General features: G+C 42.1%; 2 protein-coding genes across 7 annotated transcripts; both read left to right on the top strand.

Annotated features, from left to right (window-relative positions):
• The first annotated feature begins 11,868 nt into the window (after nt 1-11,868).
• Nucleotides 11,869-15,419, top strand: LOC124012689. Of its 5 annotated transcripts, none has more exons than XR_006834760.1 (9): nt 11,869-12,238; nt 13,109-13,179; nt 13,267-13,443; nt 13,534-13,595; nt 13,678-13,775; nt 13,855-13,896; nt 14,218-14,253; nt 14,352-14,906; nt 15,187-15,419. XR_006834760.1 is itself a non-coding variant. In XM_046326691.1 (8 exons), the coding sequence occupies exons 1-8, from the start codon at nt 12,081-12,083 to the stop codon at nt 14,506-14,508; spliced, it is 801 nt and encodes a 266-aa protein (XP_046182647.1). In that variant the 5' UTR covers nt 11,869-12,080; the 3' UTR covers nt 14,509-14,968. The 5 variants fall into 5 exon arrangements, 1 of the variants encoding a protein (XP_046182647.1); XR_006834775.1 differs by having other exon boundaries at nt 15,216-15,419; XR_006834762.1 differs by lacking the exon at nt 15,187-15,419 and adding an exon at nt 14,976-15,180.
• Nucleotides 15,420-20,313: 4,894 nt separating this feature from the next.
• On the top strand, nt 20,314-56,420 carry ptdss2 (phosphatidylserine synthase 2). Of its 2 annotated transcripts, none has more exons than XM_046357784.1 (13): nt 20,314-20,444; nt 22,202-22,547; nt 38,832-38,933; nt 40,234-40,316; nt 45,956-46,023; nt 47,134-47,268; nt 47,729-47,779; nt 47,956-48,069; nt 48,541-48,659; nt 48,875-48,989; nt 49,225-49,370; nt 49,458-49,643; nt 54,411-56,420. In XM_046357784.1, the coding sequence occupies exons 2-13, from the start codon at nt 22,306-22,308 to the stop codon at nt 54,562-54,564; spliced, it is 1,515 nt and encodes a 504-aa protein (XP_046213740.1). In that variant the 5' UTR covers nt 20,314-20,444; nt 22,202-22,305; the 3' UTR covers nt 54,565-56,420. The 2 variants fall into 2 exon arrangements, with proteins under 2 accessions (XP_046213740.1, XP_046213749.1); XM_046357793.1 differs by lacking the exon at nt 20,314-20,444 and adding an exon at nt 20,464-20,751.
• The last annotated feature ends 15,669 nt before the right edge of the window (nt 56,421-72,089 follow it).

The raw sequence follows: 72,089 nt of genomic DNA on the forward strand, positions 1-72,089 counted from the left end.
CATAGCAACTTGCCCAAGCCTCCCCCATTTCTCTTTCACCCAAATCCAGATAGGTGATGTTCTGAAAGACCTACTAAATCTGGACCCCTACAAATCAGCAGGGCTAGACAATCTGGACCCTCTCTTTCTAAAATGATCCGCCGCAATTGTTGCAACCCCTATTACTAGCCTGTTCAATCTCTCTTTAGTATTGCCTGAGATTTCTAAGGTCTTCGAAAGCCAAGTTAACAAACAGATCACCGACCATTTCGAATCCCACCGCACTTTCTCCGCTATGCAAGCATTTTTCCGAGCTGGTCACGGGTGCACCTCAGCCACGCTCAAGGTCCTAAATGATATCATAACCGCCATCGATAAGACACAATACTGTGCAGCCGTCTTCATCGACCTGACCAAGGCTTTCGACTCTGTCAATCACCGCATTCTTATTGGCAGACTCAACATCCTTGGATTCTCAAATGACTGCCTCGCCTGGTTCACCAACTACTACTCAGAGTTCAGTGTGTCAAATCGGAGGGCCTGTTGTCCAGAACTCTGGCAGTCTCTATGGGGTGCCACAGGGTTAAATTCTCGGGCCGACTTTTCTCTGTATACATCAATGATGTCGTTCTTGCTGCTGGTGATTCTCTGATCTATGCAGATGACACCATTCAGTATACTTCTGGCCCTTCTTTGGACATTGTGGTAACAAACCTCCAGATAAACTCCAATGCCATACAACACTCCTTCCGTGGCCTCCAACTGCTCTTAAATGCAAGTAAAACTAAATGCATGCTCTTCAACCGAGCGCTGCCCGCACACGCCCACCCGTCCAGCATCACTACTCTGGTCGGTTCTGACTTGTTGACAACTACAAATACCTAGGTGTCTGGTTAGACTGTAAACTCTCCTTCTAGACTCACATTAATCCTCTCCAATCCAAAATGAAATCTAGAATTGGCTTCCTATTTCACAACAAAGCATCCTTCACTCATGCTGCCAGACATACCCTCGTAAAGCTGACTATCTTACCGATCTTTGACTTCGGCGATGTCATTTACAAAATAGCCTCCAACACTCTGCTCAGCAAATTGGATGTAGTCTATCACAGTGCCATCCATTTTATCACCAAAGCCCCAAATACTACCCACCACTATGACCTGTATGCTCTCGTTGGCTGGCCCTCACTTCCTATTCGTCGCCAAATCCACTGGCTCCAGGTCATCTATAAGTCTTTGCTAGGTAAATCCCCACCTTATCTCAGCTCACTGTTCACCATAGCAGCACCCACCCATAGCACGTGCTCCAGCAGGTAGATTTCACTGGTCATCCCCAAAGCCAACACTTCCTTTGGCTGCCTTTCCTTCCAGTTCTCTGCTGCAAATGACTGGAACAAATTGCAAAAATCACTGAAGCTGGAGTCTTATATCTCCCTCACTAACTGTAAGCATCAGAGCAGCTTATCGATCATTGCACTTGTACACCACCCATCTGTAAATAGCGCACCCAACTACCTCATCCCATATTGTTAATAATGTTTTGCTCCTTTGCACCCCAGTATCTTTACTTGCACATTCATCTTCTGCACATCTATTACTCCAGTGTTTAATTGGTAAATTGTATTTATTTCACCACTATGGCCTATTTATTGCCTTACCTCCCTAATCTTACTAGATTTGCACACACTGTACATGGATTTTTCTATTGTGTTATTGACTGTAAATTTGGTTATCCCATGTGTAACTCTGTGTTGTTTGTCGCACTGCTTTGCTTTATCTTGGCCAGGTCACAGTTGTAAATGAGAACTTGTTTTCAACTGGCCTACCAGGTTAAATAAAGGTGATTTAAAAAATATATATAATAATAAATTCAGAGAACATTAGCGTCATAGCTTTTATTGCGGGACTCTGAAACTAGGGATGCACAAATTATCAGTGAAGATATTGGAATCGGACGATATTAGCTAAAAATGCCAACATCGACATCGGTCTGATGTCTAGTTTAACGCTGATGTGCAAAACTGATGTCAAAGCTTACGTACATATCTATATAACGTAGGTACATGACGTAATGATGCCACGTAAAATGTTGCGCTACACGTGCAACATTCCTAACCTAGCCCACAATGTCTGCTGTGTGGATCGAGCAGTCAACAAGTCAAGCAGTCATTTGAAAGAGTAAGACCATTTCAGCGAGACAACTCAAAGGCGGAATCCATTATTATGGATATTATTATATATATTATTATCGCCAAGATAATGGAATTCATTGCCCTTGACAATCAACCATTCTCTGTGGTGGGTGACGTTGGCTTTTGCCGACTGGTCGAGCACTTGTACACACTACCAAGTGTGCTATTTTTCAGATGTTGCCCTACCGGAGTTACACAGTAATAGCGCCACTGCTATTAGCTTCACGACTGACATTTGGACCAGTGATATCAGCCCCATGAGCATGATGAGTCTGACAGCACAGTGGGTCGTCGAGGATTTCGCACTGAGGAAAGTCGTATTTCCTGCTCATGAATGTGCTGGTTGTCATATTGCTGCTGCAATTTCAATGGCATCTGAGAACATGTTTGAAACTTGGAAACATGAACACACTTTCTAGCTCCATTCGAACAACTGACTCGAGAAATAAGCTCATCAACTGCACCTGCAGCAGACGTGATACCCTCTGTCATGGCATTGAAACGCCTGCTCAACAGGCATTCTCTCTTTACTGTGTCGCACCGCTACTTCCATGCAGGCAAGAAATAGGTTTTACGTGAAACATTACATACACAGCTGGACAAGATGGAAATGGACACAGTGACAGTGCGCACCGAGGAAGAGAGGCAACAAACGTAAATGCCAAAAAAATAACTTTTTGTTCATTGTGGTGTGTGTGTAACCTTTTATTTATCTGGGCAAGTCAGTTAAGAACAAATTGTTATTTACAATGACGGCCTACACCGGCCAAACCCTGAGGACGCTGGGACAATTGTGTGCCGCCCTATGGGACTCCCAATCACGGATGGATGTGATACAGCCTGGATTCGAACCAGGGACTGTAGTGATGCCTCGTGCTAGGAGATGCAGTGCCTTAGACCGCTGCGTCCGTGTGTGTGTTAACTATTTAACTGTACTGGCATGCTTAAAAGGCGGCAAAAATGTTCAATGTCGGTTATCGGTATCTATTTTATTTGCAAGGAAAATATTGGATATTGGTATCGGTGCATCACTATCTGAAAACACTGTGAATTGAGCCATATTTATTGTACCAGTCAACCTACTATGTGTATTGAACACTATTGCAGCAGGAAAACAATACAACCTGGATGTTTTGGAGCCTGCTAACTCTGAGGAGGACTTTGCTAAAAAAGCTCTTGGATACTGAGTAGAATGATACCCCATTTCATTGATCCCCAATAGTTAGGTAAGGCTGTACAGTGAAATATAAATGTCAATATGCACAATAGGCTGACTGGGGAGGTGATTTCCCACAGCCAAAGTCCCTCAATAAGAGCTACTGTGACACTAATATTTGCATAAACTCTTCCCAGTTGTGTTCTGTGGGACTAGACTCGTACTCCGTTTCATTGCTCCACATTCCAACACTCCAACCTTGTTTGAGATTGTCTAGTCTAAATATGTATGTATGTAACCTTCTGCATTACTTTCAAAGAGGGACTTTTATTTTGACAACACATAACCTGTCTGGTCAAGCAATACTGGTAAGGAAGTTTATAGCAATAGTTTTGGGCAACAGGGTTAAGTAGCTGGCTAGCTTGTCATTTTAATATTTCAAAACAATCTTGTTTTGCACACTTTGTACAAAATAATACAATGCAGTACTACAGGATATTTCTTAACGTAGCTCTTTATTAGCTAGCTATAACTGACATGTTCATGTATCGCCAACCAGGATCAAACTACCCATGACCTAACCATTTGGGTGGTCTTAACCAATCATAGCACAGTATGATATGGTGGTAAAATGCATCCAATTACAATTCAGTATGTTTACACATGAATATTACAGAGAACAACAAGTTGCTACCTAGCTAATACTTACTCACAAGGATTCCTAAACCATTGCTAAGAATATTGAAAATGACTGCAGTTTCTACTGGTAATTTTTTTTCAGGCTGGTTGCATTGGTGCTAGCTAGGTACCACGCTAAAGCTAGCTAGCTACCACAGAAGTTGGTAATAACATCTGTATCAAAGATATTTGCAAACATTTTTGATCTTGGTCTAATTTCAAATGCTCGCATAGACGTGTTCTCATTTGGTCAAACAATAATGCCTTATTACCAATGCAGTTCTGTACAGCTTTGACAATAACATGAAAGGGGGATACCTAGTCAGATGTACAACTGAGTACCTTCAACTGAAATATATATTTTGCATTTAACCCAACCTCTGAATCAGAGAGGTGCGTGGTTGCCTTAATCAACATCCACGTCTTCAGCACGCAGGGAACAGTGGGTTAAGTTTCTTGCTCAGGGGCAGAACAACACATTTTTACATTGTCAGCTCGGGGATTTGATATAGCAACCTTTCAGTTACTTGCCCAAAGCTCTAACCACTAGGCTACCTGGTGGCGCTTGGTTTGTGTTTGCAAATTCGGCACACACAACATTCTGTAATTAAAATGGTGTTATTTGACCGTCAAATTATGTTATTTGATGTGTATCTTTTTGGACAAGCAAAGACCCAAATGGCGTTCCATATGCAAAAACCCAAACGGCGTTCCATACGCAAAGACCCAAACGGTGTTCGATTAAATTCCCAACCAACACTGCTCCCGGTACATGCCCTCTATTCATTTGAATGTTGTCATTTCGCCAAAGGTCCAATATTCTAGAACACCGCTGAGTACATATTACACGTTTTGGACTACAATAGACGCTTAACTCGGCACGTTCTCCGGTTTGTAAAGATGTACACATATACTAAAACCCAACCTGAATTGCCACACTGTCTGCTGAAAGTAGCTCCCAAAAGTAATTATTGGGCGAGTGTGGATATTGAAGTGCTAGAAAGTGAATCATCAATGTTATAAATTACGGTTAAACTGTCAACGTCTAGTGAATCTCTGTTTTCATTTCAACAATTTACTATCCGTGATGTGCTAGATGCCTTGCTTAAGATTGATGTGAAGGAAAAAAATCCACTGGGGCTCATATGGTTGATCCATTTCTGCTGCGGCTCTCTGATGGTGTCCGCATTGATCATGTCCCTGCTTACAAATATCTGGGCATCTGGATAGATGAAAAGCTGTCTTTTAAAACCATATTGAGGAATTAATTAAGAAGCTGAGAATAAAAATGGGCTTCTTTTATAGAAATAGGTCCTGCCTCTTGCCAAATAGTAGAAAGCAGATTTATTTAGTTGACGTTCCTATCAGTCCTAGACTTTGGTGACATGATCACAGCTGCAACTTCATTAAAGCCGTTAGATGCAGTTCATCATGGTGTACTGCACTATATTATAATAATATTACTGGCGCCAATTGTAGTACTCATCACTGCATTCTCTACCAGAAAGTTGGTTGGCCCTCATTGATGTCACATAGGTTGATACATTGCTATGTTTTAATTTATAAAGCCATTTTACAAAAAGTCCCACTGTACCTAATATCTTTACTTAACTTTAGACATGAGTTACCACACCCGGTCCCAGGGATGGTGACCTCTGGAAATTCCTTTGTCCTCTACTGAGTGAGGTAAATCAGCTTTTAGTTTTCTTGCACCTTATTTGTGGAACTATCTTGAACGTGTTCTTAAATGTCATGTTCCGGTGCCTCTAGGGCAATTCAGAAAGATGATTGAGGACCTGAGTGATGAATATGTTTGTTTTTTATGACCGTGTTTTTCTCTCTGCTTGTATTTTGTATTTATATTGATGTGTGTATTTTCTGTAATTTAAGTAAATCAGGGCTCATCTGTAAAAGAGACCTTGGTCTCAGTATGACTCCCTGATTAAAAAGGTCAAAAAAACAAGAACAAACGTGTTGAAATCAACTTGGCTAGATAACTTCAAGTCTGGTTGTGCATGTGGCAAAGGCATGAGTACTGCCTGTTTGTTTACTCCAGTTGCTAGGCAACCCAACTCACCTGGATGAGTGGGAGTACAGCTACAATCAGAAGGGACTTTTTCGTACCAGGTTAGGATCATTTATACAGCAGGTTAGGTTAATTAAAGTGGCAGGTTATGAGACTTAGGTTAGGAAAAGGATTAAGCTTAAATCATAGTCCGTAGACACGGAGACAGAATAGTCCACCATCCCATTGCTACCGTGATAGGCCTAAGAAGACACAGTGGCAGAATAAATTCAACCACACCTTTGTCTCATCACAAAACCGGAGAGCAACATCTGTCCAGTGAAGTCCACAAAGCATTTTGCCTGTAAGAAACAGTTACATGACCTACAGCATGGTTAAGCAAGTTAATGTTTCCAACATTTTCGGACTACTAAACAACTATTGATTTAGAACACCGGAGATTTATCACAATTTGCAAAGAAAACAGGAGCTGCCTCCACTATTCCAGCACCATTTCAAATTAAAATGTCAAAATAATCAAATCACATATTGCTTAGAGTAATAAAGTGACAACTAAAAGATACAGGAAAAAAATGTTGTCCAATCAACATAAGCGAAATCTGATATGGCTTGTCCATGGTTGTGATTTGTGTGTGTGTGCAAGTAGAAAAAAAAACATTTTGATTCACCCTACTTTTAGAGAAACGCCAATGACTTTCATGTTGCCAAAACGGTCTATGACTCTGTCATACAGTACATGCTTTTAGTTTTTGTTGTCCTAGGCTACCTGGCTAAAATACTTGCTCGCTAGCTTAACTTATTTTCATAGGCAACAATGTGCCAGTCCAGCTAGTTAACATTAGCCTACTACATCTATAGTAGCTGCATATTTTACTTCCATCCTCTCAGGCCAGGGGCACAATGTATGAATTTATGGTTGGATCAGAATAGTCGTTGTAATCGTTGGCCAGTATGGAGGATTAAGTAAAACCACAAGTCCAAATCCCTATCTCCATCCATGGCTAATTTAGAAATGTAATGATTTTAGCTAGCTAGCTAGCCACCGAAGCACAACAAGATGCAAAAATTCAAAGATTTTCTGTAAATGGCGATCTGTTTTTGATGTGGTGTGAAGTTAAATCCAAACTGGCTTCCTATGACTTCTGTTCCACAAGGCAACCAAAAAGAAGGCACTGGCTGTCGTTTGCGAACCCTCCCACCCTCTACACCAGGGGTGTCAAACTCATTTCGCATCGTGGGCCACATACGGCCTAGGGAGATGTCAAGTGGGCCGGACCATTAAAATTATACCATACTCTGCTATAAATAACCAAAATATCATGTCTTTCCTTTGTTTTGGTGTAAAGAAGCACAAGAACATTAGGAAAATATTGAAATTTAATGAACTATCCTTTTACAAAACATTTCATGAAACACCTCATATTTCCTTAGACAAATGTGCAATTGACTTTTATCATTCACAAATATGCATTGCAACTGATCCCACCGATTGTACAAAGGCACAAAACTTTAATTGGTACTGAAAAATATAGTAATGCACTTTAAGATTAAATGAGACTTTTAAAGAAAGGAATTTTTAAACCACTTACACATACGCATATAAAATCTAAATGTAATCCCTGCGTACACCTTACAAACTAAGGAGAGTGATTTTAAATGTGTAATGAAGAAAGTGTTGCCTGTCCTGTAAATCTGTAAACTTCATACATGAAACATACATACACATACAATACATACTGAAAATTTATGGAGTTGTATGAACAGTAGAATTCCATCACACAACTTTTGTTTTGAAGCTGCTGACTAACATTAAAGTGCACATTTTTTAAATCACCACAGTAAGGATTCATCTTCACAGAGCTGTATTCTTTCAATGCAAACAGTATCTAAGGCAGCATTTTAAAGGTGTTAGTCTAGTCTGGACTTGTATTTGTACCTGAAACTTGGCATCTTTTGGCCTGTACAAGTGCATCAACACCAGGTGTCATGTCCTGACTAGCTGTCACTTTCAGAATGTCATTTAAGTGCTTGTTTGTGAGCCTTGAACGCATTTTTGTTTTATTGATATTCATCACTGAGAAAATTTGGTCACAAAGGTAGGTTGTCCCAAACATGCACAAAATTTTAGCAGCCAGGGCTGTTAATTTGGGGTACCCTGGTAGTAGATACTGATAAAATCTGTCCAGACCTACAGAGGCAAATTTGCCCTTCAAATCTGCATCACACTGCAAATCAATTATCTCTAGCTGAATTTCGACCGGCAGATCAGAAGCTTTAACTGTGAAAGGTGAGCGAAAAACTGAAAATTCTGTCTCAAGTTCACCAAATACCTGAAAACGTTTCTCAAACTCCCGCAGTAGTCCTGCAATTTTGTCTTTGTACCGTTTCATGTCCGCATCAGGTCTGGTCACACACACATCTCTCAGACAGGGGAAATGAGCAGGGTTGCCATTTGCCAGTTGCATCTCCCACAAAGTCAGCTTCAACTTAAATGCATGTATGTTGTCAGAAAACTGTGTGACAACTTTTTGCAGCCTTGCAACATTTTGTTCAGATTGTTCAAGTGTTCAGTAATATCAACCAAGAATGCAAGGTCCCGTAGCCATTCCTGAGATTGTAATTCCAACACCGGTTTTCCTTTTTCTCCATGAACTGTCCGATTTCCTCTCGTAGATCAAAGAAATGCCTCAGCACAGCGCCTCGGCTTAACCATCTCACTTCAGTGTGGTATGGCAGGCTGTGGGTAATGTTGCTGTCGCTGAGAAGTTTGTCAAACTGACGATGGTTCAGACCTCTGGACCGGATGAAATTTACAGTGCGAACAACCACCTCCATGACGTGGTCCATTTTCAGCGACTTGCAACACAATGCCTCCTGGTGCAAAATACAGTGAAATGTCCAGAAACGATCTCCTCCATTAAGGGCTTGTACTTTGTCTTTGAACTTTGTCGCGACACCTGCTTTCTTTCCGACCATGTATTCCTCGTCAGGCTAATATTGGCAAAAGCTTGTCGCTTCTCGGGACATACAAGTTCAGCCGCCTTCATCATGCATCGTTTAACAAAGTCACCGTCGGAATACGGCTTCGATGCTAATGCTATTTCGCTAGCAATTAGGTAGCTGGCTTTTACCGCTGCTTCACTGACTTCTCGGCTCTGGATGAAAGTTGACTGCTGTTTCCTCAGACCCGCCAGCAATTCGTTAATCTTATCTCTTCTCAGTTGTCCTTGCAAGCCGTCATATTTTTCGCTGTGATGAGTCTCGTAGTGGAGTCGAATATTATATTCCTTCAATACCGAAACTTGTTGCAAACACACCAAGCACAAAGGTTTTCCGTGCATCTCTGTAAATAAATAGGACGTGGTCCATTTTTCTTTGAAAATTCTACACTCCTTATCTACTTTTCTCCGTTTGGATAACGACATTTTGGCTAATGAAGGTGTAGCGGAGAGGTAGAGACCAAGGTATTAACAACGTCGTAACAAGCAGCAGATGGCGCATTGATACCGTCTGCTGTTTTCAGTCTGTCTCAGTGATGCGGCTTGTCTTCTACTCTGATGGAAAGAGTGCGCCCCTTAGCGGATAATACATGAATTGCAGCGAATTAAAAATATTAATTCCATGTCTTTTATGCATTTTTTCCACTTTCAAATTATCCTGCGGGCCTGATCGAACCTCCTTGGGGGCTGGTTCCGGCCCGCGGGCCGTATGTTTGACACCCCTGCTCTACACCCTCAGTTCGAGAGGCTTTCTTCGGACCGGTGCTTCAGAACGCCCATGGCCAAGAAGAATGTGTTCAAACATTAATTTGTTCCTTATGCTGTTGGACTACTAAAAAAGTAAAGTAAATTATATTGGTATCTGGATTTATCTATCTAGTGCAGTTGGGACAGCGGTTGTTGTGAGTGAATGTATTAATGTCCTCTGTTGTTGTGTATGCAACATGATGCACTGACTGGTTTAAATGTGTATGATGTGAGAATGTATGTGTATGTGATTGTTTTAATGAAGGTGATGCCAAAGAAAAATGGCCATCCTAGATGGACAATAAAGTTTTATTCAATGACACTTTTTTTTGGTGTGCCAGGACTATTTACAGTTGAGATCACTCAGTTTAGCTCATCGTTGATTGGCTGTTATTTTATCAAATATTTTTGGTCAATTCTTGGTGGAAGCCTTGCTTCCCTTGGCATCCATGAGAACACACCACTGATTGTGACATAGCTACGCAGCTCTGAGACCAACATCCAATGGGAATGGCCCAAACACGCACCTCCCCACAATTTCTAACCAACAAATCTCCAGTACGCGGCCTCTATACATTTGAATATGTTGACAGTTGGAGAATTTGCTGGAGCTGCACTGAGAATTCAAAAAGTATGAATGGCAACGGTACAATATTCTAGAACACTGCTGTGTGTACCCATACAGTACTCTGATAGACCCTTTAGGGGTTGATGTAAGCCTTAAAGTAAATAAGATGTTTTCATTGTCACATAATGTAGGCAACACCAGATAGTGCAATGAAATGTGTTGTTTTACAGGGTCATCCATGCACAGCGCCCCTGGAGCAAATTAGGGTAAGTGCCTTGTTCAAGGGCACATTGACTGAGGTTTCACCTTGTCGGCTCAGATATTTAAACCAGAAACCTTTCAATTGCTGGCCCAATGCCCTAACTGCTAGGCTACCTGCCGCCCTAAAGTGCCCTAGCCCTTGTACTACATACACTGCCCTGTGAATCTTCAGCATTATTAAAACACCTCAACTGTAATAGAGTACCACAGTATGAGTCATAATACCCATGGTTATCAAAACGTCACACTGGGGTAAGCCTATGTGAAACACAGCCCTTATTTTAAGTGTTTCTAAAGTTCTTGTGCAATTTTTATATAAAGGCTACATTGAGGTTTTTCTTTCATTATTTTAGGCTTTCTGACATTAGTGCATAAACCTAATCTTTAGGGCCTAACTGTAGGCATGCCAAATAGCCTACATGCCAATCGTCAAATGCTTTTGGTTAAACAGGTTGATCCACAGAGACGATAACTGAAAAAGCTGCGAAATGGAGAGTTGAAAATAAAGAGAAGGGAGGGTCAGAAAAGTAACTTAATGTTTGAGAAAGATTTGGTGAAGTGGTTAATGAGGATGACTGCAGTGCCTATGTTATGTGTGACGATTGTAAGGTGCTGTAGCCTACAAATTCTACAGTCACAAGATGGGACTTCAAATAAGGCCTATGGCACTTCAAGGGCACTGTAGCCAACTGTTCAGATGGGTTAAATGGGAACTGAAATCTGGACATTGAATGAAAGTCTATAACTTCTCACATAGCCTTAACATTAAGTGATACACCAAATTTAGGCTACAGTGAAGAAATCAGATTTCCTTCAGCATCTTGAGAGAATGCAAATGCTCAGTTCGACAGGCCTACCATCTGTATAGGTGATATCTGTATTAGCATTATAAAAGCTGATAGTATTTCAATCACAAAATATGCACCCAAGCCAAACTGAAATCTTTTAAGAAACATGTTGCGTCGTTTTCAAAGCTTTCTATTTCCTTACAACCGGTCAAGCTGATGTCATTTGACATTTTACACAGAGAACTTTCCTGAGTTTTTGCATTTTGTCCCCCATCCCTAAACGTCTTTGCGCCATGAAAGAAGCAGAGATGATATGTAAACTTTACTGCTGTCAACTGGATTAAAGCATTCATTCTATCTACAGTATTTATGACATTATTCTGGTGAGAAAGGGTTCATTTAGTCTTCTAGGGCAACAGAAAATGACAGAAGAGAAGCTGCATGTATATAATTATACGACCTGGGGCCTGTTGCACAAAAGTAGAATTAAGACATCCGGGATAAATGACTCAGCTGAGCTCAATGAAGCCAAAACATGTGCGTCCAGGATTAATTGGTTGCACAAAGACCAAGCCAGGATGAGCAGACACGGATTCATTAAGCCAGGTGAAACCAATCCTGGATAGGTGCGCGCTCACGGCTCACTCAAATAGACCCCGCCACAGATCACAGATTAACTGATTTACCATGGCAACTAGAGCCGCGTACTTTTCCCCGTCGGAAGCACAAATCCTCATGGAGGCATACGAGGAGGTAAAATATATAATTAAGAAGAAAGGCAACACCGCCACAGTGATAAAGCAAAGAGAAAAAGCGTGGCAAAGTATTGCAGACCGCCTGAATGCGTAAGTAGTGCACAATTACACACTCACCGCTCCGCTGAAACATCACAATTACAATTCAAATATTTAATTCACATCTCCAAAAACGCAGTTGTACTGTAATTATGAAACGGTTAAATTTTTAATTGAAATGCACTGCAGATATGAGTGAAATTGTGTAAAGTAAGTCCATCACACTGTATAAAGCTATGATAAATTATTATTAAAGCCTTACATTATTATTTAACGTTACTACGCTCAGTACGGTTTAATCTTAGCCGTTGTACTCTGCTTCTTATGTTGTCCACCGTTTTTTTGTGTTTCTCCTGCTTTCATTAATGTAAAGCTGCTTTGACAGAATGAAACAATTGTGAAAAGTGCTATATAAATAACATTTAATTGAATAAATAGATGAGCTATAATAATAATCACTTTAATTTATATAGCGCCTTTCAAAGGACCCAAGGTCGGTTGCTCACTGCACTGCAAAAATGTCTTTCTTACTTAGTATTTTTGTCTTGTTTTCAGTAAAAAAAAAATATCTAAAAAACATCTTGAATATTTTCTTGAGCAAAATTACCTAGGAAAATAAGCAAAAAAATCTGCCAGTGAAACGAGAACTTTTCTAAAATTAAGTGTTTATGGAAAAAGTAAACTTATTTCAAGAGAATTTTTATTATATTGACAGATTTTTTATTTGCTTGTTTTAAGCACACATTTACTTAAAGTTTATATTTTTTGTCTAAACTATACTTATTTTGCTAGGTCATTTAGCAAATCAAGAAAATACATCTTTATTTAAAATATTTTTTTGTTGATATTTTTACTGAAAACAAGACAAAAATACCAAGTAATTTTTTGCAGTGTGACTCCATTAAATGTGTGTGTGTGTAGATTAAACATGAACGGGCCAAAACGGACATGGCAGCAGGTCAAAATCAAATACAAGAACATTCTGCAGAATGGTATGGTCCCTGACTAATATTTAACAAAGCACAAGCATATATTGTACCCAGAAGGTGCCTGCTCACACATTGTCTGTACTGTTTTAGCAGTGAAAAAGAATACCCACAGACAAGGCACGGGTGGTGGGTCACCAAAGGCTGACCTTACCCCAGCAGAGGACATGGCCTTGGAGCTAAATAAAGGCAGGCCCGTCTTAGAGGGGATCACTGGGGGGAAAGAGACGAGCATAGGTTCCTCCCAAGATGCCACCCGCTTCATTCAAGGTATGTCCTTCCATCTCTACATGGGATACAACCACATTCATATTGAATCAATTTGGACTGTCTGACTTTGGTTTACCTATTGCCTTGCAGTGTCTGGCAGCACTATGTTCCTGTTAGAGCCACCAGCACAAGCACCAGACGATGCTGATCCAGTGAGTACTCCATCAAAGGCATACTGTAGGCCTGGCATGTCTTGTCTACTAGCTTCAATATGAATCCGATTAAATGTGATAGGGTGAAGGCCCCAGTGCAGCAGCAACAGCACATGATGGAGACGATGATGATGAGGAGGAGACCATCTCTCTGGATTCCAGAAGGCATGAGGTATCATGGTAAGACTGTGAAAGTACTATTTACTCTACAATGGTGAGGAGTCCTCATCAAAATAAAAAAATCTAATTTCTTTTACAGGATCCAGATGCTATACAGTGGGAAAACCAGCCTGGCAACATAGTGCGTATTAATAAAAGGACACCACATCCTGCCAAATTCCAGCTGCGCTAATTGTATTGTGTTCACAGAGCTCACAAGCTATCAGAAAGTTGTATGGCAACCACCTCGGGCGCCAAATAGAACTGGCAGACATAGACATTCAGTACAAGAAGAAAAAGATGGAAAATCTTGCACTGGAGTCCAAAATAAAAAAGAGGACAATTAGGAAACTGGACCTTGAAATAAAAAAACTTGAGAGGGAAGTGAGATATGCCTTCAATGTACACTGTATGCTAACTGTAACACAAATGTATTAATCATTATTTGTATTTCCTCCCCCAGCTCCAAGAAGATGACACAGCTCAAAATAAAAATTAGGTATATTCTCGTAAAGTCAAGTGAGCCATGACATATGAGCTCTTATTGTGAGCACACAGGACGGTGGCATCTTTCTAAGTTTTTTTTTATTTTCCCAGCAATCAGTACAACCAAGTCATCGTTATAAGGCATCGCCCTCTTTTGCCCACCCCCCCAGCACCAGGTGTGGCCACTAGCCTATATGAAGGCCCAAAATTGTGTGTTCCTTTCTGCTCTGACAATGGCATGCCCATTCGTGCGAGATGTGGTGGATGAAGAAGCACTTGTGCTGAGGAGAGCCTTCAGGCGAGAAAGGGTCTTCAGGGACCGGTTGGACCCACTGGCCTTCCCTGATGACCATCTATATGAAAGATACAGGTTTTCTGCAGATAGCATCAGGTATCTATGCAGACTACTGGGTCCCAGGATTAAGCACCGCACTGCACGGAGCCATGCACTGAGTGTGGAGCAAATGGTTTGTGTGGCCTTGCGCTTTTTTGCTAGTGGAGCCTTCCTGTACTCAGTGGGGGATGCAGAACAGCTGAACAAGGCCACAATTTGCCGCACAATAAGGAGTGTGTGTCTGGCTATCAAAGCATTAGCAGATGTCTTCATCTCCTTCCCTGGCCACAGAAGACTCTGTGACATCAAAGAGGAGTTCTATAGGATTGCAGGTAAGAGGATCTACAAATTACAGGACAACTGTTAACACATAGTAGGATACTCATTACTTTGTGTGACAGGTTTCCCCAATGTCATTGGTGCAGTGGACTGCACACACATAAGGATAAAAGCCCCTCAGGTGCCCATGAGGCCGATTTTGTGAATAGGAAATCCTTTCACAGCATTAATGTTCAGGTGAACATAACTTTTTGATATTGTCCATTGACGAACACTCTGCATTGCCAGTGATGTGCATTGATTGGTGTAATATTCCTCATCTTATGATTTCAGATGGTCTGCAATGCTGACTATGTGATCAGCAATGTTGTGGCAAAATGGCCTGGCTCAGTCCATGACTCCAGAATCTTTCGGGCCTCTGAAATCTATCAGTGCCTATCACAAGGTAAGCCACACAACCCCTATTTATAACCATCATGGCTGTGTCAAGAATATCACTGTGTTTATGAGGTAGTAATGATGAGATTTTGTGTTGACAGGTGAATTCTCTGGTGTGTTGCTGGGAGACAGGGGTATGGCTGCCAGCCTTTTCTCCTGACACCTTTCACAGACCCCCAGGAAGCACAGCAGGCCTACAACCATGCCCATGCCAGGACCAGGGCCAGAGTTGAAATGACCTTTGGCCTCCTGAAGGCACGCTTTCACTGCCTTCACAAATTAAGGGTCAGCCCTGTTAGGGCATGTGATATTACTGTGGCTTGTGCTGTCCTCCACAATGTGGCCTGCCTGAGGAAGGAGAGGGCCCCCAGAGTGCCACCAGCCATGGACTGGGACAATCCGGCAATCTTCCCTGATGACGACAGTGGTCGGCTGCTGAGGGACCAATATGTGTTGAATTATTTTAGTTAGTATGTGTGCTTTCAATTTTGGTTAAATATGTCCTGCGGTGGCAGAGGAATTTGGTTTTTTTTGGGTTCGTTTTTTACGAATTTGGCCTCTTATGATGTTTGTGCGGTATACTGTGTGTAATACAAGGCTGCAGGGAGGCTACTGCATCCATTCATTTGTCTGTTCAGTTGATGTGTATGGATTTGTCCTGCATTTATTTTAGTGTGCAGACATGCAGGGTGTGTTATATACAGACCTTTGAATGTGTATGTATCATTTTGTATAATATGCTTGGATTCTGTGCTTTCCATCTTGTAGAGTCACCGTGACTTCAGTTTCGAAAGGAGCTGATGGTTTACCTGCTTTGTTTTGTCCTTATTCAATAAAGGAACATAATGTTACACATTGTGTTTTTATATTCATATGGAATGTGTATTTGTTTATATGACAGAGTACTAAGGGCCACACTGAAGAAAAAGGATAAAGTCATAAATTTATGAGGCTGGTTCTTTCTGCAGAAAAGCTACATATTGTTTTTACAGTTTTGATACTTATGACAATGTGATACTTAATATTCTGGCACATCAGCATGTCTTTGTTTATGAAACCATACTGAAGTACAATTTCACGAAATGCCCCACATCTGTCATTTTAACAACTGTCCTCCTTTAAAACAACTGGTTACAATATTATGACTTGCCTTTTTTTTCCCTCTGTGGCCCTAATATTCTATCATTTTATATATAGTCTATGGGAAACTGTAAATTATCTAATGATAGCAACATCTAAAAATCATTTTTTATCCAAAATCATTGAAATTAATGATCACAAACGTTTAAATAATGACAGTGGGTCTAGTTATATGTGATAACAATGTATAGTGAGCAGTGAAATAACTATTGGTTTCCATTTGTGGTGACTGCTGACTGACATTAGGGATGAGATTAAATAGATCCTGGAATTTAGCCTGGTCTGGAGCAGGCTAGCTCCACAGAATAAATCTCCATGGTAATTTATACCATAACATATCCTCCTGCCCCCTATCCATCTTTAGTGCAACCGGATTACGGATCAATTGAGCCAGGATCACCAAGATATCCTGGCTTAATCCCTTATCCTAGTTTTGTGCAACAGGCCCCGGGTCTCAAAGCATCTTGTATTATTTGTACACATATTATTTTAACACACTACGCCGCCAGGGACTCAAATCCTGCAGTGCCAGACGTGTCCCCCTGCTTAAGCCAGTACATGTCCAGGCCCATCTGAAGTTTGCTAGAGAGCATTTGGATGATCCAGAAGAAGATTGGGAGAATGTCATATGGTCAGATGAAACCAAAATATAACTTTTTGGTAAAAACTCAGCTCATCATGTTTGGAGGACAAAGAATGCTGAGTTGCATCCAAAGAACACCATACCTACTGTGAAGCATGGGGGTGGAAAAATCATGCTTTGGGGCTGTTTTTCTGCAAAGGGACCAGGACGACTGATCCGTGTAAAGGAAAGAATGAATGGGGCCATGTATCGTGAGATTTTGAATGAAAACCTCCTTCCATCAGCAAGGGCATTGAAGATGAAACGTGGCTGGGTCTTTCAGCATGACAATGATCCCAAACACACCGCCCGGGCAACGAAGGAGTGGCATTCGTAAGAAGCATTTCAAGGTCCTGGAGTGGCCTAGCCAGTCTCCAGATCTCAACCCCATAGAAAATCTTTGGAGGGAGTTGAAAGTCCGTGTTGCCCAGCAACAGGCCCAAAACATCACTGCTCTAGAGGAGATCTGCATGGAGGAATGGGCCAAAATACCAGCAACAGTGTGTGAAAACCTTGTGAAGACTTACAGAAAACGTTTGACCTCTGTCATTGCCAACAAAGGGTATATAACAAAGTATTGAGATAAACTTTAGTTTTTGACCAAATACTTATTTTCCACCACAATTTGCAAATAAATTCATAAAAAATCCTACAATGTGATTTTCTGGATTATTTTTTCTAATTTTGTACGTCATTGTTGGGGGGGGGCAATGCAAATAGTCTGGGTAGCCATTCGATTAGATATTCAGGAGTCTTGTGGGATGATGGTGGTCTGCTTGAAACATGTTGGTATTACAGACACGGACATGGAGAGGTTGAAAATGTCAGTGAAGACACTTTCCAGTTAGTCAGCTCATGCTTGGAGTACATATCCTGGTAATCTGTCGGGCCCTACAGCCTTATGAATGTTGACCTGTTTAAAGGTCTTACTCACATCGGCTGCAGAGAGCGTGATTATACAGTCATCCGGAACAGCTCATGCTCTCATGCATGTTTCAGTGTTACTTGCCTCGAAGCGAGCGTAGAAGTAATTTAGCTCATCTGGGCGGCTCGTGTCACTGGGCAGCTCTCGGCTGTGCTTCCCTTTGTAGTCTGTAATAGTTTGCAAGCCCTGGGTTAAGGTTAAGGTTAGGATTTAGGTTAAATGGTTAAGGTTAGGGGAAGGGTTAGCTTATATGCTAAGTAGTTGAAAAGTAGCAAAAAAAAGTAGTAATTAGTTGCAAAGTTTTTTATTAGTCATAAGCTCAATTTTGAAAGTTGTCCAAGATTTGAGCATGCAACATTTGAGTTGCTAGACGTTTGCGTTATACGAGACCAGGCTGAACTATAGACAAGTTGACGAACGAATAATATACCAAAATGTTGGAATTTATAGGCTGAAACATATCTAAATCAGATTTTTTAAATCTTGCACCTCCAGTCAAAAAAACGTTCCGCCGTTTCTGACTGTAGCCTATAGCATTTTTTCTATATTAGCGGGTCGTGTGTGAGCCTCAGATTTTCACTTGATCACACATAGTCCGGTGGTTGTGGATGGGTTATTAGCAATTGTAGGCAGCTGCAGGTGAACAAACAGCTGACCCATCTGTAACAGTATAACTTTAGACCATCCCCTCGCACGAACCACGGACCCTCTGCACACATCAACAACAGTCACCCACGAAGCATCGTTACCCATCGCTCCACAAAAGTCACGGCACTTGCAGAGCAAGGGGAACTACTACTTCAAGGTCTCAGAGCAAGTGACGTCACCGATTGAAACGCTATTTAGCGCGCACCACCGCTGACTAGCTAGCCGTTTCACATCCGTTGCACTCACCCCCCTTTTGACCTCCTCCTTTTCCCGCAGCAACCAGTGATCCGGGTCAACAGCATCAATGTAAGAGTATAATTTTAGACCGTCCCCTCGCCCATACCCGGGCGTGACCCAGGGACCCTCTGCACACATCAACAACAGTCACCCATGAAGCATTGTTACCCATCGTTCCACGAAAGCCAAGGCCCTTGCAGAGCAAGGGGAACCACTACTTCAAGGTCTCAGAGCAAGTGATGTCACCGATTGAAACGCTATTTAGCGCGCACCACCACTGACTAGCTAGCCGTTTCACATTATGGCTACACGAGAAGAGCAGGAGATTAACTCCAGTTATACATTAACTCAAAGGAACAGTGTGGACATAATTGTGTTGGGAAAGTTTGCTTTCTGTGTTGCACTGAAGAAATCCCCTCACAATGGCCCTCTGCCAAAGGTCATATTTGCTCAGTTCTTCTATTTCTATTTGGTTTGTTTTACGTAGGCTTTGGAGACCTCATATTATTACCTCATTAATTTAGTCTGGGACCGCAAGGCAAGGCAAGGCAAAAAAAAAAAAAACTTTTGAATTCATGTGATATTGCAAAACGGTATGGATATAAAGATAGGCTACATTATAGATTGACCATCTATCAGGCTATTATCAAATAAAACCAAGAGAAGAGCCAATAGTGTTAGTGGTTGGGTCAGCCAGTTGGACTGTGCAGTGGGTAAATGACCTTTGTGTTAAGTCTCCAGCTCATCAGTGGTTGTTTGAACCCACACAAAAGGAAGATATAGATGGTGTGACACTTTTTGAAGATTTTCGCCAGGATTTCTGTAGGATATTCCATATTCGGTCTAGTGAACAGATGCTCGCTATGATAACCTTGTGCTATCTACACATTCAGTCAAAGATCAACCGTGACAAGATCTATCACAATGAGAAAAGTTTTTAACACTTTAGCCCAAGACATGCTCTGACCATAGTGGAGTGACTAAGTATAAAAGAAGACAGACTGATTTTGAGGCGCTTAATCTGTTTTAGCCTATAGGCTAAAGGGGAATCAAGAACATTTGCGTTAAATTCAAATAATTCTTGGCTATTCAGTTGTATTGTTGCCTGCCCTTAATTGTATTCACAATAAATAAAGACAGACCTATTCTGCATTAATTGGAACCTGTCTTTTCTACAGAATACATCTGAACACTCTTCAAATGTTCAAAAGAGAAACCATGGGGGAACCTGAAAGGGTCGTTACATTATGAATCACATAAGAAGAGTATTGGTGAAGCTATGAGCTATATAATATATATTTTATAGTCTTTACTTATACAGATTAGAAAATTAATATATATATAGATCTATGTCTATAATATAGATATTCTTATTCACTATAAATATTATTAAAAAAATATTTGACACAGTGCAGTGAGTGGCACAGTTATTTTTGAGTAAAATAAATGACGAAAACGACACATTTGGTGACGCAATTGGATTATGTGTATGCTGATCCAGAAGGAAGTGACGACAAAAGCGGCCACCACAAAATGTTCGTTCGCATCTCCTGAAATTATTTTCGAGGCAACGTTATACAGGTAAGTTCGGTGGCAACAGTAGCTTTTCCACAAACTGGACGTTGCGCGGAGAGACAAGTATTTATGTAGCACAACCTAAGAGGAGAGTCGCCTTATGTGATCAACCCGTCGTTTACAAGCCAATTGTATGCGACTTTGACGACGCTCACATTTGATTTTTTTTGTTGTTGTTCGCGATTCATCACTCTAGACGGAATGCCCATGTGTCCAGGTTGAAGTATCTAACGTTAGCTACAGTAGCTAACCTGGAGAGCTGTGGACACTGGGACTGGCTTTTATAGGCTATCATCAGTGGTTTGCAAATTGTGTAATGACTATCATTTATGTAACTATCCATTTGAGCACAGTCTGACGTTGAACTGGTGTATTTAGCTATCTTATTCGCAATGACATAACATTTGCGGAGTATGAACAGTTGGAATAAGTGATACATTTCTTAGATTTGCGGTGGGTGGAAAATGGCTAGCTAGCTAGCGGGATGTTAAAAAAAATGTATCACTACAACTACGTTATTATAGCATAATCGTTGAGACACGGGAACATTTGTAGCAAGTCAACGCGTTGATATAAATGTATACATTGTGTCAAGTTTGCTAGTCGTGTTGGCATGAACTGCCTGGGCCGGGCATTTACAAGGTCAATTAGAGAAAAAAGCTCGGATGGGAAAGCCCAAGGTTAATTTCGTAACTGGTTCAATTTATATCTGTATTTGTGACAATGATTTCCCTTTGTAGCCAATTCAATTGCAGTAATTACATTTGGTAACAATCTTACGTTTTTATCACTTAATAAACCACATAGCTATCAGTAAAAACGCGAACTAGTTGGAAGGTTTTAGTTCACACAAGTAAAGGTAGATTATCATCCCTGCATGAGGGAGAGAAATGAGAAAATATCTTAAAGATATGTGGGGTTTTGGTAACAGAATTAAACGGATACTTCGGGATTTTGTCAATAAGGCCAGTCATCTACTCCTCGCGAGTCCGATGAACTCGTGGATACCATTTTCTGTCTCTTTGTCCAGTATGAAGGTAGTTTCATGATCCAATGCTAACTACCGTTAGCGCAATGAATGGAAGTCTATGGGTATATAGTCTTTCAGTCATTGCGCTATCCCTAGTCAGCAATTGTGCTAGTTAGGATCTTCCTTCAAACTGCACGCAGATCAATAACATGGTATCCATGAGTTCTGACTCTGGGGAAGTAGATAAAGAGCCTCATTGCCAAAACCCCAAATTATTCCTTTAAGGTCCAGGGCAATATTTCTTAAATGTACAAGGCAAATGATTTCTCAATAACTAAATATAGAATTGTTGTTAATTGGCAGGGGTCTAAAGCATTGTTATGTTTTGATGTATTTCTAGTACCTATTTAAAGGGATATTTAGGCAACGAGGCCTCTTTATCTAACTCGCGGATACCATTTTTAATGTCTCTACGTACAGCATGAAGGAACTTCATGCCAATCCTAACTAGCGTTTGCGCAATGACTCGAAGTCTATGGTATCTGCTATCATACTAGCAAATACAATAGACTTGAATGGAAATCTATGGTAGGGTTTCCCAAACTCGGTCCAAAAATCAAAATCTTTGCTTATTCCTAACTTTTAGGATGGAAAATCTTTGAAATAGTTATATGCTGTAATTTCTCAAATATAGACTCCTAACTTTCATTTGACACCAGCTTTAACATGCTCCCATGAACTTCACATGTGCTTTTCAATTAACGGTGTGTTTTGCTATCTCAACCCGCTTCAGATGCTGACAGACTTGGGTGGGGCTGTTTTGGATGACACACAATGAAATAAAAGAAGATATTCTCAGGATATAGCTATCTACTCAACCTAGGGATTCAGAACACAATGACCAAGCCCGAATCGAAGAGGAGCGGCGTGGCTCTTGTCACTGGCAAACCTGCCAATGCTGCAGAGGAGAAGGTCAATAATGGCTCATCTGACCCTTCAGTGTCCGGTTCTCCCCACCACGCATTGACCCCGGCGACTCCAACCAAACACAAATCTGCAAAACAAGTCTCCCGAGACAACCTTTCTAGACGAAACACTGAGTCTGAAGTATTCGACGATGGAACCAACACCTTTTTCTGGTGAGTGCTGCTGATCAATGGCAGGTCATTTTATTCTCCCAAACTGAAGGCTGTCATTGTTGGCTATTGACATGACTTGACTTTAGAAGGTGACAGCTCTGCCTTTTATGTGGGCTATGAATTCAAGGTTAATTGTAAATTTGTCACATGCCACTGGAATACAAGCTCAGACAGGTTTTTCATGCCCCCGTGTATTTGTGATGGACATTGAGTATTTTTGGTGAGACAGATCTTTTGTCTCTGTTAAACTGAAAGTGACATACCTAAAAAGTTACCTACCATTATCTCCAATTGTGAAATGTGAGTTCAATAAAAAAAGTAGAGCTTTTTTTAACACTGCAAAAGTGAGTATGGACCAGAATGAGGCTCTCCTCTCTAACTATTGTTCCTGCAGTCTGGAATTACCATCTTCAGAAGGTTTTAGATATCTCCAGATAATTGTTGTCTGGAGCTCAAAGTATTAGTAGCAGTATGCAAATCAGAGAGACAAATGAACAGCTCTTTCAGATGTGATTTGGATCAAATCTAAAATAAAATGATATTTGTCACATGCGCCAAATAAAACGGGTGTAGACTTAACTGTGAAATGCTTACTTATGAGCCCTTCCCAACGACGGAGAGTAAAATAAATTATAATAAAAGAAAATGGTAACACAAGGAATAAAATGCACACGCTGGAGCTATATACAGGGAGTACCAGTACCAGATCAATGTGCAGGGGTATGCGGTATTTGGGGTAGATTTGTACATGAAGGCAGTGTAAAGTGACGAGGCATCAGGATAGATAAGAGTCAAATGATAAGTGTGTATTCAGAGTATTTGTATCCCTTGACTTATTCCACATTTGGTTGTTACAGCCTGAATTCAAAATTTATGACATTTTTTTTTCTCACACCCATCTGCACACAATATCCCATAATGACAAAGTGAAAATAACATTATTTTCTTATACACTGATTTTGAAGTTGATTTAACAATTGACGCCAATAAGGGATGATGGCTTTCACCTAGTCAGTCTGTCATGGAAAAAGCTGGTGTGTTTTGTATATCTCTGATATGCATGGGAATAATACATTTTTATAACAGTTTACATACACCTTAGCCAAATACGTTTAAACTCAGTTTTTCACACTTCCTGATATTTAATCCTAGTAAAAATTCCCTATTTTAGGTCAGTTAGGATCACCACTTATTTTAATGTGAAATGTCAGAATGATAGTGATTTATTTATTTCATCACATTCCCAGTCGGAACACACTTCATTAGTATTTGGTAGAATTGCCTTTAAATTGTTTAACTTGGGTCAAACATTTCAGGTAGCCTTCCACAATCTTCCCACAATAAGTTGGGTGAATTTTGGCCCATTCCTCCTGACAGAGCTGGTGTAACTGAGTCAGGTTTGTAAGTCTCCTTGCTCACACACACTTTTTCAGTTATGCCCACAAATGTTCTATTGGATTGAGGTCAGGACTTTGTGATGGCCACTCCAATATTGAATTGGAAGCACAGAATCGTCTAGAATGTTATTGTATGCGTTAACATTTCCCTTCACTCTTAACTACGAAGCCTAGCCCGACCCATGAAACAGCCCCAGACCATTATTCCTCTACCACCTAACTTTACAGTTGGCACTATGCATTGTGGCAGGCAATTTCCTCTAACGAACCGAGCCTGTGAACCACCGTTGGTATATCTGGAAGACTTAACCAGACACTTTCTGTCAAATTACTCCACAGCTGGACCGGCAATTTCAACAGACAACTAAGGTGTACAATTGTATATACAGCGGCTTGCGAAAATAGTCACCCCCTTGTGATTTTTCCTATTTTGTTGCCTTACAACCTGTAATTAAAATGTATTTTTTTGTGGGTTTGTATCAATTCATTTACTCAACATGCCTACCACTTTGAAGATGCAAAATATATTTTTTTTATTGTGAAATAAACAAGAAATCTCCGCTGTGGTGCTTTGCAGCTCCTTCAGGATTATCTTTGGGCTCTTTTGTTGCCTCTGAATACTCTCTTTGCCTGGTCTGAGTTTTGGTGGGCAGCCCTCACTTGGCAGGTTTGTTGTGGTGCCATATTCTTTCAATTTTTTTTAAATAATGGATATAATGGTGCTCTGTGGGATGTTCAAAGTTTCTGATGTTTACATTTTTTTATTTTTTATAACCCAACCTTGATCTGTACTTCTCCACAACTTTGTCCCTGACCTGTTTGGAGAGCTCCTTGGTCTTCATGGTGCCCCTCTTATTTCAGTGTAGAGCCTCTAGCCTGGCTCAATATGCCTTAACCAACCATGTTGTTCCACCTCCTACATATGACAGTTGAAAAGTCTCTAGAGACTAGAGGTCGACCGATTATGCTTTTTTTCAACGCCGATACCGATTTATTGGGAGACCAAAAAAAAGCCGATAACGATTTTAATCGGCCGATTTTCTATTTATTTGTAATAATGACAATTACAACAATATTGAATGAACAATTATTTTAACTTAATATAATGCATCAATAAAAATCTATTTAGCCTCGTAAATAATGAAACATGTTCAATTTGGTTTAAATAATGCAAAAACAGTGTTGGAGAAGTAAAAGTGCAATATGTGCCATGTAAAAAAGCTAACGTTTGAGTTCCTTGCTCAGAACATGAGAACATATGAAAGTTGGTGGTTCCTTTTAACATAACTTCAATATTCCAAGGTAAGAGGTTTTAGGTTGTAGTTAATATAGTATTTATAGGACTATTTCTCTACCATTTGTATTTCACATACCTTTGACTATTGGATGTTCTTATAGGCACTATAGAATTGCCAGTGTAACAGTATAGCTTCCGTCCCTCTCCTCACCCCTAAGGCTTCCGGGTTCTTGTTAAGAAGCAGTGCTTGGTTCCGAAATTGTTGCAACCCCTATTAATAGCCTGTTCAACCTCTCTTTCATATCGTCTGTGATTCACAAAGTTTGGAAAGCTGCCGCGGTCATCCCGCTCTTCAAGGGGGATGACACTCTAGACCCAAACTGCTACAGACTTATATCTATCCTACCCTGTCTTTCTAAGCTCTTTGAAAGCAAAGTTAACAGATTATCGACCATTTCGAATCACACCGTACCTTCTCCGCTATGCAATCTGGTTTCAGAGCTGGTCATGGATGCACCTCAGCCACGCTCAAGGTCCTAAACGACATCATAACCGCCATCGATAAGAGACATTACTGTGCAGCCCTATTCATTGACCTGGCCAAGGCTTTCGACTCTGTCAATCACCACATTCTTATTGGCAGACTCAACAGCCTTGGTTTCTCAAATGACTGCCTCGCCTGGTTCACCAACTACTTCTCAGACAGAGTTCAGTGTGTCAAATCAGAGGGCCTGTTGTACGGACCTCTGGCAGTCTCTATGGGGGTGCCACAGGGTTCAATTCTCGGGCCGACTCTCTTCTCTGTATACATCAATGTTGCTCTTGCTGCTGGTGATTCTCTGATCCACCTTTATGCAGATGACACCATTCTGTATACTTCTGGCCCTTCTTTGGACATTGTGTTAACTAACCTCCAGACGAGCTTCAATGCCATACAACTCTCCTTCCGTGGTCTCCAATTGCGCTTAAACGCAAGTGAAACTAAATGCATGGTATTCAACCGATCGCTGCTCGCCCGTCCAGCATCACCACTCTGGTCAGCTCTGACTTAGAATACGTGGACAACTACAAATATCCAGGTGTCTGGCTAGACTGTAAGCTCTCCCTACAGACTCACATTAATCATCTCCAATCCCAAATTAAATCTAGAATTGGCATCCTATATCGCAACAAAGCATCCTTCACTCATGCTGCCAAACATAACTTCGTAAAACTGACCATCCTACCGATCCTCGACTTCGGTGATGTCATTTATAAAATGGCCTCCAACGCTCTACTCAACAACAAACTGGATGCAGTCTATCACAGTGCCATCCGTTTTGTCACCATTGCGACCTGTATGCTCTTGTTGGTTGGCCCTTGCTTCATACTCGTCGCCAAACCCACTGGCTACAGGTGATCTACAAGTCTCTGCTAGGTAAAGCCCTGCCTTATCTCAGCTCACTGGTCACCATAGCAGCACCCACTCGTAGCACGCGCGCCAGCAGGTATATCTCACTGGTCACCCCCAAAGCCAATTCCTCCTTTGGTCGTCTTTCCTTCCAGTTCTCTGCTGCCCATGACTGGAACGAACTGCAAAAGTCTCTGAAGCTGGAGACTCACATCTCCCTCACTAGCTTTAATCACCAGCTGTAGAGCAGCTCACATATCACTGCACCTGTACATAGCCCATCTGTAAACAGGCCATCTGTCTACCTACCTCATCCCCATACTGTATTTATTCATTTCTTGCTCATTTGCACCCCAGTATCTCTACTTGCACATTCATCTTCTGCACATCTACCATTCCAGTGTTTTAATTACTATATTGTAATTACTTCGCCACCATGGCCTATTTATTGCCTAAACTCTCTTATCTTACCTCACCTCACTGTATATACTTTTTGTTTTCTTTTGTTCTACTGTAGTATTGACTATGTTTTGTTTATTCCATGTGTAACTCTGTGTTGTATGTGTCGAATTGCTATGCTTTATCTTGGCCTGGTCACAGTTGCAAATGAGAACTTGTTATCAATTGGCCTACCTGGTTAAATAAAGGTGAAATAAAAATAATGGTGTTGCAGACTCTGGGGCCTTTCAGAATTTTTATATATATATATATATATATACTGCTCAAAAAAATTCAATGAACACTTAAACAACACAATGAAACTCTAAGTCAATCATACTTCTCTGAAATCAAACTGTCCACTTAGGAAGCAACACTGACAATACATTTCACATGCTGTTGTGCAAATGGAATAGACAACAGGTGGAAATTATAGGCAATTAGCAAGACTGCAGGTGGGGACCACAGACTACTTCTCAGTTCCTATGCTTCCTGGCTGATGTTTTGGGCATTTTTGAATGCTGGCGGTGCTTTCACTCTAATGGTAGCATGAGATGGAGTCTACAACCCACACAAGTGGCTCAGGTACTGCAGCTCATCCAGGATAGCAAGAAGGTTTGCTGTGTCTGTCAGCGTAGTGTCCAGAGCATGGAGGTGCTACCAGGAGACAGGCCAGTACATAAGGAGACGTGGAGGAGGGCAACAACCCAGCAGCAGGACCGCTACCTCTGCCTTTGTGCAAGGAGGAGCAGGAGGAGAACTGCCAGAGCCCTGCAAAATGACCTCAGCAGGCCATAAATGTGCATGTGTCTGCTCAAACGGTCAGAAACACTCCATGATTGTGGTATGAGGGCACGACGTCCACAGGTGGGGGTTGTGCTTACAGCCCAACACCGTGCAGGATGTTTGGCATTTGCCAGAGAACACCAAGATTGGCAAATTCGCCACTGGAGCCCTGTACTCTTCACAGATGAAAGCAGGTTCATACTGAGCACGTGACAGAGTCTGGAGATGCCGTGGAGAACGTTCTGCTGCCTGCAACATCCTCCAGCATGACCGGTTTGGCGGTGGTCAGTCATGGTGTGGGGTGGCATTTCTTTGCGGGGCCGCACATCCCTCCATGTGCTCGCCAGAGGTAGCCTGACTGCCATTAGGTACCGAGATGAGATCCTCAGACCCCTTGTGAGACCATATGCTGGTGCGGTTGGCCCTGGGTTCCTCCTAATGAAGACAATGTGACCTCATGTGGCTGGAGTGTGTCAGCAGTTCCTACAAGAGGAAGGCATCGATGCTATGGACTGGCCCGCCCGTTCCCCAGACCTGAATCCAATTGAGCACATCTGGGACATCATGTCTCACTCCATCCACCAACGCCACGTTGCACCACAGACTGTCCAGTAGTTGGCGGATGCTTTAGTCCAGGTCTGGGAGGAGATCCCTCAGGAGACCATCCGCCACCTCATCAGGAGCATGCCCAGGCGTTGTAGGGAGGTCATACAGGCACGTGGAGGCCACACACACTACTGAGCCTCATTTAGACTTGTTTTAAGGACATTACATCAAAGTTGGATCAGCCTGTAGTGTGGTTTTCCACTTTAATTTTGAGTGTCACTCCAAAACCAGATCTCCATGGGTTGATTTAAATTTGATGTCCATTGATAATTTCTGTGTGATTTTGTTGTCAGCACATTCAACTATGTAAAGAAAAACATATTTAATAAGAATATTTCATTCATTCAGATCTAGGATGTGTTATTTTACTGTTCCCTTTATTTTTTGAGCTATATATATCTCTTACCCCACAGTGTATTTAACCTCATGATGACATGTTATAGACTAGCGCTTGGCTATTCCTACAGCAGCATAGCCCACAATGTGTTACAATAGATCGGTCTATTCTATATGTCAGCATCTACTGGAGTAAAGTCCATGTTTCTCTTAATACTAAAATGTAGGTGTGTGTGTGTGTGTGTGTGTGTGTGTGTGTGTGTGTATATAGATATGCACACACAGTTGGAAGACCCATTTGCAACCAAGCTTTAACCGCTCTAGGGTATGTGGGACGCTAGCGTCCCACCTGGCCAACATCCAGTGAGAGTGCCAAACTCAAATACAGAAATACAAAGATACAACTATTTTAGATTGGTTTAAAGATTAACTTTTTGTGAATCCAACCACTGTCAGATTTCAAAAATGCTTTACGGCGAAAGCATACCTTACAATTATTTGAACATACACCAGCAGACAAATCATTACAAACATTAACCAGCCAAGTAGAAGAGTTACACAAGTCAGAAAGAGAATTAATCACTTACCTTTGATCTTCATATGTTTGGACTCAGAAGACCTTCATTTATTCAATAAATGTTCCTTTTGTTCGATAGTCTCTCTTTTATATCCACAGGCTCAAACGCAGTCAAAACAGGCAGACAAAAAAATCCATTATAAATGATAAAAATCCATTATATCCGTAAAGGGTCCTTCTGTAGCTCAGTTGGTAGAGCATGGCGCTTGTAACGTCAGGGTAGTGGGTTCGATTCCCGGGACCACCCATACGTAGAATGTATGCACACATGACTGTAAGTCGCTTTGGATAATAGCATCTGCTAAATGGCATTTATTATTATTATATATTATAAGTTTGTAGAAACATGTCAAGCAATGTTTTATTCAATCCTCAGGTTGTTTTTAGCCTAAATAATCAATGATATTTCAACTGGACAATAACGTTATCAATATAAAAGGTAAAGAAAGGCACTCTCTTTGGTCGCGTGCATGAAAAAGCTCTGACACTGCAGGGTCCACTCATTCAGACTGTTCTTACTCCCTCATTTTTCAGAATACAAGACTGTTGACATCTATAGGAAGACATAGGAAGTGCAATTTGAGTCCTAAGTCAATGGATACTGTTATGGCATTGAATAGAAAACAACAACAAAAAAGAGCAAATCCTACTTCCTGAATGGATTTTTATCAGATTTTTTCCTGCCAAATCAGTTCTGTTATACTCCGACATTATTTGAACAGTTTTGGAAACTAGTTTTTCTATCCAAATTGACTAATTATATGGATATCCTATCTTCTGGGCCTAAGTAGAAGGCAGTTTAATTTGGGCATGCTTTTCATCCAAAATCCCAAATGCTATTCCCTATCCTAGAGAAGTTAACTATGTCGTGTCTTTACTATCATTAAATTGAACACACAGCTTTATCAAAGATTCCCTGTAATTAGTATAACGCGATCAAAGTAATTAATCGTGTAACTAATTAACTAGGAAATGGGGGGCACCAAGGAAAGTATTCAGATTACAAAGTTATAATTTCCCAATATAACCTTTCAGATATTTTCATATCTGATCAATAGTCTTCTGATTTAATGATTTATTTATTTTACCTTACGCTAGTCTCATTCCAAACGTCGTAAATTGTTGGCCATCTGCACGAACCCAGTCTTGACTGAGTCATCCATACATCAATTGTCTTAGATAATTTATTACTAACTAAGTAATTCACAGAAATGTGTAAATATGGTTACATGAAATGATAATGTACCCTAGTGGGCTGAACCGACATGGCAGCTTGTTAGACAGAGTGGCAATGGTGGGTTGACTAAGAAGTCCCTACAGAGTTAATTATAACAATTAAAATACTAATCCCTTACACATGAACGCTCACTCATTCGGGAACAATTGCAATCAATATATATATTTACGCTCAGTGTGTCGTCTTGATCGCTGGTGAAAAGTTCATTTCTTTTGCAGAATTGTCTGTTTCTCTCCCTCTGTGGTTGGAGGGGATTGTTCAGTCACATTCGTTATAGAATGGATGTTTGAGCGGTTGTCGTTCTTCTCGTTCAATGATGCCGAATTCCTAGCTGCAGACTAGTAATTAGTACCAAAGTCTTATTCTGTCGGAATCGATAGTCTAAGAGTTTTAACCACGTGGTATGGTTAAAAGATTCAGCAATGGTCTACAACCTTTAGTCCCTCTCCTACTGGAGAAAAACATGGTCTGCTGATAATTTCTCAAAGTGGGGTTTTATTCAGAGTTGCAGAAGAGGGCTCTCCCAGGATGTCTTACCCTAACTGGGCACAGGGGCAGTCCTCTGATTTAGTTCAAATCAAAAGGGAATTGTATTTTCCTTCATTAAACAGTCCACAATCATATTACACCATTATTCAGCCAGTGTCATCCTCACTCATTCATCTTCTACAACATTTAGATGTAAACCTCATACCTGGGGCTACCTGGGGCTAAACCTCATATAAACAGAGTTATGGTAATGTGGCCACACAGTCTCTCTTGAGCTTCCCAAGTTGTGACAAACACACCAGTTCGTAGCTGGATTCTTCACCAATCTTTTACACTTTCTCTGGAACATGAAATTTGTTCATACCTCACGTTCTGTGAGGTGGAAGGATTTCCTTTGTCTCCATGAAAACGACTCTCTAACTGTGTGTCCATGAGGCAGGGTCTTCCTTAGGAATTTAGGACCTCACTCTGCCCACAGCAGTCTGGTTGTAGAAGCAGAGAGCGGGGGATGGTGCTCGCTGTACTCAAAGAGGGCAACATCATGACAACTAGCTTGTCCTGCGTTGCATATAATCGATGCGGTGCCTGTTAATTTATCATTGAATCACAGCCTACTTCACCAAACGGGTGATTTAACAAGCACATTTGTGAAAAAAGCACTGTCGTTGCACCAATGTGTACCTAACCATAAACATCCAACGCCTTAAATCAATACACAAGTATATATTTTTAAACCTGCATATTTAGTTAATATTGCCTGCTAACATGAATTTATTTTAACTAGGGAAACTGTCACTAATCTCTCGCGTTCTGTGCAACAGAGTCAGGGTATATGCAGCAATTTGTGCCGCCTGGCTCGTTGTGAACACCATTTCTTCCTAACAAAGACCGCCAACTTCACCAAACGGTGGATGATTTAACAAAAGCACAATCGTTGCATGAATGTACCTAACCATAAACATGAATGCCTTTGTTAAAGTCAATACACAGAAGTATAGATTTTTTAAAACCTGCATATTTATTTAAAATAAATTAATGATAGCAGGCAATATTAACTAGGCAAATTGTCACTTCTCTTGCGTTCATTGCACGCATAGTCAGGGTATATGCAACAGTTTGGGCCACCTGGCTCGTAGCGAACTAATTTGAAACATTGAAAGTTGTGCAATGTAACCGCAATATTTAGACTTAGGGATGCCACCCGTTAGATAAAATACGGAACGGTTCCGTATTTCCCTGAAAGAATAAACGTTTCGTTTTCAAAATGATAGTTTCCAGATTTGACCATATTAATGACCCACGGCTCGTATTTCTGTGTGTTATAATTAAATCTATGATTTGATAGAGTAGTCTGTCTGAGCGGTGTTAGGCAGCAGCAGGCTCGTAAGCATTCATTCAAACAGCACATTCCTGCGTTTTTGCCAGCAGCTCTTGCTTCAGCAATGCTTGAAGTACAGCGCTGTTTATGACTTCAAGCCTATCAACTCCTCAGATTAGGCTGGCAATACTATAGTGCCTATTAGAAAGTCCAATAGTCAAAGGTATATGAAATACAAATGGTAAAGAGAGACCTAGTCCTATAATAACTACATCCTAAAATTTATTCTCTGGGAATATTGAAGACTCATGTTAAAAGGAACCACCAGCTGTTCTGAGCAAGGAACTTAAACGCTAGCTTTTTTACATTTTGCACTTTTACTTTCTTTGTTTTTGCATTATTTAAACAATTTAATGTTTCATTATTTGAGACTAAATAGATTTTATTTATGTATTATAATAAGTTACGTGTTCATTCAGTATTTTCGTAATTGTCATTATTACAAATATATATATATATATAACAGATTAATCGGTATCTGCTTTTTTTGGTCCTCCAATAATCAGTATCGGCGTTGAAGAATCATAATCGGTCGACCTCTAGTCATTCTGGCCAAACAGTTTTATTTTTGCTTCATCAGACCAGAGGACAAAATTTAAGATTTATTTGCACTTGTTGCACAGAAGTACGTTCATCTCTAGGAGACAGACAGTCTCCTTCCTGAGTGGTATATAACGGCTGCATGGTCCAATTGTGTTTATACTTGCGTACTATTGTTTGTACAGGTGAACATTGTACTTCAGGCATTTGGAAATTGCTCCCAATGATGAACCAGACTTGTGGAGGTCTACAAATTCTTTCCTGAGGTCTTGGCTGTTTTTCTTTTGATTTTCCCTTTATGTCAAGCAAAGAGGCACTGAGTTTCAAGGTAGGCCTTGAAATGCATCCACAGGTACACCTCCAATTGAGTCAAATGATGTCAATTAGCCTATCAGAAGCTTCTAAAGCCATGCCATCATTTTCTGGAGTTTTCCACGTTGTTTAAAGGCACAGTCAATTTAGTGCATGTAAACCACTGGAATTGTGATAGATTATTTCACTATCTGTAAACAATTGTTAGAAAAATTACTTGTCATGCACAAAGTAGATATCCTAACCGACTTGCCAAAACTATAGTTTGTTAACAAGAAATTTGTGTAGTGGTTGAAAAATAAGTTTTAATGACTTCAACCTAAGTGTATGTAAACTTCTGACTTCAACTGTATAACGACATAACCTGAAAGGTCGCTCAGCAAGGAAGAAGCCACTGTTCCATAACTGGAATTAAAAAGCCAGACTACGGTTTGCAACTGCACATGGGGACAAAGATCTTACTTTTTGGAGAAATGTCCTCTGGTCGGATGAAACAAAAATGGAACTGTTTGGCTATAAATTACCATCGTTATTTTTGGAGGAAAAAGAGGGAGGCTTGCAAGCCGACGAACACCATCCCAACCGTGAAGCAAGGGGGTGGCAGCATCATGTTGTGGGGGTGCTTTGCTGCAGGAAGGAGTGGTGCACTTCACAAAATAGATGGCATAAGGAGGAAGTAAAATTATGAGGAGATATTGAAGCAACATTGCAAATGGGTCTTCAAAATGGACAATGACCCCAACCATTCTTCCAAAGTTGTGGCAAAATGGCTTAAGGACAACAAGTTGAGGTATTAGAGTGACCATCACAAAGCCCTGACCTCAATCCAATAGGACATTTGTGAGCAGAACTGAAAAAGTGTGTGAGCAAGGAGGCCTACAAACCTGACTCAGTTACACCAGCTCGGTGAGAAGGAATGGGCCAAAATTCACCCAACTTATTGTGGAAGGCTACCCGAAACTAAGTTTGACCCAAGTTAAACAATTTAAAGGCAATGCTACCAAATACTAATTGAGTGTACTGTATGTGAACTTCTGACCCACTGGGAATGTGGTGAAATAAATAATTCTCTCTACTAATTGTTCTGACATTTCACTTAAAATAAAGTGGTGATCCTAACAGACCTAAGACAGTAAAAATGTCCTATGATTAAATGTCAGGAATTGTCAAAGCTGAGTTTAAATGTATTTGTCTACGGTGTATGTAAACTTCCCGACTTCAACTGTGCTCGTCTGCGGTCTATATGAGATCAATGTGACACTTAGATTAACTGCGTGCAGTCTTTATTTAACTAATTCTGTGACTTCTGAAGGTAATTGGTTGCACCATGTCTTATTAAGGGGGTGAATATATTAGTTATTTTCTAGATCTTTTTTTTAGAAAGTAACTCATCATCAGCTGTATGTGTGATGGTGAAGTCCTTTTTCTTTTCTCATGCTCTTTCTTACATGGCCCTCTCTCCATTTGGTCTTACAAGCTGTCATATCGGTTTAGTTCACTAGGGACCTTTCACTGCATTGGATAAGTAACCAATAACTCTACTGTGTGTGATTATTTAGTTAGCTAGTAAATAAATTAAACCAATTTGTGTATCGCTGATTCATTTATGCTAGGGTTCTTGCAAATATCCAAAGATTTTGCACAATTCAAAATGAGACTTATAGAAGATAACAATTCCTTGATGGCTGAAATGTAGGCGAGATATCTTTTGGAGTTAATTTGAAAAAGGTAACTCATGAAACAAACTTAAGTGGTGCCCCAAGATTGGCTGATGTGGTAATTGTTACATGAGTAATTTAATCATCGTAAAAATTAAACCTTGTTTTTATCAAATCGATTATCATCATCACATTAATGATAGCCAAAGACACGACACTACCAAGTGAATAGTGGTCTGTGAGAGTCTCGGTCTTAAAGCTAGTCAATTGGAGTGTGCAGATCTTTGTTTGGTGCCTGCATGGAAGGATGTCCCAGCAAGCTTTTCTCCCCAGTGGTTTGTTGTTAGGCAGGAGTCGTACAAGAAGCTCTCTCTCCTGCCAAAGGGATTACAGAGGGAGAACAACAAAACCACATGCCCGCTCCATGACTCGACATCACCATCTTGTCATATCAGGCCAATGCGATCCGCATACAACACCTCCTTTATGGCATGCGGCACCACTCTTTATTCCCCTCTGTGCTCCATGTGTTTTTATCATTATCCCTTTTCCCTCCCCCTCCCTCCCTCCATCACTTTACATTTCCAAATCAAGGATACTCTATTGATAGGACATTTGATAAATATTGCCAAGGCCAACTTGTGGTGAAATCTGCACGGAGCCTTCACCGTGCACTTCCACTTTAAGAGAGCATGAGCAGTAAGGAAGGAGGAAATAAAGAGGGCTCATTTAGCTCTTTGGGGAGGGGCTCTTGGGTGGTGCGACAGTTTGATTGTGTGTGCTGTGCAGCAGAAGTTGTTTGTTTTCAGCGTGTGTAGTTTACAAAGTATTTAACTCAATCATCGGTGTAATCGCTCTAGGCCGTGGTTGTTTTCGTTTGGGACTGCTCCCGTTATGGATCGCATGGATTAGTAGCAACATTGTTGCGAAGCTTTAACATACGAACTATCGGACAGTACACCTGCACGCCTGAAGACCACAGCCAAGATCTCTCTTGTTCTCTTTTTCTCTTCCCTCTATCGTTCCAGTGCTTTACCCTGCAACAGACTCTATTTTTCCAATGCACTTCCCATTGAAGTTCATTAGAGCTGGACTATTATTGCCCTGCCAGAAGTATTTGGACATTTTAGTTAAAAGGGAGGTTGCTTGCAAGTTGTGTATTATGTGAACTTTATTGAGGTGTACTAATGACATGTGGCTGAGAAGATTGTGGACATTTTTAAGGCCTTTGTGTCTATGAACACCCCCCACATTCATACCCTCTGCACTCCTCCACTGGACGATAAATGCATATTATTGCAAATCCTCTGACTGGGTTCTTTCTTGTATGAATTTTCTTGTACGAAGTCTGCCATTATTAGTATTATTATTGTATGAGGTATTCTTGTTTGGGTTACCCCTGTGCTGTGATGTGGGTTTTATATGGTGTGTATTATTTTTTTTCTCTCCACTGGCTATCTGGTAAACAGGCTACACTCTAGGCAGTCTCTTCTGCTGATGTGTGTGGGTCTGGTAGTGGTACTCTCTCTATTCTACTCTTTTCCTTTCGGCATGGTTAATACCTGCCTGGCGCCTGAACAAAATAATTCTTTACCCCTCTCTAATAAATACCGCTACACACTCACTTGTTTGACCAGCTTTTCAAAACACTTCATGGCTACCGACGTGACTACTACGGGCGGTAATCATTTAGGCAGGTTACCTTCGCTTCCTTGGGCACATGGACTATGGTGGTCTGCTTGAAACAACAACATGTAGGTATTGTAGACTTGGTCAGGGAGGGATTGAAAATGTCAGTGAAGACACTTGCCAGTTGGTCCGCACATGCATTGAGTACACGTCCTGGTAATCTGTCTGGCCCCACAGCTTTGAATTTTGACCTGTTTAAAGGTTGGCCAGAACAGCTGGTGCATTCATGCATGCTTCAGTGTTGATTGCCGCATTTAGCTCGTCTGGTAGATTCGTGTCACTGGGCAGCTCCTGGCTAGGTTTCCCTTCGTAGTCTGTATTAGTTTTCAAACCTTGCCACATTCACTAATATTGACTCACTTCTTGCAGCAGGCATTATAGAATTTTTTTTGAGAACTGTCTCACTCTTAATCATAAGCCCACATGCTAATCAGTAGCTAGCTGATCTTTATATTTCAAGTTTAGCCAACTTAGATCTATTTGCTAGCTAACAAGGCACAACAGTTGAATAGTCATGCACACCGTTCTGTCTGTCTCCTACTGTTTGAATAGCATTCTAGCCTGTCCACTGTTCAGATTTGAAATCAAGTGGCCTACCTTATTTCTCACAATGAGTGCACATTTATAAGACAGACTTGACATGTAGTATAACAGTCTTTGGCTAAAATGCTTCTAGCAGTATGTGGTACAGCAATGCCATGTGTGACAAACTAAGCATTTTTTAAAATCCGTTATTTTACCAGGTAAGTTGACTGAACACGTTCTCATTTGCAGCAACGACGTGGGGAATAGTTCCAGGGGAGAGGGGGATTAATGAGCCAATTGTAAACTGGGGATTATTAGGTGACCGTGATGGTTTGGGAATTTGGGTGCATACATTAACATTCCTGAGTAACTACAATGTTGTTAATCCATTCTACTTTATCTCTTAACACAGCCATTACATTTTAACCGTTTTAATCGTCATTGGCCCCATGGGGAAATCTTCACCGGCACCTGAGTTAGGAAGGGTGCCTGTCTTTGTAGTGACTGGGGTGTATTGATGCACCATCCAAAGTGTAATTAACTGCACCATGCTCAAAGGGATATTCAATGCCTGCTTTTAAATTATTTTTTACCCATCTACCAATAGATGCCCTTTGTGGAAAACCTCCCTGGTCTTTGTGGCTTAAGCTGTGCTTGAAATCTGCTGCTTGAATGAGGAACCTTTACAATTATCAGTGTGTGAGGTGTAGAGCTGAGGTAGTCATTCAAAAATCATGTTTAACACTGTTAATGCACACCGAGTGAGTCCATGCAACTTATTTAGACTTTGTTTTACCTCATGAACTTATTTAGGCTTGCCATAACAAAAGGATTGAATACATATTGACTCAAGATATTTCAGCTTTTCATTTGTAAACTGTAAAAAAAAAAAAAAAATAAATCCACTTTGACTATCTGGGGTATTGTGTATAAGATCAGTGACGCAAAATCTCAATTCAATCGATTTTTAAGTTCAGGTTGTAACACAAGATGTAGAAAAGGTCTAGGAGTGTGTATACTTTCTGAAGGCACTGTGTATACAGATCTTTGGTGTAAATAGGAAGGTGCACCCAGCACAGAAGGAGATGAGACCACATGAGAACAAGCAGGCATAAGCGTTTATTTTTTATTTTTTTTATTTCCGTTTGGAATATCGAGCTAAAACATAAGTCCAAATGAATTGAATGAATTCGATATATCGCCTAGCCCTATGCTCACCCCGTCTCTCTCAAGAAGGATGGCAGACGGGCATCGTACCGCTCAATGTCCTCTTCCACCCTTCTCCCTCCTTCTATCGCTCTTTCACACCATTTACCCTATTGAACAACCTCTGACCTACCACTAACATTCTTTCTTTTCCCTGCCCCTACCAGTCTTTTTGGTTAATGTGTGGTAGGTACATACTTGAAACATGCAATGTGGCCTCTTCATATGTAGCACACTTAACTGTGGTGAAAAGGGAACTCTCTTAAGTGTACTCAAACTAGGATGCTGTATGGAGGAATGGTGTATCAGCACGGCGGAGATGAACGATCTGTTGTCATTGAATTCGCCCAAGAAGCTCAACTCTTTCGTACACACACACACACTGCTCATTGCATGTCCAGCCAATGAATGTTGCTGATTCTTCTTGCCACACTGTCATTGATTGCCGCTCTCTCTCCTCACCCTCCCTCTCTCTCATTGCAGGAGAGCACATACAGTCACTGTGCTTTTCATTCTCACGTGCGTGTTGGTCTATGTCACTCTGTTGGAGGAGACACCCCAGGATACGACGTACAACACGAAAAGGTCAGCCATTCGGTTACACACACACACACACACACACACACACACACACACACGATGTCTCTCTTCTATAATCATGCAGCACGGTGACACACACTTAGTCACGACTGCTTGTGTGAAAGGAATCACTTCCACCTCGAACAGCCAGTCACCTTCAGCCCAGCTGGCTTGTCAGCACAGTCTTTTAGGTTCCTCCTTTATTTTTAGCTTTGACTGTTCAGTTCTTGGGCACTTTTTTGAAATGTCAAAATAGATATTGCACGGTAATACGTGCTCAACTCTTACGAAGTTCTGTAGCGTAAAGATGCTGTGAAGCCTAGTAAAAATCACACTATGAAAGAAATGGACAGCACTCAAGCAAATTAAATATTAATGGCTGTTGGAGAATACATCGAAGATTGCAAGGCATAGATATAATGTAGGAAAAAGCTAGGTATTGACTAATGGATGCTTTGGGGAGCAGAGGACTGTTTCTATTCCCACCCCCCTGCTTTGGTACTAGTCATTAACATGTACTTTTTTTGTATGTTTTGTGACTATGATGTAAGTAAGAACTTTAAGAGCCTTTGCATGGTCTTAAGCCATTTCAGTGTGTTTTGCGAGCAGAGGAATTTGGCAACATTGGGGAGTCTTCAGACGGAGGAAGTGTGTTTGCATGCTTGTTTCTGTGTGTAGTATTAGTGTTGGTGTTACTTAGGAAGGCGTTAACCCCAACCAGCTATTCCTGTTATCTGTGCTGACAATCCGATGGTCATTAACGGGATTTGTCGTGGTCAGCGAGGCCCAGCTCGCCTGGGAGATTAGAGCCCACTACAACTTCTTCCCCCCGGGTCATAACCTACGCCACTACCCTACTGCATGCCTGGCTTAATGCCTTCACCTGAATGCACTGATCCCCTGGGGGTGGTTGTCTCACGCACCTAGGCTTTCTCACCTTATCGCCTCTTCAGTCATGTGCACTGACATTATGGGTACAGCTAGCATGCCACACGTACTCAGCTTGCCTGGGCCCTGCCCTTAACTTGCCTGGTCTTCCACCTCTAAAACTTGCTCTTTCACCCACCTTGACCTACAGAACAACCTCTAAGGAGTGCTGAAAGTAAAATGATGATTTAATGCTCTTTAGCCAAAACATGGGTCAAATAATGACATTTTAATGCAAACCATGAATTCCAGTCCATGTATATAGATGTCATAATATTCTAAATGTATCTTTTTAGTCATCCTGTAAAGAGGACTGAGCTGTATGTGAGTTTATCATTAGTTGTTCTATTTACTGAAGTCTGCTTGTGTTTTCTACCAGAGGGATTGTGGCCAGCATCCTAGTGTTCCTCTGCTTTGGAGTGACACAAGCCAAAGATGGCCCATTCACCAGACCACATCCAGGTAACACAACCTCCAGCCGCAGTGCAAACACTCTTCACATTTCTGCTTCGTCGTGCTGTTGTACTTCAGTGAATACGAGCCTGCCAAGCCTTTTGATACGTAGCCTAAGTGCATTGACATGGGACACGCTCTCAGCAAAACTACATCCTGTCCAAAGAGACACTGTTAGTGAGTCAACATGGTCACTTTTACACTTTGAAAGAAGAAAAAGAGGGATTTAATTCTTTTGTGAAACCGAAAACCTATAATCTTCTTCCCAGATATGGCTTGCGGTGAATCGCTGCTTTCAACGGTGGTGGTGCTGCAGCACTGTGGACATGTCAAACATAAGTTGTCAACTGCCGTGGCAAGCACAGGTGTAAATCAAACTCTGTAATGGAGTATTGCTCTCCGGTCTTATTTTTATAGTTCACCTTTATTTAACCAGGCCAGTTGAGAACAAGTTGTCATTTACAACGGCGACGTTTGCCAAGATAAAGCATAGCAATTCAACACAAACAACAGAGTTAGACATGGAATTAACAAACATACATTCAATAATACAGTAGAAAAATCTATATACAGTGTGTGCAAATGTAGTAAGATTTAGGGAGGTAAGGAAATAAATAGGCCGTAGTGGTCGACGTAATGACAATTTAGCAATTAAACAGTGGAGTGATGGATGTGCAGATGAATGTGCAAGTAGAGATACTGGTGTGAAGAGCAGGTCTGTTCTTCCTCTGAAAATGTCTTCAGTGGGGAGAGAAAGAATGCATGCCTGCTTCCAGATCAATATAGATGTTTGGAGGCACAGCAATGGAGTGGGCCATGAAGACCATCCTGACTGTGTGTGAAGTACATCCAGATTACATGCACTGCATCAGATTACATTACAATGGAGTGGGCCATGAAGACTATCCCGACTGTGTGCGAAGTACATACAGATTACATACACTGCATCAGATTACATAGGGATTACAATACATCCGCCAAATCCAGATTCGTACGTCGGACTGCCAGATGGTGAAGCGTGATTTGTCTCTCCAGAGAACGCGTTTCCACTGCTCCAGAGGCCAATGGCGGCGAGCTTTACTCCACTCCAACCAATGCTTGCTGTTGCACATGGTGATTTTTAGGCTTGTGTGCGGCTTCTCGGTCATGGGAAACCAATTCATGATGCTCCCAACGAACAGTTCTTGTGCTGACATTGCTTCCAGAAGCAGTTTGGAACTCTGCAGTGAGTGCTGCAACAGAGGACAGACTATTTTTACACGCTTCAGCACTCTGCAGTCCCGTTCTGTGAGCTTGTTACCTACTACTTTGTGGTTGAGCTGTTGTTGCTCCTAGACGTTTCCATTTCACAATAACAGCACTTAGAGTTGACCGGGTCAGCTCTAGCAGGGCATACATTTTACGGGTGTGGCTGAAATGGCCAAATCCACAAATTTTTAAGGGGTGTTCTCATGCTTTTGTGTATGTATATAGTGTATCTATACTGATCAAAAAGTGTTTCTCTCAAATTTTGTGCACATCTGTTTCTATTCCTGTTAGTGAGCATTTCTCATTTGCCAAGATAATCCATCCACCTGACAGGGGTGGCATATCAAGAAGCTGATTAAACATAATGATCATTACACAGGTGCACCGAGTGCTGGGGACAATAAAATGCTACTCTAAAATGTGCAGGTGCACACAAGACAATGCCACAGATGTCTAATGTTTTGAGGGAATTGGCATGCTGACTGCAGGAATGTCCATCAGAGCTGTTGCCAGAGAATTGAATTTTCATTTCTCTACCATAAGTGGCCTCTAATGTCGTTTTTGAGAATTTGGCAATATGTTCAACCGCAGATCAAGTGTAACCAAGCCAGCCTAGGACATCCACTTCCGGCTTCTTCACCTGCCGCATGGTCTGAGACTAGCCACCCAGACAGCTGATGAAACTGTGGGTTTGCACACCAAATAATTTCTGCACAAACTGTCAGGAACCGTCTCTGGGAAGTTAATCTGCATGCTCGTCATCCCCACCAGGGTCTTGACCTGACTGCTGTTTGGCGTCGTAACCAACTTCAGTGGGCAAATGCTCACTTTCAATGGCCACTGGTACGCTGGAGAAGTGTGCTCTTTACGGATGAATCCTGATTTCAACTGTACCGGGCAGACTGCGTGTGTCGTGTTGGCAAGCGGTTTGCTGACGTCAACGTAGGGACCAGAGTGCCCCATGGTGACAGTGGGGTTATGATATGGGCAGGCATAAATTGGACAACGAATTCAATTGCAATTTGAATGCAGAGATACCGTGACGACATGCTGAGGCCCATTGTCGTGCCATTCATCCATCACCTCATGTTTCAGCATAATGCACAGTCCCATGTCGCAAGGATCTGTACGCAATTCCTGGGAGATTAAAATGTCCGTTCTTCCATGGCCTGCTCACCAGACATGTCACCCATTGAGTACGTTTTGGATACTCTGGATTGACATGTACAGCAGCGTTTTCCAGTTCCCGCCAATATCCAGCAACTTCGCACAGCCATTGAAGAAGAGTGGGGCAACATTCCACAGGCCACAATCAACAGCCTGATCAACTCTATGCAAAGGAGGTGTCGTGCTGCATGAGGCAAATGGTGGTCACACCAGATACTGACTGATCCACGCCCCTACATTATTTATTTATCTGTGACCAATATCTGTATTCTGTCAAGTGAAATGCATAGATTAGGGCCAAATCTGTTATCTGTGACCAACGATGCATATCTGGAACTTTGACTAACAATTTCAATAATAATAATAATGATTTGAGCCTACTTATACATAATTACACAATCATAAGCTTCCTATTCTACCTTCCTGAATAAATAATTAATTTAGGTTGTTTAAAAACTAATGTTAAAATAAGAACTCCATAATGATGCTTATAGCACACTATATTTCTATGATCATATAAAACATGTTTGTTAATATGTAGGTGTATGTAGCCTATAACAATGTTGGAAAATATTTGTTTCTTTTGGTCTTGTATTCTGTTAGCACAGTATGTTTTAATTCATATGATCTCATATTAGAAGTGATGTGCTCTACCCTGACAGTTGTTTTAACTTGGTAATTTCGTTAGCCATGTTTTTCACTCAAGTGTTGGAAAATTGCAATTCATGATCACAATTGCAATTTTTTGGGGGGTGGGCCAGATATTGCAATTTGTTGTTTTGTCCAAATCGTGCAGCCTAAATGCAGAGACAGATTTGGCATTTGTCTGTGTCGTTTCAAGCACCACCAGTTGAACAACTTTTTGTTTATTTAATCGCGGCATGTGCATTGGTCAGGAACAGTGGAAACTGGGAATTTGTCTTTTACAACATGTCCCATTCAGCTGTGAAACTCTGAATTGCACAATTCAATCTGAACATTTACCATATCAGCAATATGTTTCATGTCCTACCTGAAATTAAACCTGTCTGAACCTCTGTTGTGGTAACATCACAGGTGTATATTTTTCCAAGGCACATTAGGAGATCAGATCATAACATAGTATGTAGAGTCAGATGAGCTGAACTGTGAGTACATCCGTTTCTGTGAGGATCTCGTTATTCCCAAAAAGAAAGTCTCAACGTCTTCCCCAATAATAAACCGTGGGTAACTCTGGAATTAAAAATAATGTTTTTGAATCGGGTAGCACTAAAGAGAGAATAAAAAATATTCCAAGGCAACTCAAAAGCAAAATCAAGGAGTGCAAGGCAGCATACAAAGACAAAAATGAAAACCTTTTCAAGGACAGTGGGAAAGCCTGGCAAGGGCTACAAACCATTACAGGCTACAAACCAAAGAGCCATTGTAAACTCAGCAAAAAATGAAACGTCCCTTTTTCAGGACCCGGTCTTTCAAAGATAATTAGTAAAAATCCAAATAACTTCACAGATCTTCATTGTAAAGGATTTAAACACTTTTCCCCATGCTTGTTCAATGAACCATAAACAATTAATGAACATGCACCTGTGGAACGGTTGTTAAGACACTAACCACTTACAGGGAGTAGGCAATTATGAAAACTTAGGACACTAAAGAGGCCTTTCTACTGACTCTGAAAAACACCAAAAGAACGATGCCGAAGGTCCCTGCTCAGTTGTATGAATGTGCCTTAGGCATGTTGCAAGGAGGCATGAGGACTGCAGATGTGGCCAGGGCAATAAATTGCTATGTCCGTACTGTGAGACGTCTAAGTCAGCGCTACAGAGAGACAGGACGGACATCTGATCATTCTCACAGTGGCAGACCACGTGTAACAACACCTGCACAGGATTGGTACATCCAAACATCACATCTGCAGGGCAGGTACAGGATGGCGAACAACTGCCCAAGTTACACCAGGAATGCACAATCCCTCCATCAGTGCTCAGACTGTCCAAGGTAGGCTGAGAGAGGCTCGACTAAGGGCTTGTAGGCCTGTTGTAAGGCAGGTCCTCACCAGACATCACCGGTAACAACGTCGCCTATGGGCACAAACCCACCTTTGCTGGACCAGACAGGACTGGCAAAAAGTGCTCTTCAGTGACTAGTCATGGTTTTGTCTCACCAGGGGTGATGGCCAGATTCACATTTTTATAGTTGAAGGAATGAGTGTTACACCGAGGCCTGTACTCTGGAGCGGGATCGATTTGGAGATGAGGGGCCGTCATGGTCTGGGGTGGTGTGTCACAGCATCATCGGACTGGGCTTGTTGTCATTGCAGGCAATCTCAACACTTAGGGCCACTAACCATTTTGTTAGCTATTTAAGTAGTCCTACTTATACCTACTCATTTGTTTACTACAGGTGATGGATAGTCAAATGCAAACACGGCAACACTTGTCATGCTACAACACTACTTGTGGTTTGCAGGCATTGTCATCTTGTTGCCAAGGTGTTTCTATTTTGCAAAACAAATGGCCCATTTGTAGGAGACTAAAGTCTTGTATAGGACTGTATGGTGTGAAGGTTACTCCAGGGTTTTAGACTGGAGAAACTGGAGCTACGGTATGTATCCCTGCCCTACTACACTGTCAATAAACAAAACAAACTAAATGGATGCTGTGCAGTAATATGTTTCCTTGCGGTCCTTATTAGTGACTCAGTTTTGTGGTTATTTACTGTTTTCCGTTAACCCCGTAGAGTCGATTGGCACACTGGTGAGTCAACCGAAGTTATTTTATTTTCATTTTTAAATCCCATCAAAATGTTTCACTTTAAACCGAAGATATCTGTGACGAGACTCATCTGAAGGTAACCGGTACCGGTAATAAAAAGGAATGGAAGTATGAAGGTAGTTTTTGAGTTATTTTTTTTTTAGGACAGATGCATCAACCTGGTTTCTTATGATACATTTGTGGACTGTCCTTTTTGCCATTTATGAATGTGTTATTCAATGTGTTTCTGTGGGATTTAGTAGTAAAAGGCTGAAATCTATATATTGTTTGGATACCTGAGGGGGTCCTAAAATTCTAAACCAAATCGCTGAATGATCGATAGACCATCTTAAAACAATTCCATATGTCAGCTTAGCACTCCCGCCGCCTCCAATGTCTTACTCTAAAGAATTAACAAGGAAAGCACCTTGTGGATGTCCCAGGAGTGTAGATTATGCTAAAAATGTATAATTTTGTTATCTCTCTCTCTCTTCTCTCCAGCATACTGGCGCTTCTGGCTATGTGTCTCCGTTGTCTACGAGCTATTCCTTATCTTTGTGCTGTTCCAGGTGGGTCGATTGCACCAACACACACACACACACACACCTGAGCACTGAATTGTTTGTGCTATTATAGTTGCAATAGAATTGTTGTTTGAATGAATAATCACTACAATCAGCTTTGAAATACAGAGGCAAGTTCTCTCAGAGCACTGCCAACTAGGTATTTTTTAGTAAAGGGGGACAATCAAAAGGGAAAAGGATCAATGACATGATTAGATGCGGAATGGATCTGAAGGGACTTAAAGGGAAGATAACACATCTTCCAGAAACGAGTTAACTTCTCAATGTACATTGAGAAGTTATGTTCAAAGTATACTGAGTTTTACTGAGTTAAAGTTCATATAAGGAAATCGGTCAATTGAAATAAATAAATTAGGCCATAATCTATGGATTTCACATGTTGGAGCAGGTGAGCAGCCATGGGTGGGCCTGGGAGTCAGGCCCAGCCAATCGGAATGAGTTTTACCCCCACAAAAGGGCTTGATTACAGGTAGAAATGTTCCTCAGTTTCATCAGCCGTCTGGGAGGCTAGTCTGATAATCCCGCAGGTAAAGAAACCAGATGTGGAGGGCCTGGGCTGGCGTGGTTACACGTGGTCTGCGGCTGTGAGGCCGGTTGGACGTACTGCCAAATTTTCTAAAATGACATTTGAGACGTTTATGGTAGAAATTAACATTCCGTTCTCTGGCAGCAGCTCTGGTGGACATTCCTGCAGTCAGCATGCCAATTGCACACTCCCTCAACTTGAGGTATCTGTGGCATTGTGCTGTGTGACACAACTGCACATTTTAAAGTGGCCTTTTATTGTCCCCAGCACAAGGTGCACCTGTGTAATGATCATGCTGTTTAATCAGCTTCTTGATATGCCACACCTGTCAGGTGGATGGATTATCTTGGCAAAGGAGAAATGTTCACACACAGGGATGTAAAAAAATGTTTGAACAACATTTGAGAGCGAAGCCTTTTGTGTGTCTGAAACATTTCTGGGATCTTTTATTTCAGCTCATGAAACATGGGACCAACACTTTACATGTTGCATTTGTTTTTGTTCACTATACATAGACAAGTACTAAATACTATCAATTTGTGTATACTTAATTTACCCTCATTCATTAGACGGTCCGTGATGGGAGACAGTTTATGAAGTACATTGACCCCAAACTGGGGGTAGCCCTGCCGGAGAGGGACTATGGCGGCAACTGCCTCATATACGACCCGGGGAACACCACCGACCCCTGGCATAACATCTGGGTAAGACACGTGCGCGCACACATTAACCTGTAGCAAACAGCAATGGTGGCACCTGCAGGGACTGTGACACTAAAGATATTTCTCTTTCTCGGTGTGTGTGGCTGTCTCTTTCGCTTTCTAGGTGACTCTCTCGCGCTCTCTCGGTGTGTGTCTCTCTCTGTCTCGCTTGCTTTCTCGCTGTCTTGCTCGACGGAGTAATACTTCACTCAGTGCTCCTACTGGGTTCCCTTAAGCCAACAGACTGCCAGAGTGGACTGTACACTCAAATATTGGCTTTCTGTGGGCTTTTTAATTTTGTAACCATTAAATTCCACTCATTAATCACTCATTTCCACAGATATTTAAATCCACTGTTGTCCGCGTCAAACAAGGTTCTCAGTTCTTTGTTAACATGGTTGTAAAAGGGCCGTCCCAAAGATCACTGTTGACAAAGGTTAAAAAAAAAATGCTATTTTTGCAGGACAAGATGGATGGCTTTGTCCCCGCTCACTTTCTTGGCTGGTATATTAAGGTGGGTCTGAGTAGCGTACTGTATTTTTAAGCCTATATTTCATGCTTGATTAGCATTAATACTGGATTAAAGGTAGAGTTGGCAATATGACGGCATCACACACAGTGGTGGGTGACTGCTTTACAGGAAGCCACAACATTCACATCTCCCATCTCTCTCTCCCTTCTTCTGTCAAGACACTTGTGATCAGAGACTGGTGGATGTGTATGATCATCAGCGTGATGTTTGAGTTCCTGGAGTACAGTCTGGAGCACCAGCTTCCCAACTTCTCTGAGTGCTGGTGGGACCATGTATGTACCTCTTCTTCATAACACACCAGGATATGTTTGTCCACTGTTGAGTTTGGATAATGGATGTTTGATACTAGGAGGCAATTCAAAAGCAAATTGACTTTATTGAATTTCAAGTCTGTCAGTTGAATGTAAAATAAATAAATGTTTTTGACTTTTTTATTTAACCAGGCAAGTTGAGAACAAATTCTTATTTACAATGACTGCCTAGGAACAGTGGGTTAATTGCCTTGTTCAGGGGCAGAACGACAGATTTTTACCGTGTCAGCTCGGGGCTTCGATCTAGCAACCATTCGGTTACTGGCCCGACACTAACCACTAGGCTACCTGCCGCACCGTCAGTAGATCGGTCTCCCTGTAAGTAGATACTGAATGTTATGTGCAGAAAGCTTGAGTTAGGATTTTGTCTTTAGAGAATGCCGAATGCCATGTCTTGTTCTGTGAATCCTAAATGTCATGTCTGTCTTTCAGTGGATAATGGATGTGCTGGTGTGTAATGGCCTGGGGATCTACGCTGGGATGAAGACCTTAGGCTGGCTGTCTATGAAGCCCTACCAGTGGCAGGGACTGTGGAACATCCCCACATACAAGTATGCTGCCCACCTCCTGTCACCTTGGTTACCCTTCCTTAAGCTTGTGCACAAAGAAGTCCCAATGTCATAAGAGTTATAGATATGGCTGTTGTTTACTTAACTAATATTCTCCCACCAAAGAGTTTGTAGTAGTAGTTTTTTTTAATAGAATGTTCTCATTTCTTATTAGGGATGGATAGTGTACGATATGTGTGTATGTGTCTGTTAATCAGAGGGAAGATCAAGCGCATGGCCTTCCAGTTCACACCCTACAGCTGGGTCAAGTTTGAGTGGAAGCCTGCCTCTAACCTACGCAGGTGGCTGGCTGTCCTGGGAATCATCTTCATGGTGAGACTCTCTCACTGTTGCTCTCCCTCTCATTTCTCTCACTTAACTCTTTGTCGACTGTCACTCTCTGTCTAGGTTGCGCTCTCACGTTCACGCTCCCCCACACTAAATCTGCCGCTTATCTCTCTCTCTCCTCAAGTCTTCCTCCTCTGACCTGTAATCTCTCTGTAATCTCTCTGCAATCTCCCTGCCTGTCTCTCCATCTCTCTCCCTTCTCTCTTGTCCTCTCTGTTAGTTCCTGCTGGCGGAGCTGAACACCTTCTACCTGAAGTTTGTGCTGTGGATGCCTCCGGAGCACTACCTGGTGTTGCTTCGCCTCGTCTTCTTTGTCAACGTGGGTGGAGTGGCCATGAGGGAGATCTACGACTTCATGGACGACCCGTGAGTATTAGTAACACTATGTATTGTGTGCAGTGTGTCTACAACTGACGAGCAATTAAATCCTCGGTGTCCTCCGTCCTCCCTCAGGAAGTTCTATAGGAAGCTGGGGCAGCAGGCGTGGCTGGTGGCGGCCATCACTGTGACCGAGTTCCTCATCGTAGTCAAATACGACCCCAGGACCATCATGCTGCCCATCCCCTTCTTCGTCACCCAATGCTGGTTCCTGGGCATCGTCCTCATCCTCAGCTGGACATTGTGGCGCTTCTTCATCCGGTAAGCTGCCAACCAGTCTGCCTGTCTCCTCTGTTGTAGAACATAGCAATAATGACACTAATGTGTATATACTGTAAAAGAGGTCTTCAGCAGTGTTCGGGTCATGAACTGGAGTCGTTCTGGTCTCTTCTGTTACCTCTTCCGATTCATTTAATGAATTGATAAGAAATGCCTTGCATGAAATTCATGTTTATGAATACATTTATGTTGATTCTTCATGGAAGCTTATGTTCATTAGCTGCCCATTTTATTATTTTAGTAATGTAATATGTATCTTTGTTTTTGCATTTTTTTCCTGTTCGTGTCCCCATATGGTATAATAGTTGTGTATGTTTTTTGCATGGTTGAGTGTGCCATTTTTATTTTATGTTGCCCTCCTCCCCCCATGCTGGACGTGACTGGCTATATTAGCCCTGCATGTTAAAGCTTCTCATCTGTTTTCTCCACCCCTCCTGCTGTCCCTTCATGTTCTTAGCGGCAATGTTCATGTCCAGTGAGGTAGGTGCAGGAGCGAGGCTGTGCCTGTTCTCCTACGAAGCGGTGGTCTGTCGTTGGTGTCATCATCACCCACCTTCTCTGGATCCAAAATGGATCCATGTTTTCCTCCACAGAATCAATCCATCTCATGATGCGTGTTGTTTTCGGTTCTGCCGTGTCGTACTACTATCCTCTTCCTGTTTTTTCTTGTTTTGTTTTTCTGACCTCACACTCGGGCCTTTTTGTCTTTTCTCTCTCAGATTGTTCCTCAATTAGAAAAGGGTTTGATCAAGTGAAAACACTAAATGAAGTGGAAGTTGTCAACTGCACACTTTAAAGTGCCATTCTGGAACATTTGGAAAGCTATGACTACAGTGCATTCGGGAAGTATTCAGACTCCTTTTTCCACAATTTGTTACGTTTACAGCCTTATTCTGAAATTGATAAGAGAAAATCCTCATCAATTTACACACAATGGCCCATAATGACAAAGCGAAAACAGGTTTAGTAATTTTGGCAAATTTTATATTAAAAAAAATATCAAAACATACCTTATTTACGTAGGTATTCACTCTAAATTGAGCTCCAGTGCATACTTTTTCCATTGATCATCCTTGAGATTTTTCTACAACATGATTGATGTCCACCTGTGGTAAATTCGATTGATTGGGCATGATTTGGAAAGGCACACACCTGTCTGTATAAGGTCCCAGAGTTGACAGTGCATGTCAGAGCAAAAACCAAGCCATGAGATCAAAGGAATTGTCTGGTAGAGTGCTGAGACAGGATTGTGTCTAGGCACAGATCTGGGGAAGGGTACCAAAACATTTCTGCTGCATTTAAGGTCCCCAAGACAAGTGGCCTCCATCAGGCTTAAATGGAAGAAGATTGGAACCACCAAGTCTCTTCCTAGAGTTGGCCGCCACCCCAAACTGCGCAATCGGGAGAAGGGCCTTGGTCAGGGAGGCGACCAGGAACCTGATGGTCACTCTGACAGAGCTCCAGAGTTCCTCTGTGGATATGGGAGAACCTTCCAGAAGGACAACCATCTCTGCAGCACTCCACCAATCAGGCCTTTATTTTTAGAGTGGCCAGACGGAAGCCACTCCTCAGTAAAAGGCACGACAGCCCATTTGGAGTTTGCCAAAAGGCACCAAAGGACTCTCAGAACATGAGAAACAAGATTCTCTGGTCTGATTAAACTCTTTGGCTTGAATACCAAGTGTCACGTCTGGAAGAAACCTGGCACCATCCCTACAGTGAAGCATAGTGGTGGCAGCATCATGCTTTCGGGATTTTCTTCAGCAGCAGGGACTGGGAGACTAGTCAGGATCAAGGGAAAAATGAATGGAGCAAAGTACAGAGAGCCTTGATTTAAACCTGCTCCAGAGCACTCAGGACCTCAGGCTGAGCCAAGACAATGCAGGAGTGACTTTGTGACAAGTCTCAATGTCCTTGAGTCGGGCCTTGAACCCGATCGAACATCTCAGGAGAGGTCTGAAAATAACTGCAGCAACGCTCCCCATCCAACTTTGCAGAGCTTGAGATGGTCTACAGAGAAGAATGGGAGTAACTCTCCAAATATTTACATTTACATTTTTTTAAACATTTAAGTCATTTAGCAGACGTTCTTATCCAGAGCGACTTACAAATTGGTGCATTCACCTTATGACATCCAGTGGAACAACCACTTTACAATAGTGCATCTAAATATTTTAAGGGGGGGGGTGAGAAGGATTACTTTATCCTATCCTAGGTATTCCTTAAAGAGGTGGGGTTTCAGCTGTCTCCGGAAGGTGGTGATTGACTCCGCTGTCCTGGCGTCGTGAGGGAGTTGGTTCCACCATTGGGGAGCCAGAGCAGAGAACAGTTTTGACTGGGCTGAGCGGGAACTGTACTTCCTCAGTGGTAGGGAGGCGAGCAGGCCAGAGGTGGATGAACGCAGTGCCCTTATTTGGTGTAGGGCCTGATCAGAGCCTGGAGGTACTGAGGTGCCGTTCCCCTCACAGCTCCGTAGGCAAGCACCATGGTCTTGTAGCGGATGCGAGCTTCAACTGGAAGCCAGTGGAGAGAGCGGAGGAGCGGGGTGACGTGAGAGAACTTGGGAAGGTTGAACACTAGACGGGCTACGGCGTTCTGGATGAGTTGTAGGGGTTTAATGGCACAGGCAGGGAGCCCAGCCAACAGCGAGTTGCAGTAATCCAGACGGGAGATGACAAGTGCCTGGATTAGGACCTGCTCCGCTTCCTGTGTGAGGCAGGGTCGTACTCTGCGGATGTTGTAGAGCATGAACCTACAGAAACGGGCCACCGCCTTGATGTTAGTTGAGAACAACAGGGTGTTGTCCAGGATCACGCCAAGGTTCTTAGCGCTCTGGGAGGAGGACACAATGGAGTTGTCAACCGTGATGGCGAGATCATGGAACGGGCAGTCCTTCCCCGGGAGGAAGAGCAGCTCCGTCTTGCTGAAGTTCAGCTTGAGGTGGTGATCCGTCATCCACACTGATATGTCTGCCAGACATGCAGAGATGCGATTCGCCACCTGGTCATCAGAAGGGGGAAAGGAGAAGATTAATTGTGTCGTCTGCATAGCAATGATAGGAGAGACCATGTGAGGTTATGACGGAGCCAAGTGACTTGGTGTATAGCGAGAATAGGAGAGGGCCTAGAACAGAGCCCTGGGGGACACCAGTGGTGAGAGCGCGTGGTGAGGAGACAGATTCTCGCCACGCCACCTGGTAGGAGCGACCTGTCAGGTAGGACGCAATCCAAGCGTGGGCCGCGCCGGAGATGCCCAACTCGGAGAGGGTGGAGAGGAGGATCTGATGGTTCACAGTATCGAAGGCAGCCGATGGGTCTAGAAGGATGAGAGCAGAGGAGAGAGAGTTAGCTTTAGCGGTGCGGAGCGCCTCCGTAATACAGAGAAGAGCAGTCTCAGTTGAATGACTAGTCTTGAAACCTGACTGATTTGGATCAAGAAGGTCATTCTGAGAGAGATAGCGGGAGAGCTGACCAAGGACGGCACGTTCAAGAGTTTTGGAGAGAAAAGAAAGAAGGGATACTGGTCTGTAGTTGTTGACATCGGAGGGATCAAATACAAATACAGGTGTGCCAAGCTTGTAGTGTCATACCCAAGAAGACTCGAGTCTGTAATCGCTACCAAAGGTGCTTCAACAAAGTACTGAGTAAATGGTCTGAATACTTATGTAAATTAGTCATTTCAGTTTTTATTTTTAATACATTTGCAACAATTTCTAAACCTGTTGCTTTGTCGTTATGGGTTATTGTGTGTGGATTGATGAGGGGGGGGGGGGACAATAACAATTGTTGTATAAGGCTGTAACTTAATGAAATGTGGAAAAAGTGAAGGGGTCTGAATACTTTCCGAATGCACTGTATGACTCATTCCTCAACCACCAACACAGTTTATAAAGTATGACATGGCATGAGCTGGTGGTGTGATGCTGTGTCAATGATTATTTCCTGTAACATGCCATGTCACCCTGCAAGAAGTAGAAAAATGACTTAACTCAAGGCTGGTTTTCTAAAGCTGACATGTCATGTTATCTCTGAGGGCTTTTCTAACGATTCTCCCTGGCAAACCCAGTGTGGCCAAACCCCCTTCTGGAGAGCTACCCTCCTTCTGGAGAGAGAGATGGCTACCCTCCTTGGGTGCATGCAGTTTCTCAACTCTTGTCCTTTAGTACCCTCAGCGGTCAACATTTTTGCTTGAACACACATAATTCTACAAATCAGCAGCTCAGGAGCCGGGTAAGCTTGATTAACTGAATCCGGTGTGTTAAAGCAGAGCTGGAGCACACCCAGTAGCTCTCTACAAGAGGGTTGGCCGTCCTGGCTGTATGACAGGAGCTTCAACCTGTCAGTCAGCATGCTGACCCCACCCGCCATCCTCTGATAGCCAATCAGATCAGCAGCTCCTCGCCCTGCACCTTCCACCAACTGTCTTCAGTCATGGTTCTGAAGCGTACAGAGGAATATATATATATATCCCCATCCGCCCGCATGTTGTCTGGACATGCCGTCTTTAAACAGAGACTTGACAGGTGGTCTCCTCCTCCCCAGCTGTATGTCTTACTATTCTACACTGTCCCTTAGGGAGGATGGGGTGAGCGTGTTCATAACCATTGGGGGTGCTTTAGAATCAGGGTATTTGTAAGTGTGTGTGAAGAAATGTGCTAACGTTTAGGCCTATGTAGGCCGGTGAACATCCTTATACGTGTGTGTGTGCCACTGTGTCCCCCTTGACTCTCCTCCTCTGCTCTACCCGCAGTGACATCACTCTCCGCTACAAAGACGCTCGCCGACGGAAGCAGGAGGTCACAGGGGACTGTGGCCGTCCCCATGGCAACGGTGGCACGGCAACCCCGTCGGGACGCAGCAAACTCAACGGCATCTCCGAGTCTCTCCGACACAGGAAGTCCTGAGAGGCGGAGCCTGCCGCTGGTAGGGGGTGGGGAAAGGGACAAAAAAAAAAGAGCCGCAAAGCGCTGCAGCGCCATACACACGCAGGGCACCTGGATCACAAGTGTAGAGGTGTGTCTGGGGGAAGGGGGATGTTGTTCTTGTGCCTACCTGAACAGTGTCATAGTCATTCCTGTGCTGGCTTTTCACTGTTAACACTAATCACAGAACAAAACACCGAACAGGGATTTGGGGTTGTGGTGTCAGCTAGCTATCCCATACTACAGGGATTTACCTCATGTACGTTCATTGTGTAATCGTGCTGGGAAATTTACGGGGGCGATTTTATTATTCTATGTTAATTTAATTGGGTCCAAATTTTTACTTTTTTTTTGCAAAACTGGGATCACAAAGGGTATTGGGTTGGGACAGATGATGGATTTTGTTTTCACGTGGCAGAATTATGTTAACTTAAAATGTAATCAGGATGAAGTAAGGGTTGGGAGGGAGAGGAACTGAACCCCCCCAAGGGGCCAGCAAACATACTTACAAGCTAAATAACAGACAAAACTTTGAACAAATCCATGTTCAAGCCATTTTCTGCTAAAGCAGGGTTTCCCAAACTCGGTCCTGGGACCCCCCTGGGTGCTTGTTTTTTCCTCTAGCACTACACAGCTGACTCAAATGATCACCGTTTGATGAGGAGTTGGTTATTTGAATCAGCTGTGTAGTGCTATGGCAAAAAACAGAACGTGCACCCAGGGGGGCACACCAGGGTTTGGGGAAACCCTGGTCTAAACCATTTGGGCTGTGCCACTCAACCTGCGCTAGGGAAATTAAGTCCCAATGCCGTGGATTGCAATCGTTATATCCTAGTAACATGTGGTAATGATGGCTGAAACATGACAGACGATGGTATTCAAACCAAATTGGATGCAAAGGAGGGATGCAAAGCTGGCCAAAACGAGCTTTAAATACAGAATGAACATCTGTACAATTCAAAAATATGCTTAAAGAATGCAGGGCACACACAGCCATTGGAGAAATGTGAACCATGTCTGACACACCTGTATTTAATTAGGCTCTTTAACGTCTTAATTAATCACTCTGGCGTCTTCATGGGAAATGCGTCTCAGAATAGCCAAAAGCCAGGGGACTGGTAACAATTAGTGTGGGCTTTCAAGTTGAAGTGGTAGCTACAGTATTATATAACCCTTTGGCCCTCGCCGCACTGTTCATCATGGGTGACTCAAGCCTCAATGACATGAAGGGACTGAGAGGCGTCCACATTGTGGATGTTGGCTACAGACTTAATCCACTTGTTGGTGATCACCCTCCCAATAAATAAGGGGGAGAAAAAAAGCACATCACAAAGACGAGACTAAAGTGGGCAGCATTTGCACTGCTCAGGGCTCAATGGTGACTCTTGCTGGGATATGAACTTCGGCACCTTGATTCCATGTGTAATTACAAGCACCATCCAATGTAAAATAACTAGTTGTGAGTCGCAATAGGTGTTTGTGTGTGTGTCACTGGATGGAGAGTAGAAGACTTGTGCTAAATAGTTCCAAACTGCCTGATGTGACCTAGAACATGCTTAATGCCATTTATAATATATTGTGAATGTAAACCAGCAGCTCTAAACCTTAAAATAAGGCGGCTTCTCATTAAACACCAATTATTTAACATGTTATGTGGTGGTTATAAACTGGGCTGTAGTGCAACGTAGAATCAGAGGAGTTTGCCATTGAAGTCTATATATATATATATATATATATATTTTCTCAAAAGTTTCCTTTTTTAATCGTAATGCTCCTTCCTCTCTCCTTCCAGAAATGTTTCTGAAAATTATGGCGTGTGTATATTTGTCTGTATATTTGTCTGTATATATGTATGTGTACATTACATACATTATATATACATACATGTCTCTCTGTGTGTCTGTCTGTGCACAGTACCAGTCAAAAGTCACACCTACTCAAGGGTTTTTCTTTATTTTTACCATTTTCTGCATTTTAGAATAATAGTAAAGACATCAAGTTATGAAATAACACATATGGAATCATGTAGTAACCCATTTTTGTTTTTTTAACAAATCAAAATATATTTTAGATTTGATTCTTCAAAGTAGCCACCCTTTTCCTTGACGGCTTTGCACACTCTTGGCATTCTCTCAACCAGCTTCACCTGGAATGCTTTTCCAAAAGTTTTGAAGGAGTTCCCACATGTGCTGAGTACTTGTTGGCTGCTTTTCCTTCACTCAGCGGTCCAACTCATCCCAAACCATCTCAATTTGCTTGAGGTTGGGTGATTGTGGGGCCAGGTCATCTGATGCAGCACTCCATCACTCTTCTTCAAATAGTCCTTACACAACCTGGAGGTGTTGGGTCATTTGTCCTGTTGAAAAACAAATGATATTCACACTAAGCGCAAACCAGATGGGATGGTGTATCTCTGCAGAATACTGTGGTAGCCATGCTGGTTAAGTGTCCCTTGAATGTTAAATAAATCGGAGAGTGTCACCAGCAAAGCACCATAACACCAGTTCCGTGCTTTACGGTGGGAAATACACATGCGGAGATCATCCATTCACCCACACCGCGTCTCACAAAGACACGCTGGTTAGAACCAAAAATCTCCAATTTGGACTCATCAGACCAAAGGACACATTTCTACCGGTCTAATGTCCATTGTTTGTGTATCTTGGTCCAAGCAAGTCTCTAATTCATATTGGTGTCCTTTAGTAGTGGTTTCTTTTCAGCAATTTGACCTTGAAGGCCTGATTCACACAGCCTCCTCTGAACAGTTGATGTAGAGATGTGTCTGTTACTTGAACTCTGAAGCATTTATTTGGACTGCAATTTCTGAGGCTGGTAACTCTTATGAACTTATCCTCTGCAGCAGAGGTAACACTGGGTCTTTTCCTGTGGTGGTCCTCATGAGAGCCAGTTTCATCATAGACCTTGATGGTTTTTGCAACTGCAAAAATAACTTTTAAAGTTCTTAATGTTCCGTATTGACTGACCTTCATGTCTTAAAGTAATGATGGACTGTTGTTTCTCTTTGCTTATTTGAGCTGTTCTTGCCATAATATGGACTTGGTATTTTTCCAAATAGGGCTATCTTCTGTATACCACCCCTACCTTGTCACAACACAACCCCTGTTAATTGAAATGTGTTCCTGGTGACTACCTCATGAAGCTGGTTGAGAAAATGCCAAGAGTGTGCAAAGCTCTCAAGGCAAAGGGTGGCTATTTTGAAGAATCTCAAATATAAAATATTTTATTTGTGTGACAGTTTTGGTTACTACATGATTCCTTATAGTTTTAATATCTTCATTATTGTTCTACAATGTAGAGAATAGTGAAACATTAAGAAAAACCCTTGAATGAGTGTGACTTTTTACCGGTAGTGTGTGTACAGTGCCTTTGGAAAGTATTCAGACCCCTTGATCTTTTCCACATTTTATGTTACGGCCCGATTCTTCTAAAATTGTTTTTTTTTAAATACATATAATAATTGAATCTACACAATACCTCATGTCAAGGCAAAGTTTATTTTATTTTTTGCAATTGTATAAATATAGAAACTGATGCCTTGTTTACCTAAGTATTCAGACCCTTTTCTATGAGACTCGAAATTGAGCTCAGGTGCATTCTGTTTCCGTTGATCATCCTTTGTATTTCTACAACTTCATTGGAGTCCAACTGTGGTAAAAAAAAAAAAAATATTGATTGGACATGATTTGGAAATATAAGGTCTCATAGTTGACCGTGCATGTCAGATCAAAAACCCTACCATTAGGTCGAAGGAATTGTCCGTAGAGCTCCGAGACGGGATTGTGTCGAGGCACAGATCTGGTGGAAGAGTATCAAAAAATGTTTGGAGCATTGTAGATTCCCAAGAACACAGTGGCCTCCCATCATTCTTCCTAGAGCTCTAGAGTTCCTCTGTGGAGATGGGAGAACCTTCCAGAAGGACAACCATCTCTGCAGAACTCCACCAATCAGACTTTTATGGTAGGGTGCCCAGACGGAAGCCACTCTTTAGTAAAAGGCACAGAACAGCCCGCTGTCAGACCATGAAAAACAAGATTATCTGGTCTGATTGAACCAACATTGACCCTTTACTCAGTACTTTGTTGAAGCACCTTTGGCAGCAATTACAGCCTCGTCTTTTTGGAATGACGCAACAAGCTTGACACACCAGTATTTTGGGAGTTTCTTCCTCTTTGCAGCTAATCTAAAGCTCTGTCAGGTTGGATGGGAAGTGTTGCTGCACAGCTGCTTTTAAGTCTCTTCAGAGATGTTTGATCAGGTTCAAGTCCAGGCTCTGGCTGAGCTACTCTAGGACATTTAGATACTTGTCCCGAAGCCACTCCTGCGTTGTCTTGGCTGTGTGCTTAGGGTCGTTGTCCTCTTAGATGGTGAACCTTCACCCCCAATCTGAGGCCCTAAGCGCTCTGGAGCAGGGTTTCAAGGATCTCTGTACTTTGCTCTGTTCATCTTTGCCTTGATCCTAATTAGACTCCCAGTCCTTGCTACAGAAGAACATCCCACAGGATGATGCTGTCACCACCATGCTTCACTGTAATGATGGTGCCAGGTTTCCTCCAGACCTGATGCTCGGCATTCAGCCCAATGAGTGTGATTTTGGTTCAGACCAGAGAATCTTTAGGTGCCTTTTGGCAAACTCCAAGTGGGCTGTTGTGCCTTTTACTGAGGGGCTTCCGTCTGGCCGCTCTATCATAAATGCCTGATTGGTGGAGTGCTTCAGAGATGGTTGTCCTTCTGGAAGGTTTTCCGATCTCCAGAGGTACTTTGGAGCTCTGTCAGAGTGACTGTCGGGTTCTTGGTCACCTCCCTGACCAAGGCCCTTCTCCCCCAATTGCTCAGTTTGGTTGGGTGGCCAGCTCTTGTAAGAGTCTTGGTGGTTCCAAACTTCTTCCATTTAAGAATGATGGATGCCACTGTGTTCTTGGGGACCTTCAATACCGCAGAAATGTTTTTGTACCTTCCCCAGATCTATGCCTCGACACAATCCTGTCTCGGAGCCCTACGGACAATTCCTTCGACCTCATGGCTTGGTTTTTGCTCTGACATTTACACTCTACTGTGGGACCTTATATAAACAGGTGTGTGCCTTTCCAAATCATGTCCAATCAATTGAATTTGATCAATGGAAACAGGATTCAGCTGAGCTCAATTTTGTGTCTCATAGCAAAGGGTCTGAATATTTATGTAAATAAGGTTATTTTATTTTATTTGTAATACATTTGCAAAAATTTCTAAACCTGTTTTCACTTTGTCATTATGGGGTATTGGGTGTGTAGATTGTTACATTTCAGCCTTCATCAATGTGTAAAGTCCAGGGCTCTGAATACTTTCCAAATGGGGGGTGTGTGTTTTTTAAAATTGGTTTCAGAACATTTTGCCCCCTTTGAATGTGCAGGCTGCCTGTACAAAAACAAAAAATGTTTAGCTGAAGTATCCCTAAGTCTGTACCTGTTTTCTTGTACTATGTTATATGTTGGAGTGTCTTGAAGATGACACTAAGCATTTTTTAAAATTATTATTATTTTAGACGTGGGCCCGGGAATTCAGTCTACCGTGCCCGTTGCGAAGGATCAGGATTTCGGGCCAATTCTATTTCAATTCAGGAAACTCTGATGATGATGATTGAAATTCAAAGTATTGGCTTGATAATTGTTCATTGTTTTCTATGTTTACTTTTCAAGCTGATGGCACTGAAATGAGATTGATCCCCAAACCTGCTTATTCTCCAAAACCTGATCCCCAAGCAACAGAGACTAGTCTGGTTTCAATGATGGGCTCTTTTGGCATAGAGGAACGATGTCATTGCCTACGTTGATAAGGGTGAGATCTGGTGACTCTCCCAACAAATCACGAAGCTGACATGCCAAAACCTTGTGAAGCAAAGGTTGCAGCCAAAATCTATTTTGTATTATATTCAAGTGGGTAAAGTAGTTGCATAAGCAGTGACGTGGTTCCCCTATGCCAAAATAGTCTGTCATTGAAACCAGAACTTAGTCATTGACCACATTTACATGCACACCAATATCCTGTTGCTTTTCGTGCAGTGCGCAGGCTCAATCTTACAAATCATGGGTGTTGTGTGAAATTTTCATTTGATTTGTCAAATAAATCTCTTCCAAAAGGTAGGCTACCTGCACAGTTCGTACGACCAAAATAATTATATTAATTTAGCTGATTCTCCGTACTGGACTCAAGAGATTAATAAAAAAGTATAATATTAATATTCTTCATTCTTGTTCCCAAGACATTTGTTGTATAATTTTACTGCTAGTGATAGTATTATATGAGACTGCATGTGAGAGGTTATAGGCCCTACTGTCAGTCTGTTTCTGTTACAATTCCATTTAACCTATAACTTAAATGAGGAATATTCAGTTTATTCATTCCAGAATAAGACCTTAAGCGGGATATGAGATACTATCCGAAATACTGTGCCCATGTAAATTTGGTCCCTGTGCTTCCTAGGGTCGGGTTTCTGAGACTCAAATCTGTTTGACTTGCCTAATTAAATAAAGGTAAAAAATGTAATAAGGCCTCTAGCGTGGTGTCGGGTAAGTGAACTCCCACTCTTAGCCACAAGAGGGCAGCAGATCCCTTCTGTCTCAGACTCTGCCTGTGCGGTTGGTCTGAGAGGGCTGTTAAAGCCATTTTCTACAGTTTGAATAAATGTGAACATGTAAAGGATAGTAAACAAAAAAATGAAATGCTGCTGTAGCATGTTATTTTATAAAGTTTTCAATAAAATCTAATGAAAAATGTGAACATTTGTTGTCCTGGCTTTATTTGTGACTCATCAATTATGCATGGTGCAGCTCACATGGCAAATTTCCACTGAGAATTTACACCGATGTTTTACCAAAAAGGCGCAGACGTTTGTTTCCACCTACACGGCCCGGCTCCAGTGACACACAAGGCCGTGTCCTCAGCGGACCTGCTCTGACAGCGGGGTCGCTGGTACTTTTCAGCTGGCATTTATATAACAATGGAATAATTGTGAACATGGGTTCACACCTTCCACTGTTTACACCAATTCACAAAGCAACACCACCAACACTGCTCTCCCAGTTCTCTCCACTGCATCCAGCAACTTGAGGCAGGTCTGTCAAATGTTCAGACTGCTTTGCTGTTACGTGGTTGGCCAGGGACTTTATCGAAGTCTCATCTCACTCAACCAATAGCTGCAGATGACCCTATGCCAGTTCGCTCTTATGGGAATGATCTTAATACCCTCTCTGACTTTACACTTCATAGAGGGCTCACGCTTATGAAACTAAATGTGACAAATATGATAGAAAAAATGGACACAATTGACACAGCTTTAGGGCTCATGCCTGACATTCTGGTTCTCTAGGAAACATGGTTGAATCTTCACTGAACAAAAATATAAACAACAATTTCAAAGATTTTACTGAGTTACAATTCACTCAATTAAAAAATATATAATAATTAATTAGACCCTAATCTATGGATTTCATGACTGGGAATACAGATGTGCATCTGTTGGTCACAAATACCTTAACGGTGGGGACGTGGATCAGGAAACCAGTCTGTATCTGGTGTGACCACTATTTGCCTCATGCAGCATGACCCATCTCCTTCACATAGAGTTGATCAGGCTGTTGATTGTGGCCTGTGGAATGATGTCCCAATCTTCAAGGGCTGTGCAGATATTCGATATAGGCAGGAACTGGAACACGCTGTCGATCCAGAGTATCCCGAACTTGCTCAATGGGTGACATTTCTGGTGAGTATGCAGGCCATGGAAGAACTGGGCCATTTTCAGCTTCCAGGAATTGTGTACAGATTGTAACATGCGGTCTTGTATTATCATGCTGAAACATGAGGTTAGGCGGCAGGTGAATGGCACGACAATGGGCCTCAGGATCTCCTTAAGGTATCTGCATTCAAATTGCCATCGATCAAATACCATTGTGTGCGTTGTCCGTAGCTTATGCCTGCCCATACCATAACCCCACCTCCATGGGGCACTCTTCACAATGTTGACGTCGTCAAACCGCTCACCCACACGCTACACTGTCTGCCATCTACCCAGTACAGTTGAAACCAGGATTCATACCCAAAGAGCACACTTCTTCAGTGGCCATCGAAGGTGAGCATTTGCCCACTGAAGTCGGTTTTGACTCCGAACTGCAGACAGATGAGCTTCCTTGAGACTGTTTCTGACAGTTTGTGCAGAAATTCTTTGGTTGTGCAAACCCACGGTTTCATCAGTTGTCCGGGTGGCTGGTGTCAGATGATCCCGCAAGTGAAGGAGCCGGATGTGGAGGTCCTGGGCTGGCATGGTTACAAGTGGTCTGCAATTGTGAGGCCGGTTGGCTGTAGGGCTGTTGCAGTGACCATATTACCGGCAGTCATGAGTCATGACTGCAGTAAAATTCCACCTGATCAAAATTACAGGTGACCGTTGAGTCACAGTAATCTCCTTTTATGCACTCTGGACATACTTTGGTAGTACCCAACTTGCTACTGTAACTACCATCAGATCCTAATGGCCTGGTACTCCGGGCTCTATTGTCCCTTTAACCACTTTGAGATCAATGCAAATGCATTTGAAAATCACAGCAGACACGTTTCATAAAAACAGTATGGTGCTTTTAAAACTCACCTCGCTGTGATGATCAGTTTGAAGAAAGAAGTTCCACAGCAGGTTGAAACAGTGTAAAACATTGTTGTGGATGTTTCAAAGCCTAACACAATGAAATGCACAGCCTTTCAAAGGTGGTGATTCATTCAAAACACTAATGCATATTAGAACATATGATTCAAAGTATTCAGACCCTTTGACTTTTTACACTTATGTTTTACAGCCTTATTCTAAAATGGATTCAATTGTTTTTTTCCCCTCACCCATCTACACACAATACCCCATAATGACAAAGCAAAAACTTTTTTTTTTCAAAATTGTGCAAATTTATAAAAATAAACACATTTACAGAACTATTCAGACCCTTTACTCAGTACTTTGTTACAGCCTTGAGTCTTCTTGGGCATGATGCTACAAGCTTGGCACACCTGTATTTGGGGAGTTTCTCCCATTCTCTTCAGATCCTCTCAAGCTCTGTCAGGTTGGTCACAAGAGTGAATGAGAGAACATAGGCTGCATTCCAAACCTCGGGGATAGTGCCAGATACATAATCGTCAGGTAAAACCTATGGGTTAATAATTCGGCAATCGGGCAGAGATGCAGCAAAAATGGATTAAGCATATCAGCTCCAGTAGATCTTTATTTGCATTAATGCGGGGCAGGGATCGAGCACATCACAGATAGTAAATGATTGAAATGAAAACAAAGATTCACCAGCAATTGAAGGGGTTAAACCGACAAGTCGGCTAGAGGCTGGCAGAGGGAAGAGCAGTCGATTAACTGACCAAGGTCAACTACACCACTGTTTCTCTCAAATAAAAAGTCTGCCGAGATAAAATGACGATCACTTATTCCATTCTTCTCAGTTATAATGCCAGAGTCAGACATACAGTGCATTCGGAAAGTCTTCAGGCCCCTTACCTTTTCCACATTTTGTTACATTACAGCATATTGTAAAATGGATGATATATTTGTTTAACTCAATCTACACACAATACGCATAATGACAAAGCAAAAATAGGTTTAGAAATTCTGCAATTTTATTAAAAATAAAGTATTCAGACCCTTTGCTATGAGACTCTAAATTGATCTCAGGTGCATCCTGTTTCCATTGATCATCCTTGATGTTTCTACAACTTGGAGTCCACCTGTGGTAAATTCAATTGATTGGACATGATTTGGAAAGGCACACACCTGTCTATATAAGGTCCCACAGTTGACAGTGCAAAACCAAGCCATGAGATCGAAGGAATTGTCCTTAGAGCTCTGAGACAGGATTGTGTCGAGGCACAGATCTGGGAAAGGTACCAAAAAATGACTGCAGCATTGAAGGTCCCCAAGATCACAGTGGCCTCCATCATTCTCAAACGGAATAAGTTTGGAACCACCAAGACTCTTCCTAGAGCTGACCGCCCAGCCAAACTGAGAAGGGCCTTAGTCAGGGAGGTGACCAAGAACCCAATGGTCACTCTGAAAGAGCTCCAGAGTTCCTCTCCAACCACTTAGGTTGGAGTCATTAAAACTTGTTTTTCAGCCACTCCACAAATTTCTTGTTAACGAACTACAGTTTTGGCAAGTTGGTTAAGACATCTACTTTGTGCATGACACTAGTAATTTTTCCAACAATTCTTTACAGACAAATTATTTCACTGTATCACAATTCCAGTGGGTCAGAAGTTTACATACACTAAGTTGACTGTGACTTTAAACAGCTTGGAAAATTCCAGAAAATGATGTCATGGAAGCTTTAGAAGCTTCTGATAGGCTAATTTACATACTTTGAGTCAATTGGAGGTGTACCTGTGGATGTATTTCAAAGCCTACCTTCAAACTCAGTGCCTCTTTTGCTTTACATCATGGGAAAACCAAAAGAAATCAACCAGGACCTCAGAAAAAAATTGTAGATCTCTACAAGTCGGGTTCATCCTTGGGAGCAATTTCCAAACACCTGAAGGTACCACATTCATCTGTACAAACAATAGTACGCAAGTATAAACACCACGGAACCATGCAACCGTGCAACAGCTCAGTAAGGAGATGCGTTCTGTCTACTTTAGATGAACGTACTTGGTGCAAAAAGTGCAAATCAATCCCAGAACAACAGTAAATTACCTTGTGAAGATGCTGGAGGAAACGGGTACAAAAGTATCTATATCCACAGTAAAACGAGTCCTAGATCGACATAACCTGAAAGGCTGCTCAGCAAAGTAGAAGCCACTGCTCCAAAACCGCCATAAAAAAGCCAGACTACGGTTTGCAACTGCACATGGGGACAAAGATCGTACTTTTTGGAGAAATGTCCTCTGGTCTGATGAAACAAAAATAGAACTGTTTAGCCATAATGACCATCGTTATGTTTCGAGGAAAAACGGGGAGGCTTGCAAGCCGAAGAACACCAACCCAAATGTGAAGCATGGGGGTGGCAGTATCAGGTTGTGGGGGTGATTTGCTGCAGGAGGGACTGGTGGACTTCACAAAATGGATGGCAACATGAGGAAGTAAAATTATGAAGATATGCAACATCTCACGATATCATTCAGGAAGTTAAAGCTTGGTTAAAGCTGTGCCCAGATGAAGTGAGAGCAAACTGCTACTGTGATAATAAGTTAAGATCTCTATCTTGAGTGGCTAGATTTCAAGGTTGAACCATTGCAATATATATATTTTATTGGCTTGCTAAATGAGCTGGTTTTCCTGAAAATGTCTATCCGATAAAGTTGTTGTTCTTATGCTTATGTTCTAAATTCCCAATTTTGCCCTCAAACCATTCACGGTCACCTAACAATCCCCTGTTTACAATTGGCTCATTCATCCCCCTCCTCTCCCCTGTAACTATTCCCCAGGTTGTTGCTGTAAATGAGAACGTGATCTCAGCCAATTTACCTGGTAAAATAATGGATAAATAAAATTATGCAATGTCCAGGAAGTGTTACAGCCACAACATCATAATCAAGTACTCAAATATCTGCAGACCAGTGAGGAGGATGAGGAAAGCTTATAGAACAATAACTTCTAGCTAGTTGTATATCTGCTGCCAACACACTGACTCAACTCCAGCCACTTTAATAATGGGAATTGATGGGAAATGATGTAAAATATATCACTAGCCACTTTAAACAATGCTACCTAATATAATGTTTACATACCCTACATTATTCATCTCATATGTATACGTATATACTGTACTCTATATCATCTAATGCATCTTTATGTAATACATGTATCACTAGCCACTTTAACTATGCCACTTTGTTTACATACTCATCTCATATGTATATACTGTACTCAATACCATCTACTGTATCTTGCCTATGCCACTCTGTACCATCACTCATTCATATATCTTTATGTACATATTCTTTATCCCCTTACACTTGTGTGTATAAGGTAGTAGTTTTGGAATTGTTAGCTAGATTACTTGTTGGTTATTACTGCATTGTTGAAACTAGAAGCACAAGCATTTCGCTACACTCACATTAACATCTGCTAACCATGTGTATGTGACAAATAAAATTTGATTGGATATACACTATCAGTTCAAAAGTTTGGGGTCACTTAGAAATGTCCTTGTTTTTGAAAGAAGAGCCCATTTTTTGTCCATTGAAATAACATAAAATTGATCACAAATACATTGTAGACATTGTTAATGTTTTAAATTACTATTGGAAATGGCTGAATTTTAATGGAATATCTACATAGGCATACAGAGGCCCATTATCAGCAACCATCACTCCTGTGTTCCAATGGCACATTATGTTAGCTAATCCAAGTGCATAATTTTAAAAGGCTAATTGATCATTAGAAAACCCTTTTGCAATTATGTTAGCACAGCTGAAAACTGTTCTGCTGATTTAAAGAAGCAATAAAATTGGCCTTTAGTATATGGAGCATCAGCATTTGTGGGTTTGATTACAGGCTCAAAATGGCCAGAAACAAAGACCTTTCTTCTGAAACTCATCAGTCTATTCTTGCTCTGAGAAATGAAGGCTATTCTATGTGAGAAATTGCCAAGAAACTGAAGATCTCATACAACGCTGTGTACTACTCTCTTCACAGAACAGAGCAAACTGGCCCTAACCAGAATAGAAAGAGGAGTGGGAGGCCCCGGTGCACAACTGATCAGGAGGACATTAGAGTGTCTAGTTTGAGAAACAGACGCCTCACAAGTCATCAACTGGTAGCTTCATTAAGGTATTTTAGTTAATTCTGTTTCTAAAGTGCTTTATGTTGGATGTGAGTAATTGAGCAGGTCTATAGTATAATGCATTGTTTTGAAATGTTTATTACATATATATTCAGTCACAACTCACTCATTATTTTATGTTGCCTTTTTATGTATGCAAAAATTATATTTGTTTTTTACTGTTACCTTTTACATGCTGAAACAGTCTCATTAGTTTTGGGCTAGACTATGATCTGTAAATATATACTGTAAATGTCTACTACCCTTTAAAAAAAAGTTTTTGATGAATGAAATTAGCACCATTTTGAATAGTTTGTTGCTACTGTCTGGTGAGGAAGTGGGAAATGTGGAATACATCAGAGGAGGAAGGGAGAATGATGAGAAATCAGAACTTGGACAATGTCAGGGAATAAGCAGGTAAATGTACAGCCTATCAGTGACAAAAGAAACAGTGCAGAGGGAGCCTTAAGATAATATGAGATATTTGCATTTTATGTACTGGACACAGGGCTAGCCAGCAATTCTCAAAACATTGGATTATCAATTTGAGCAATGAAGTCTCAATTTGCAGCACGTTTTCACATGGATGTATATACACTGAACAAAATTATAAATGCGACATGTAAAGTGAAATAAAAGATCCCAGACATTTTCCATAAGCACATCCAGCCTTTCTGGTTTGGAAAGTATGGTGACTAATATTGCTTTAATTTATCCATCAAACACATGGAGTTTTTGAAAAAGTAGGTCTTTTTCTCAAAACAACCCCATCTGGTGAATAGAAAGTGTGAATAAAATGTGTTTTCACATGCAGCTTAATACTTCAGACAAGGAAAAATTATGGATAGCTAATTCAAGTGAAAAGCGATAAACTATAATCTTGGAATGGAGCACTAGAATTGTATTGCTGTCATCACCGGGAGTCTATTAGTCAGTCAGTCATTCAATTAGTCAGCTAACCACTAGGACACTTTTATGATATCAATAGCAATAGACTTTGATTGTATTGTTTCATAGAGTCATCATAAAATCAGACACATCAGCCTATTTTCAAGTTGGCCACCATTCATTTCAATGTGGAAGAACTGAATAGATTTTTCAATGTCATAAATGAATAAATATTGGTGTAATAAGACCAACAAAGGCTGAAAATGTTTGTTACTGTAAGAAAAATTCGAAAAGATTTTGTCACGACTTCCGCCGAAATTGGTCCCTCTCCTTGTTCGGGCGGCGTTCGGCGGTCGACGTCACCGGTTTTCTATCCGCCACCGATCCACTTTTCATTTTCCATTTGTTTTGTCTTCACTGTACACACCTGGTTTCCATTCCCATAATTATGTTCCCTATTTAACCCTCTGGTTCCCCCATGGTTTTGTGCATGTTTGTTCATTGTAAGTTGGTCTGTATTTGAGCTTGATTATTTTCCTTCTTGGAATATTTGTGTCTCTGTGTCCTGCGCCTGACTCCACCTTCCCTGCTACACCTAGATGCCTTTACAAAGATGCACCAGAGATATGAGTCATATGTATTTAGCAACATTTTACCAGAGCGTCTAAATTACTAAATTGTAAATATACTGTTATAATGGTAGAAATATGATAAAACACTGAAAATAAGGTCTGAGATTAATACGAGTTTAGGAGATATTTTATGTTTTCTTCTATGAGATAATATCAGTCATTTAACATGACCTTCATCAATTGTGAAGCCTATATGTGCTTTTTTTTCAATACATAAATGTTTTTAAAAATCCCAAACTATGACGTTAGCTGATGAAGATGATCTCATAGAACAAAATGTATAACATATCCTAAGCCTGTATTTACCAAATTAGTCATTTTGGGCCATAATCAAAAACCCCTACAAAAACGCCATTCATTACCCCGGGCTGTCGAATGAACCATGGCCGAGTTAGTCCCTACAAAAATATGCCATTACTATTTCTCTATAGCTGGGACAGGGAGCTGGCTGGATGTAGTGGTACCCACTGGTGGCCTTTACTATGGGAGGGGCTGATCCTCCCTGGGTTTCCTCTGCCCATGCAGGGAGCTGGCTGAATGTAGTGGCACCCCCTGCTGGCCGTAGGCGGGGGTTAGGACCCTTCCGGAGATTAGCCCAGTGAGTGTGGGCCAATCTCCCCCATCTCCTTGCGGCAGGGAGCTGGCTGGATAAAGTAGCCTCCTGGTGGCCGCGGACGGATGTCGGCCTTCCCTGTCTGGGGGTCAGCTCCCGTTCTCTGGGTCGGCCCCAGCCCTCTCTGGGTGTATTTAGTGGTGTCCCCTGATGGCCATTTGTAGGGGTTGGGCTTTCTCGCTGGTGGTCGGCCACCCCTTCCTGGCAGTCTCCCCATCTCCCATGGTGCAGAGAGCAGGGTGGATGTTGTGGTGGTCGGGGGCATGGGGTCAACCCCCCCTCTCCGGGTGTTGGCCTCTCTCTCCCTGGGTAGGCCCCATTCCTCTCTGGCACTCTCCCCCAATCTCCCTAGTGCAGGGAGCTGTCTGGATGGAGAGGCGCCCCCTTTCTCCCTTGGCAGAGTGCGGAGATTGCACCCTATCCGGGGGTCGGCCCCCCTTTCCTGAGTTGGGCCCAGCCCTCTCTGGCTGTCTTCACCCCCCTTTCTCTGGTGCAGGGAGTTGGGTGGATGCAGTGACTACCCCTAGTGGCCGTGGGCGGGGGTCGGCCCCTTTCCTGGGTCGGCCTCAGCTCTCTCTGGCCCTCAACCCCCATATCCCTGGGGCAGGGAGCTGGCTGGATGTAGTGACGCACCCTGGTGGCCACTGGCGGAGGTCAGACAACGTCCCTGTGGAAGGGAGTTGGGTGGATGTATTGCCGTTGGTGGGGGATGCCCCCCCCCCACTCTGGGGGACAGCCCCCCCCCCTCTCTTGGTTGACCTCAGCCCTCTCACCTCATGTCCCTGGTGCAGGGAGCTGGCTGGATGTAATTGTGCCCCCTGGTGGCCTTGGGCAGGGGCAGGAAGCCCTCTCTGGGGGTTGGGTCTCCCTCCCTGATTCAGCCTCCGCCCTCTCTGGCCCTCTCCCCCATATTGCTGGGGAAGAGAGCTGGCTGGATGTAATGGAGCCCTCTGGTGGCCTTGGCCAGCCCTCGTCTCCATTGGTCGGCCCACCCAGTCTCTGGGTGGAGTCTCTGGATTACAGCATTCTAATCACTTGTAAATAGACACTGGACAGGTGTAATGAATACAGTGGGGCAAAAAAAGTATTTAGTCAGCCACCAATTGTGCAAGTTCTCCAACTTAAAAAGATGAGAGAGGCCTGTAAATTTTCATCATAGGTACACTTCAACTATGACAGACAAAATTAGAAGAAAAATCCAGAAAATCACATTGTAGGATTTTTAATGAATTTATTTGCAAATTATGGTGGAAAATAAGTATTTGGTCAATAATACAAGTTTATCTCAATACTTTGTTATATACTCTTTGTTGGGAATGACAGAGGTCAAATGTTTTCTGTAAGTCTTCACAAGGTTTTCACACACTGTTGCTGATATTTTGGCCCATTCCTCCATGCAGATGTCCTTTAGAGCAGTGATGATTTGGGGCTGTTGCTGGGCAACACGGACTTTCAACTCCCTCCAAAGATTTTCTATGGGTTTGAGATCTGGAGACTGGCTAGGCCACTCCAGGACCTTGAAATGCTTCTTACGAAGCCACTCCTTCGTTGCCCGGGCAGTGTGTTTGGGATCATTGTCATGGTGAAAGACCCAGCCACGTTTCATCTTCAATGCCCTTGCTGATGGAAGGAGGTTTTCACTCAAAAGCTCACGATACATGGCCCCATTCATTCTTTCCTTTACATGGATCAGTCGTCCTGGTCCCTTTGCAGAAAAACAGCCCCAAGGCATGATGTTTCCACCCCCATGCTTCACAGTAGGTATGGTGTTCTTTGGATGCAACTCGGCATTCTTTGTCCTTCAAACACGACGAGTTGAGTCCCTGGTGGCGTAGTGTGTTACTGATGGTAGGCTTTGTTACTTTAGTCCCAGCTCTCTGCAGGTCATTCACTAGGTCCTCCCATGTGGTTCTGGGATTTTTGCTCACCGTTCTTGTGATCATTTTGACCCCACGGGGTGAGATCTTGCGTGGAGCCCCAGATCGAGGGAGATTATCAGTGGTCTTGTATGTCTTCCATTTCCTAATAATTGCTCCCACAGTTGATTTCTTCAAACCAAGCTGCTTACCTATTGCAGATTCAGTCTTACCAGCCTGGTGCAGGTCTACAATTTTGTTTCTGGTGTCCTTTGACAGCTCTTTGTTCTTGGCCATAGTGGAGTTTGGAGTGTGACTGTTTGAGGTTGTGGACAGGTGTCTTTTATACTGATAACAAGTTCAAACAGGCACCATTAATACAGGTAACAAGTGAAGGACAGAAGAGCCTCTTAAAGAAGAAGTTACAGGTCTGTGAGAGCCAGAAATCTTGCTTGTTTGTAGGTGACCAAATACTTATTTTCCACCATAATTTGCAAATAAGTTCATAAAAAATCCTACAATGTGATTTTATGGATTTTTTTTCTTCTAATTTTGTCTGTCATAGTTGAAGTGTACCTATGATGAAAATTACAGACCTCTCATCTTTTTAAGTGGGAGAACTTTCACAATTGGTGGCTGACGAAATACTTTTTTGCCCCACAGTATATGTAAAAATGACCATAACGAGCATTCTAATCACCTGTAAATACACACT

The sequence above is a fragment of the Oncorhynchus gorbuscha genome, linkage group LG01 (assembly GCF_021184085.1).
Source record: "Oncorhynchus gorbuscha isolate QuinsamMale2020 ecotype Even-year linkage group LG01, OgorEven_v1.0, whole genome shotgun sequence".
In the NCBI taxonomy this organism is placed as follows: Eukaryota; Metazoa; Chordata; class Actinopteri; order Salmoniformes; family Salmonidae; genus Oncorhynchus; species Oncorhynchus gorbuscha.

What these genes read in the sequence shown, in the direction of transcription:
- LOC124012689 (XM_046326691.1), top strand. Translation starts at nt 12,081, where the DNA reads ATGGCAACTAGAGCCGCGTACTTTTCCCCGTCGGAAGCACAAATCCTC. An exon ending in TGCCACCCGCTTCATTCAAG is followed by an intron (nt 13,444 to 13,533) that starts GTATGTCCTTCC and finishes ATTGCCTTGCAG; the next exon opens with TGTCTGGCAGCACTATGTTC. An exon ending in AGAAGGCATGAGGTATCATG is followed by an intron (nt 13,776 to 13,854) that starts GTAAGACTGTGA and finishes TTTCTTTTACAG; the next exon opens with GATCCAGATGCTATACAGTG.
- ptdss2 (XM_046357784.1), top strand. Translation starts at nt 22,306, where the DNA reads ATGACCAAGCCCGAATCGAAGAGGAGCGGCGTGGCTCTTGTCACTGGC. An exon ending in TGGAACATCCCCACATACAA is followed by an intron (nt 48,660 to 48,874) that starts GTATGCTGCCCA and finishes TCTGTTAATCAG; the next exon opens with AGGGAAGATCAAGCGCATGG. An exon ending in TTGTGGCGCTTCTTCATCCG is followed by an intron (nt 49,644 to 54,410) that starts GTAAGCTGCCAA and finishes CTCTACCCGCAG; the next exon opens with TGACATCACTCTCCGCTACA.